General features: G+C 40.7%; 1 protein-coding gene and 1 pseudogene across 3 annotated transcripts; one reads left to right on the forward strand and one right to left on the reverse strand.

Moving 5' to 3' along the window:
* Nucleotides 4,479-60,238, reverse strand: TAF1B (TATA-box binding protein associated factor, RNA polymerase I subunit B). Of its 3 annotated transcripts, XM_018055674.1 has the most exons (15): nucleotides 60,149-60,238; nucleotides 58,396-58,494; nucleotides 55,135-55,222; nucleotides 52,219-52,316; nucleotides 50,412-50,507; nucleotides 48,137-48,290; nucleotides 41,801-41,957; nucleotides 37,427-37,526; nucleotides 19,056-19,203; nucleotides 15,301-15,478; nucleotides 14,709-14,755; nucleotides 13,826-13,916; nucleotides 9,499-9,569; nucleotides 8,758-8,980; nucleotides 5,121-5,483 (listed from the first exon to the last, which is right to left on the reverse strand). In XM_018055674.1, exons 1-15 carry the CDS (start codon nucleotides 60,164-60,166, stop codon nucleotides 5,279-5,281), a joined length of 1,773 nt encoding a protein of 590 aa, XP_017911163.1. In that variant the 5' UTR covers nucleotides 60,167-60,238; the 3' UTR covers nucleotides 5,121-5,278. The 3 variants fall into 3 exon arrangements, with proteins under 3 accessions (XP_017911165.1, XP_017911164.1, XP_017911163.1); XM_018055676.1 differs by lacking the exons at nucleotides 55,135-55,222; nucleotides 58,396-58,494; nucleotides 60,149-60,238 and adding an exon at nucleotides 54,967-55,011 and having other exon boundaries at nucleotides 4,479-5,483; XM_018055675.1 differs by lacking the exons at nucleotides 50,412-50,507; nucleotides 52,219-52,316; nucleotides 55,135-55,222; nucleotides 58,396-58,494; nucleotides 60,149-60,238 and having other exon boundaries at nucleotides 4,479-5,483; nucleotides 41,801-41,999; nucleotides 48,137-48,237.
* On the forward strand, nucleotides 23,507-23,859 carry LOC102171988 (annotated as a pseudogene).

A 72,089-nucleotide genomic window follows, 5' to 3' on the forward strand; every position in this document is an offset into this window, starting at 1 on the left:
ACTCGCAGAACTTTTTATAGCTGCCACACTTTGGAGATTCTGCTCGAGGTTTTCTTTGAGACTCAGAAATAATGGTCCTTCTTTCCTTCTGAGCAGTATAGCTTCCTGTGTCAATCCAGGATTGAATTCGTACTGCTTTTTTTTTTTTTTAATTTCCTTAGGTGGCTTTGTGCCAATACGGGGAGGGGGGCACCCAAAGAGATAACAAAGAACTGCAGAGACTCTGTGCGTCAGTGCTAGGCCTCCTTCCTTTGGGCTGTAGAAGTGCCACTTCGGAGTGCCAGTGACAGGTCTGCTGCTTTTAGGCCGGAGGGAAAAGCCACACTTCCATGGGATAAGGCACCCCTGGCTCCCCACTGCGTGGCTCCCCGCTGTGAGCCATCATCATTTCCCCGTGACAATGATGATTGATCTGTTGCAAGAGGAGCCCCGGCTGGCAGGGAGGAGACATTCCCGTTGCTTTTAAGTCTAACAGAATCTCAAACTGCCTAAAGAAACCTGCATTTTTTTTTTTTTCCCCTGGCTGGGGAAGGATTGGAAAAAAAAAAGAAACAAGAACCCGAACTAACAAAACTATGTTCAAAATGTATGCGCTCTCCCTGTAGACTAATGAACTGTTTGGGCCAATGTTCTGTATTCTGGTAGGAACACACCGCTCATTGTATTTTCACCAGATTTAAATTTTTAAAGATACATGTTTGACAAGTTTGAAGTTTTTACTTTAGTCAGTTCAGTTGCTCATTCATGTCCAACTCTTTGCGACCCCTAGGACTGCAGCACATCAGGCCTCCCTGTCCATCACCAACTCCCAGAGTTCACTCAAACTCATGTCTGTTGAGTTGGTTATGCCGCCCAGTCTTCTCATCCTCTGTCATCCCCTTCTCCTCCTGCCTTCAATCTTTCCCACCATCAGTGTCTTTTCAAATGAGCCCATTCTTTGCATCAGGTGGCCAAAGTATTGGAGTTTCAGCTTCAGCATCAGCCCCTTCAGTGAATATTCAGGACTGATTTCCTTTAGAATGGACTGGTTGGATCTCCTTGCAGTCTAAGGGACTCTCAAGAGTCTTCTCCAACGGCACAGTTCAAAAACATCAGTTCTTCAGCACTCAGTTTTCTTTATAGTCCAACTCTCACATCCAAACATGACTACTGGAAAAACTCTACCCTTGACTAGACAGTACTCTTGCCTGGAAAATCCCATGGCCAGAGGAACCTGGTAGGCTGCAGTCCATGGGGTTGCAAAGAGTCAGACACGACTGAGTGACTTCACTTTCACTTTTCACTTTCATACATTGGAGAAGGAAATGGCAACCCTTTCCTGTGTTCTTGCCTGGAGAATCCCAGGGACGGGGGAGCCTAGTGGGCTGCCATCTATGGGGTTGCACAGAGTCAGACACGACTGAAGCGACTTAGCAGCAGCAGTAGACGGACCTTTGTTGGCAAAGTAATGTCGCTGCTTTTTAATACGCTGTCTAGGTTGGTCATAACTTTCCTTCCAAGAAGCAAGTGTCCTTTAATATCATGGCTGCAATCACTATCTGCAGTGATTTTGGAGCCCCCCAAAATAAAGTCTGTCACTGTTTCCACCAGATGCCATGATCTTAGTTTTCTGAATGTTGAGTTTTAAGCCAACTTTTTCACTCTCCTGTTTCACTTTCATGAAGAGACTCTTTAGTTCTTCTTTGCTTTCTGCCTTAACAGTGTCATCTGCATATCTGAGGTTATTGATATTTCTCCTGGAAATCTTGATTTCAGCTTGTGCTTCATCCAGCCCAGCGTTTTTCATGATGTACTCTGCATAGAAGTTAAATAAGCAGGTGACAATATACAGCCTTGACGTATTCCTTTCCCAATTTGGAACCAATCTGTTGTTCCTTATCCAGTTCTAACTGTTGCTTCCTGACCTGCATACAGATTTCTTACTTTAGTCTACTATGAGCGAAACTTTGTTGCTATAGTTATAGCAGATAGATTTATCTAGATATATTAAATGAGAAATATTAAAGTGTTCAGTAAGTAGATAGGCAGATGCACATTTAATACATTATACAGCTGTGCTTTTCACGTTTTGATGATCTGCAACTAAAAGCATGAAAATGTTAGCATTTTCAGCACATGTGTGCTCTATTTACACGACCATCAGCTTAGACTGATCATTCAAAGACATAAAATGATTTCAGGACTCTTTTTCCCCCCAGAAATATCTGGTGTATTCTATTTTCATCTCCTAGAAGTCTCTGATTTCACACCATTACAACATTTTCCAGCTCTGAGACCATGTGAAATCCTACTTGGTTCTCTCATACTTCCTTTTAGGTGTATGCGCTCAGTCGCTCAGGAGCCTGGCAGGCTCCTCTGTCTGTGAGATTCTGCAGGCAGGAATACTGGAGTGGGTTGCCCCTTCCTTCTCCAGGGGATCTTCCCAAACCAAGAAACAAACCCAGGTCTCCTGCATTGCAAGCAGACTCTTTACCAACTGAGCCACAAGTGAGCTAACCATGAGCCACAAGTGAGCTACCATGGTGACCTAAATTATAAAGTTGTTTCACTGCAGTGCTGATTTAATTTAAAAACTAAGTAAGATTTGTTCGTAATAGAGAGTCCATCCAAATCAACAAGTATAAGTCACTCTAGTGGCAAAATAATTTATCACTTCCCCTGAATGGGCAATCAGTTTGAAAAAATTTGATTCCTGAGGGGAACAAAGGTCCTCCTCCACCCAGTGGTGTGGGTCTCTTCCCCTTCTATGCTCCTACTGGGCGCTGTTCATACATCCATTGTGGCACTGTGCCTGCTTCTGCCTTATTTCCTAATCATATCTGTCGTTTAGAAATAGCTGAGGCAGGTGTTTAGGCAGAGAAGGCTTGAGGAGACCACCTACAGGGCGGCCCATGTCAACACGGGCGGGGTGACACCAGCACAGAGGAAATGGCTGCCCAGCCCCGAGGGTCGAAGGGCAGGAGGAAGTACCTCCCTGCTCCCAGGATATGGAGGGCGCAGGTGGGGCTGAGCGCTGTGTGGATGGCCCTGAGGCTAGCAGTTGTCACTCTACCGTATATCAGAATCACCCTGGAGGGCTTGTTAGCAAATTCAGCTCTTTACTCCGCTCAAGTACCATAGCACTTCAGATCATGGTGTTGATTCCATAAAGTTCATATACAAATAATGTTCCAGTTCAGGTCTTTGGAAGGCAATTTTTTTGTCTTAGAAAGATGTGTTTCTTATATAGCCCCCTCAATCTCTTGCCCCACTCCCTAGCAGGTGTTGTGACTTGTTTCAACAGTTTGTTTCTTTTTATAGCTAAGTAGTATTCCCTTGTATGGATATACCACATCCTTTCACCTGTTGATGGCCATTTGGGCTGTTTATCTGTTAGCAATCTCAGATAAAGTTGCTGCGAATATTTGTGTGTAAGTCTTTGTGTGGAAAGATGCTTTTATTTTTCCTGGGTAGGCTCCGAGTACGGCGTCCTGTGCCTAAAATGATCTCCACCTGGATGGCCACATGGCCTGCCCCCTCGACTGGATTTCACACAGGTTGGTTTCAGCTCAAATGTCACTTCCCAGACCATTCTTCTCATTTACTTTGTACTAAAGGGCCCACCTGATCACACATCCCTTACCCTACTTTTTCCTCATTGCACTTCATTGCGCCCAATATTATTTATTTGTATACTATCTGTCCCTGCCTTGTTCAGTACTGTACCTCCAGCATCTAGCGTGTGTCTGGAACACAGAAGTTGCTCAGTAAGTATTTGTTGCACAAATAAATGATGAAATCAGAATGCCTTTTTCCAATATCCACACCAGGTATTAGACACCTGTATAATCTTTGCCTACTTAATATGTGGGAAACAACATCTCTGTAACTTGCATTTAATGAGTGACACTGACTACCCTGTTTTTAGCTTGGCCTTTGTATTTTGTTTTTTTCAGAAAGCTAGCTTTTCATATCCCTTGTTCAGCTATCTTTTTCCTATTGCTTTGCAAGCACTATTGATATATTAAAGGACTTATCCCTTTGTTCATTGTACACTATAATGATATTTTCCCAGCTTTTCAGTTGCCTTTGACTTTGTAGTCATATTATTAATCTTTTCCTTCTGCTTTCTGGTTTTGAGACTTCTTATAAAGTCCTTCCCCATTCCAAGATCATCAAAGCATTCACAGTTGTTTTCTTCTAAGACTTTATACACGAATATATAAAAGATTATAATGTTTAGATCTTTGATCTATCTGGGATTTACTTTGGGGTGTAAAGAGTAAGTAAGTGATGTAGTTTAAAAAGAAAATTTAACTTTAAAATACAATGAAGCAACTTCCCTGCTGGTCCAATGGTTAAGACTCTGAGCTTCCAATTCAGGGGCCCAGGTTCCATCCCTGGTTGGGGAACTAGATCCCACATCCTGCAACTAAGACCCGGTGCCGCCAAATAAATAAGCAAATATTTTTTTAAAATACAAAGAATACAAATTCCTGGTTACCATTTACTTAACATTTTAACAAGAACATTCATAATTTAAATGGGGATGACCCACAGAGATGTTATGGGGAGGGAGGTGGGAGGGGGAAATAAAAAAAAATTTTTAAAAATTAAAAATTAAAAAAAAAGCATAAAAAAAAAATCAAAGGAGCAGCAAGTAACAAAATTTCACACTCTTAGAAAAAGAGCAGGCATTCAGCATAAACCATGTTGTTTGCACAAACAGTTTAGGCATCGTGATCCATTCTTATCAAGGAATGGTGGGAACCCCCCCAAAATCCGAGTTCCTAGATACCAGCCAAGTGTCAGCCTTGCAAGCAGGCCTTTCCAAGGATAGCAGTTTTAGGCCTGCTATGTTAACCCTTTTTCACACAAAATATTAATGATTATTGTGAAAGATTCAGGGTAAATGTTGGAAAATATATTTAAGTACCAAATAACATATAAATGACCTAACTGGTGATTATTTTTTATATGAACAACAATAGTATCTTCAAAAACTGTTTTATTATAAATTTTATTCACCCTATACAAACCAATAGAACTTTGCAAAGGAAATGATTCTACAGCTATCTAGGCACTCTTAGCTCCTAAAAAAATAAAATAAAATAAAAATAAATTCAAATAAATTTCACCTGTTTTCCAACATACATTTTTGTTTGATATAGGTATTTGTATGTATGTAGCTGTATGCAATAAAACTCTATTTTTCACCATTCTCTAGAATTTTATATTACAATGACATTACTTTCATTATTAATATATTTTTCCCCGGCAAGTTTCCACTTCATTTCTTTCAGCACTTTCTTGTTTTCCTGGATCTCGAAGATTTCTTGTTTGTTTTATTATATTTTGCTTTAAAAAGTCTCTTTTCTATTAAGCTCACTTCTTCATGGAGAAAGGAAGTCTTTATTCTCAGCAAGAAGGAGAAGAGATTTAGTATAAACTGGTAACTCAGGGAAAAATTGGATTCTTCGTAGGTTGTCACATGCTTACAATGGCTAGAAGGGGAAGAAAAAAGACACCATGTTTAAAGGGCCATTTAGAAAGGTATGCACTGGTCCCTTGAATATCCCCCAAATAACCTAAAAACTGTATATGGTTAGGCTTAAGATAGTACTCTGAGCTGGAAGGAAACGAACAATCTGGAAGGAATCCTACATTTTATAAAGGAAAAAAATGTTAGCACTGTCTGTGGCCATCAGGTGTGGGACACAGGTGGTCCATAGCCAGTTCTCACGGCTCCTCCTCCACTCCAGGTGGGCCCCCCTCTTACCACGGTCAAGGCAAACAAAAGCACACAGGGAGAGATCCTGGACATACTGAAAACACACCAACAAAAGAATCCCCAGCTCCCAACCAAAACAGGTTACCAGGCTTAATACTGTATGCTGCAATTCTGTATGTATTATAGAAGGAAGACTTAATGAAGCAATTTTGCTTATTTTAAAGTAATAAGTAGAACCTGAATCTGATCAAATCTCTAAAACACTAATGAAAACTGCTAAGTAACTCTGCCAATCTCTGCCTATACCAACATGGAAGCAGGGGGAAAGGGGAACACGTTAAAAGGTGTCATGGGCTGTAATCAGCAAAATCTAGACTACAGGAAATTGTACAGGACACATGACCTGGATTACTCAATAAGTAAACTGCAAGGGGGAAATAAAAGAGATAAAGGGGGAATTTATGAACTAAAGCATTTAAGGGCTATCTCTACCACCAGCAATGTAAGGACTTTATGTGGATTCTGAGTTATTTAAAAATTTACTGTTGACAATCAGGAAAATCTAGATATCCACTGCATGTTTGATGACATTAAGGAATTACTACTAGTTTTTAATGTCAGATTAATGGTATTCTGGCTTTGTTTAAGAAAATTATGAAGTTTGGGACTTGCTTCCAAATAATCTGGGAATAGAGGGGTAAAGCAGTGAGCTGGCTAGGGTATGGGGAAAACAAGTCTAGCCACGTGGAAAGTTGTTAATGTGGGGGTGACTATGGGTAGGGGGCATTAATTATATTGTGCCCTCTCCCTTTGAATATACTTGAAGTTTTCCATAATAAATAGTTTTAAAAACAAGTGAACGATAGATGGTATAAACATTTAGACAATGATTTATGTAACAAATATGGCCCTAAATTCCTGAAAGAATGTTTGCATTTGCACCATAGAGCTTGGACACCCATCAGTTGTGACTATGGATAACTACTTTTGGTTCTTTCATCTGCAAAACAGAAAAAAAATAACTACCTCGTAAGATGGAAAAGAGGATTGAATGAGAATATATATTAAGCACTTATCCAATAGCTGGCACAAAGTAAAGGCTCAAAAATGTTCACTTTGCCCATACTCCTTTAAAACTGATTTTTAAATTTTCACTTAAAATCTTTTTAAGCCTATTTTAATAATATACAAAAAAGCCAATACCCTACTATGTTCACTTGTAGGAAATTTAAAAGCCTCAAATGCTTGTGCATTGATTAGTTTAATGGAAACAGAGTATAAGCCATTTATATGAATTCTCACAAATATGGTGCCCTCTTTTCTTCTTCTCTAATTTTTAATTTAGGTTCTATGAAGAAAGATTCTGTCAAACAAAATATTATCACAAAAAGGGTAAAAATATTGTTTCCCTTGCCTAGGGACCATAAAGAAAGCTCTATTTCTACAACAAAAAGATAAGAAAAGGTGTACAGTAGGACTTTTTATTTCTAAGTTGAATCAACAACAGTATCTTTTAAGGAGGAAATGGCAACCCGCTCCAGTACTCTTGCCTGGAGAATCCCATGGAGGGAAGAGCCTGGTAGGCTACAGTCCACAGGGTTGCAAAGAGTCGGACACGACTGAGCTACTTCACTTCACTCACTTCCCTTATCATAAACTTGGAAAATTTTAATTTTCCTAAAGTCTTAAGTGATAAAACCAAATAAAACATACAACCATTTAAATTCATCCAGATTGTTAGCTCCGCCTCAGACAAGAAGGATAAACACCCTCATGATCTGAAGGGTTCTCACAGTCTTTCTCTGCTTAGTTCTCAAGACCTGAGTGTTCTCAAAATTATTTCCCAGTACAATGCTTGTCTCTTCTGAACCCTCAAAACTGAGTTCTCCTGTGTAATAAAATTCTCCATATAGCTGAAGATCTGCTCTCTTAAGCATCAAAAGATTCCATTTTAACCATTTGGATAGACATCTTTTAAAACTGAGTTATACACTATTTGGTTATTATTAATCAGAGGACATTCAGCCTATTTTCAAAAGCCTTTACAATTATATGGTGACAAGTTGTCCACTTTTATTGTGGAAATACTAGAAAATACAGGTAGGAAAAACAAACCCAGAGAGAATGCACATTAATCTGGGGACATGCTAAAGCAGAGACATGGTCAAGTTTATTTAGTTCTGTGGAGCTATTGTGTGTCATGAATGAACTTCAGACCACTGTAATTTGACTTCTTTTGTCTGCTTCTGCAGCTGGTTCCTCTACTGTCTGTCAAACGAGTACCACTTATATTTGCTGTCAAGACATTCAGCAGCAGATACCTCTCAGTCTCCCGCCTACTCTGCATCTTCTGATGGCAAGGAATCTGGAAATCAGACAACTCAGCCTGATGGACACACATCTCCCGGCAGAGTGAAGGACTAAAGGGCCTCCTGAGAAGAGTGTATATACGTTAGTTATGGACTCAGTGGCCATTTTATTGGTTAGCTGGACCCTCTTTTGCTTACTATGTGGTTTTAGGCTATGGTCTAAATAGGCAAGGTAATTTGACAGACGATTTTGGTACATAAAACCATGGTGATAAACATACTTGATGCATAGAGTGTATTGCTTAGCCTTATAACTCATGCAGAGAAAAAAAATCTTGGTTGTTTCATCTCTGATTATACCAAGGTCTATTTGTAACTAACTGTCTTATGTTACAGGATTACAACCATTAAGAACATCCAAAAATGCACTGATCATGCCACGTGAAGAGCAAAAGGTGTAGGTTCCCCACTAACCCCCACGGACCAACTGCAGGCAGACAAGGCAGATGGTACTAACGAATCAGGTCCTAACTTCCTGTCCCATGTGTGGGTCTTGATTACAAGCTCACCATCTTCTAAAGTCCAACCAATAACCCATCTGCCTCTCATTATGACCAACTCCTTTAAATCATAGGTGGCCCCTTTTTATTTTTTCTAATGAGAAAAGACTACTGCTTCAGGCCAAACTAGAGGTTTCAGGGTGGTTTTTATCCCATGACTTCTAAGAGCATCGCATACCTTTTACAGAACTTCTGAGTACTCAGCCAGTAGAGGGAATTCTTGGTTGTCAGGGACTGGCCTTTCTGCTGCAGGACTCCCTGGAGGCTATGCCCATGGAAACAAGGCCTCTCGCTGTCCTCTTCAGTCCAGTTGAATTGAAAACTTGAAGGCTTTTTTTTTTCAATGTTTGGTGCTGAATCCACCAGCGTGCTAAACTGTTTCTGTAGACTCACCAGCATTTCTGGAAATGAAGGGAAAACAAATGAAATAAAAACACATTAAATGACAAAGTCTGTAGTTTACTTGATTGTAATGCACCAACGGTGGTTTTGTAGTTTTGACAAATGCTCCATGATATAAGGGCATAACTAGGGGAAACTGCCACTGGAAGAGGGACGGCGAGGAACAACTTGAAAAGGCTAAAAAGGTAAATTTTATCTTATGTTTATTTTACCACACACAAAAAAAACAACAAAAAACCTAAAAAAGCAGTTCTCCAAATAAAGAGTTCTGAGAGTATAGACATATATAGCATTTCAGATTTTGGCGAGAACTGAAGTTCTGTTTGAATATTGCAATGTTCCTGAAATAGATTTCTACGGACATTTCTTATAGAGAAGGACGTTTCTCTGGATGTGCAATGGGACACTTGTTAAACAACTGAGAAAAGGACTTGTGCATTCACTTTTCAATTTAAAACCCTTAGCTTTTCCACAGCTGGGCTGTTACTTGGTGTCAACGAGAAGAAACCCTACTCACCTCTTCTTTTATACACCACCGGCCTGTCAATGGCTGAGTAGTAGATTGGCTTTTCACCTTTCCACAGAAACCTGAAAAGATAAAGACGCATTTGGAGCAGGATGGAGATGAAATGGGCCTCAACACACTTCAGAGAAGTTTCTCAATGGCAGTATCTGAAATTCCCGATACTCATATAATAGTTCTGGCTTAGAATGACCTGCTGACATGCGTCTCTACAGCTCTCATGACCTAGACGTAAGCGAGTGGCACTGCAGGAGGCAGGAAGTCGATGGAAGGATAAGTTCCACCTAAAACCTCCCAGATGCCATAAGATCACAAAGAAATGATTGATTATACTGTCATCATAATCCCGTGCCTCTTGTTCTCATAAAGTGAGGCCACCTAAGAAACAACTGTTCCTTCTTGTCTTTGGCCAAACACCCTTCTGCTGCAGATAAGGTAGTGGTACTTCTGACTCTGATAACTTGTACAAAGTGAACAGTAAGTGCCTGCCTTCTAATGCAGAGGTATAATCACTGTGAATAGGTTATGGTCTTTCTGAAAATTATATGTGAACTAAATCATACCACATTTAAATATTCAGAGAGCTTGCCATTTGTGATTCTTTCAAGTATCTTTTTGTTATTTATTTATCAAATAATAAAAGTGACAATATATTCAAGGTAAAAAATCTCTTAATAATAAAGAAGTTCCCTAAATAGTTTAATCCCACTCCCTAGATAAACCCACTATTAAAAACGCCTTGTGACTTCCTCATCTAGACAGATTTTCTTATGCATTTATAGTAAATGCCCATACAGGTGGCAATTATGTTGCAGTCAAGGAGGTGTTATTATTTCCTTGAGGACATATGCCCAGAAGATGGGAAAGGTGGGCCATCGAAAATAATTAACACTCGTCACACAGTCCTTCTTTAAGCATTTACTTTGTTTACTTCTTTTCAAAACTACAAAAAATAGAGGCCCAGCACGAAGTCTTAACATTTTCTCCAGGAAGCCACGAGGTCCCATATGCTCTGTCTGTCCAGCCTTCCCTCAAGATTTGGTTCTCCACTGCTGTATATTAAGGTGTAATTTACATGTAGTAAAGCCAGTCCTGTCTAGTGCATAGCTGCACTACTTTAGATAAACACATACAGTTGTATAATCACCACCATGAATAGTTCCACACTCTCAAACCTCCCATGCTTCTTGAAGGTCAACTCCTCCCCTGACCCTCAGCTAAACTTGGTCTCAACCACCAATCTGTTTCTCTATTCTTACAGCTTAGCCTTTTCCAGAAAGTCATATAAATGCAATTAGACCGTATGTAACCTTTTGAGTCTTTCATTAGCATAATGTATTTATGATTCATTCATGTTTCTGGATATATCAGAAGTTTGTTCCTTTCTAGTACTGAAGAGTGTTTCATTTTACAGATATGCTACAGTTTGTTTATCCATTACCACCTGAAAGGCATCTGGGTTGTTGCCAGTTTTGGGCCACAAGATTTCATTCGTTTACTTGTGAATGAAGTATACAGATCTCTATATATTCATATATAGGCTTCTGTGTGAACTTACTTTTGGCCCATTTAAAACACTGAGTTGTTTTCTTATTATATGAAAATAATTCTGGATACAAACCATATATTGGATACAACTCATATATTCTGGATACAAACCTTCTATCAGATATGTGATTTAAACATATTTTCTCCTAGCCTGCAGCTTTTCTTAACAGTGTTTTTAGAAGAGAAGTTCTTTCTTTTAATGAAGTCTAACTTATCTTTTTTTTCTTTTATGGATCACGGCTTTGGTATCATATCTGAGAAAATTTTTGCCTAACCTAAAAGGCTGCAAAGATCTGCACATGCTTTTAAATTTTCCTCCAAGAAAACTGGCAGTCAAAGCACTCTCTAAAGCTATTTTTAGGTTTCAACTATAGTTTACTAGTGTTTCTCACAATCCATGCATAGAGACCTATGCTGAGCTGTAGAAAATACTTTAACAACTTTCACCTGACAATATGGAAGATGATGTCTAGAAGAATAGAGAGAAAAATTAGAAATTTATTTCAATAGCAGAGATGGGGAAGGGTAGAACAGGTGATGGGCATACATGGGAGCTCTGTGCCCACAGAGCAGTCAGCAGTGACTTAGAAGTCATCTCAGTCATCCCAAAGCACAGACTCTACAAAGGATCTTGGTAACAGATCCCTTGGACAAGCTCTTCCCAGAGGCCTGGTGTCCGTCTGGAAAATGCCACTTTGAAACTAGACATACGCTCTTTGGTCATTAAATTCTCCCTTAAAGTAGCTAAAAGTCAGTGAGCCTTTTGATGCACAGCTGACTGAGGCCCTGCAGGAAGAATCTGGGCTCTAACAGGTATGTCTGAAGTGTAAGCTGGTGCCTGGTTTGGGTTCATGAGAGGGCACCTGTCAACCCTGAGATGCCCAAGTGGCATGGCCTCTGAATACCTAGCCTTTCAGTACTGGCCGGGACCACCCCAGCAGCACCAGAAAATAAAGGTCTGATGTCTGGTTCTCCAAGATTACCTAAGAACTCAGGAGAGCCTTCTGTTCTCGCTGCTACTCTTGTGCCTGCTGAGAGCCAATGACTAAAGACGTTCCTTCTCCAACAGAAAAGAGGAAGGCCTCTGTTCCCCGGGTGCCCACAGCTGTCAGAAGCTCACCCTCACTATCTGTCCAACCTGAACAGGAAGAAACTGCCCATCTCCTCCCTTCTTCAGCAAGGATCCTCTCTCCCACAGCGCTTTATGCATCCCCGGAAGTCTGTTTCTAGATTTAAAAGATCTCTTAAATTCAGGGGAGAAATACTCTAATTCTATCTGCAAACACTGAAATTTAGTTCTTGATTAAGAATATCAAGGAGACATTATTAGCCTTACTTTATTGATGACGAAACTGGAGTTATCATTTTAACTAATTTGAGGAATCTTGATTTTTCTCAGGGGATATAAAATGACTTTATCAAATGAGTACTGTTGCAAAATTACATAAATACAGAAATGTTAACCTTTTCTTCAAAGTTTCACAGGGACTCAAAGTTCCAAGAACAGATATAAAATCCGTTCAAATCAGAAACCTAGAGCAAGGTACCCTCTACGACATAAGACAGTATCTCTGAAAATTTATGAGCTGACTACATTTCAGTGCACTGAGGCTAAGAAGTTAAGTAACTGGGTCGCAGTTAAACAGCTGGTTTTAAACAATCAGGATTTACCCCTGCACTGTCTCTAATGCTATGCTCTTTCCACTCTGCCACGGTGGACCTGGGTGGGCTTCCCTGTTGCTCGGTGGTAAAGAACCCACCTGCCAATTCAGGAGATGCGGATTTGATCCCTAGGTCGGGAAGATCCCCTGGAGAAGGAAACAGCAACCCACTCCAGTATTCTTGCCTGGGAAACCTATGGATAGAGGAATCTGGCGTGCTGCAGTCCATAGGGGTCACGAAGAGTTGGGCACAACTTAGCGACTAAATGACAACAATGGACCTACATGAGGAGGAGAGCTCGAGGTCAAACAGTGAGACTGCCTGAATTAAATATGCTACTCTCTTTCTGCTTTGCTTTGTTTGGATTTGTATCGGGAACTTTACTTTGGAGGAACAGTCCAGTTATAAATGACACAGGCTGACGTCTGCAGTCTTTTGTAACAGTGGGAAGCACAGATGGGAACTGATCCACTGTGGGAAACGAAAGAGGGAGGAATACCAGAAATGCAGAGAATAGTCATGCAGATTATGAAAAGACGAGTACTGAGTACAATACAGCACCCTGGACTGGATTCTGGATCAGGAGGACACTAATATTACTATTTTTTAAATCTTCTGGCCACACAGTGTGGCATGTGGGATCTTAGTTCCCTGACCACGGATGGACCCCACCTCCCTTGCATTGGCAGTGTGGTGTCTTAACCACTGGACCACCAGGGACGCCCCTAAAAGGACATTATAGGGCTTCCCTGATAGCTCAGTTGGTAAAGAATCTGCCTGCAGTGAAGGAGACCCCGGTTTGATTCCTGGTTTGGGAAGATCCCCTGCAGAAGGGAAAGGTTAACCACTCCAGTATTCTGGCCTGGAGAATTCCATGGACTATAATGGCCCATGGGGTTGCAAAGAGTCAGACATGACTGAGCGACTTTCACTCACTCACTAATAGTTAATAGAAATATTTTAAAATGTCAGTTTAGACAGAGGGGTTAATTCTAGAAAAAAGGGTCATAATGCTGGTGAATCTGAACTGATGAAACTTGAGCTTTCAGATGTAAAGCAATAGACTTGAAAAATAAAGTAGGTGAATCTAAAGCTAGAAGAGGTAACATACTTTGCCCTGGCTTCCTCCCACTTTTGTTTCTTCTCATCAATAGCTTTCTTCATAACTTGGTACCATTTTCTGAAATCAAACCATGGTTTATCTGAAAGAAATGAAATCCATGATTATTAACCAAATATGTCACATTATTATAACACATGTTGCTCATTTGAGTCTTTACTCACTGATCTGACTGAACATTTATATGCCAGCCCTTGGAAATTATGGAGGGACTGACTATCTTCACGCTCTAATATGACTCCTGAGCAATCTGCTGTCACTCCCTTCTGTTCCGAGCTCTCACCTATACTGTGGCCCTGTATTACACCAAAACGACCTTTAAAAAAAAAAAGTGGAATATAGCTGCTTTATATTGTGGTGTTAGTTTCTGCTGTACAGTAAACTGAATCAGCCATACATACACATATATCCTCCTTTTTTGGACTTTCTTCCAATTAAGTCACCACAGAGCACTGAGCAGAGCTCCCACAGCTCCACAGCAGGTTCTCCGCAGCAGGTTCTCATCAGTGATCTGTCTTATACATAGCAGTGTAGAGATGTCAATCCCCATCTCCCAATTCACCCCACCCCCCTGCCTTTTCCCCTCTGGTAATCATACGTTTCTTCTCCACAGCTGTGTTTCTATTTTTGCTTTGCAAATAAGATCTTTACTATTTTTCTAGATTCCACATATTGAAACCATCTTTTTACATGTCTGTTCTTCTAGATTTGACTATTACCTCCTTGAGAATAGAAGATATATTAGATAACTACACATATAAACAGTTCTGATACAAGGTACAATTTATATATTTCTCAGTTTCTTCTTCTCTATATTTATTGTATCTTTTAATTCACCTTTTACAATCACTTGATTGACTAAAAAAAAAAGTACCTTCTTTGTTCTTTTCATTATATTTCTTGGCAATATTAGACAAAGACCTGGAGACACAAATAAACAAATCAATTTATTTGGAAATCATTCATTTGAAGACAGTTAAATTTTGAATTCTTCTGAAAGAAAAGTATAGAACAGTACTTGAAACTGATGCCAACTTTTAATGCAGAAGCAAGCACTGAAATAGGGAAGAAGACACTGCCACTCTTTGTTGGCATTTTAAGATTCTTTCACTTTCCAAAATAATCTTTGAAGACACATAGTGCCAGAAACCAAAAGGTACATGGATGAAGTGCTAGTGACTCTTTAGAATTTGTGTATGATTTAAAACTCAGGAGAATGAGACACATGTGCATCTTCCTAAAAATGGAAGAAAACATGATCCAAACAACTTACTAAAGGAGAATGAAATCTCTGACAAATACCTGAGCCAAAACATTAGGTAAGGAGTAACTGCTGCTACTAGTCAGTGTTCTATAACAACTGAGAGTCTCTACTTTCTACTGAGACATAACATATGGAGTCCTTTACCCTGAATAATTAGGGGAAAATAATAACATTTTTTTCTCCTAAGACTACATACACTTACCATTCTAAATTGTCATCCAATAAAAAGAGCAGTTTCAATGCCACTACAATGACAGCTACAGCTTGCACATCATATTTAACAGTTTTTGCCTTTTTAGCTATAGGATCAAATCTTAGAAAATCCACTTCTCCTATTCCAGTCGCTTTTACCACTAGGCAGGTTAAATTATGCATTTCATCTGTTGAAGAATAAAACAGAAAAATGTGAAATTAAATTCTTTGGTTAATGAGACCATACTAATGTATACATCCATGAGATAAGCTTTATCTTAAAATATGATACTATGCCAGAACTCTGAGACATACCATTTTGTGTATACATAAACCAAAAAATGAAATGTGTAGAGAAAAACATATGGTCGAATCCTGGCAAGGTCGATCTTCTCCTATTCTGACTTCCCAAAATGCCTGCTATCTATGGCACATATCTTGGCACCAAATATACAGGCACACATCCATCTTCTATTGCTTCATCCACGCCCCTTGTCTGTGTTTCTACAGCAATCTGCATTTACCTGAAACTAACTTTCCTGTAGGACCAAGGGCGTCTCTAAAAATGTGCACTCCCTTGGGAAGCTAGGGAGCCTGGCTAGCACACTGGAAGGCCCAGCGTGCATCTCACCCGCTGCCCTGCTTTCCCAAAGAAATGACACGCTCAGCACAGACTCATCTACTATTCAAGGCTGAGTAACTTGGGACTTGGAGCCAGAACACCTACAGCCTATATATTTAGGCTTTCTGATCATGAGCTTTGTGACTCCAGACTAGAGCCACTCAACCTCAGTTTCTTCACTTGTAAAATGGGTTATGGTGAGGATAAACACAGGACATAAAAGATAGGACAAGTGAATTATACTTTGAAAACTCTGAATTACTAAGCAAATTTCTTTACTTACTAACTGAAGTACCTATATTTTGATTAAATTCAAGTAGAACAGTTGTTATTTACAAGAGCATAATAAGTTGTATTGCATTTCCTATATACTGTCAGTCATTATGTTCTGTTGATTCTATTCTCTTAATGTAGTATACCATACTTTTATAACAGTTCAAATAACATTACATACAGTATATACATGTCTCTATATAAAGTATTATATACAGAATTTTATTACTATAAAAATGGTATTTCTTGAAGAATGTCTCCCCTATTTATTTAAAATTAATACCTTGAATTGCTTCTCTTATACTAAAAGTACATAGTAATAAAAAGCAAATGAAAGAAATTATGAGGAAGGAAGCCAGGACAGGAGAGAAAAACTAAGATTCTGACCTGGAGTATTATGTGACCTGGAGTATTATATGACGCCTCGGCCATCCGGCAGCCAGGCGTCACTCAACCTGCCTACTTCTCATCTGAGATGAGCACACCCACCTGTCCTCCCTTTCCACCTTCACGGATGAGGTAATACAGATGAAGGCACTTTGGAAACTCTACAGGGTTCCCCACAAATTAAACAGACATGATTATGAAAGCTGCCAGGAATTCTCTCTGGCCAGCTCCTCAGTCCCAGGATGAGGGATAAAACTAAGGGATGTATTTGGAGTTCAGTCAGAGCCACCAAGGAGGCAGTGCTTACTCAGCAAGGGTGTGTGTGTGTGACATGCTTGCTGGAAGCTGCTTTCTGCCCAGTTCCAAAGATGACATTGTCATACATAAAGGCACTGAGGAGGGGCATTCGTTGCCCTAGCATGCTTAAAACCACCTTTAGCTTTCTGGGAACCCGAAAATCTCTCTTTGAAAAAGGGCCAAGTACACAGATCTCTGCTTTTTGATCAACAGCACAAGAGAACTATACAGTGCAAAATTTCAGCTTTGAAAATGGCAATATTCCAGAAGCCTTCTTATAATTTCATGGGTAGGAGGCCAATCAATGGCACATTTTAGAATGCAATTTCTAAGTTGAAGGGACCACCACATCTTAGTTTGTAGATCTATTTTGTTTACTCTTTCCTCCCACTATTATGTAATACAAACTCAGTATAGGACATTTATAAGATACATAAAGTGGGAAGAAAGAAAAAATGCATTACTATAACTTAGAAATAGCACTTCAATATTGGGGTAAATTTATTCCCAATATTTTCATTAATATTTTAATTTTATATAGCTATGATTATATTATATATAATTTATAATTTGGCCTATTTCCTTTTCTATTATGACATAAACATTTCCCATGCTTTTATATACTCTTCACAAACATAATTTTAAAAGATGCACATGGTTCTACTGAATATACAAAATATTTACTTAAACATTACCTTTCCATTGGATATTTATTTCTGATTTCTCAGTATTATAAATAGGGTCAATAACATTTGTGTACAGTTTTTTATCTATATTCCAAATTATTTCTATTGAACACTTTGTGAGAAATAAAATTTTTCTATCCTGGCTCTTTTTAATATGGTCTCTAAAACAGCACTTTACAACATCAGATGATAGCAGTCTCTCTCTGTATATTATAGCGGTTTTAATTCTACTTCTTACTCTCAGGAAGAGTTAGGTGAGAAATACTATTAAGTTATACACACTGGTCAGAAAACACTACCACCATCGTTTCTGTCCAATAGCAACTACGTGAGCTAGATACTTGCCATAACCCAGCCCAAGCCAGTTATATTTTGGTAATTCCTTGCATTCTTTCCATATCTTAGTGTTCTTCATTATAAGCTTATGATTTTGGAGTATATAATAGAACAGAGGAACCTGCCATATTTTGAAAAAACCACTCCAAAAGTAATTCAAAAAACCAAAATCCAAAACAATAAACTGATATATGTAACATGTCAAAGTGCAGAAATCAGACTTCCCAAATTCTGGAATCTTAATCAAAGAGCCAGTGACTTCTAAAGTTACAGCAAGAGACATACATTCCTTAGCTTAATAAATGATACCTTTGAGAAGCTTATTTTTTCCTCTTTAAAAAATATTTTATAAGACTTAGATTTACATTTGTATACATATGTTACTCCAATTTATGTTTATTTTTATAGCTAAAATTATATCATACATGCAGTTTTATACATATATTTTTTCATATAACATGTCTTTTCCTTTCCTATTAAAAATATATTCAATCACATTTTTTTATACTGCATAAGCAATAATATAGTCATGCCATGTTTGTATTTTCTGTTAAGAATAGAAACCCTGCAGTTCTCACATTTCTAGTTTAGCAAGAAATTCAGGAGTAGATTCCATCGGCGAATTCCGCTGGGGTGACCTGTGTCTTGGTGTATTGTGAAGAAGGGCTAGTGAGGCTGCCTTTGCATCCTACCAGACCTTCATCTCCATTTGTTTCAGGGACTGGAAATAGCAATGTTACTAAACAATAAAAATATCACTGTAGATTAACTTCTGGGATTTTAAAAATTGGAATTCTTTATTTAATAACCATGCTTCATGCAAATGAAGGAGTGCTGCCCTTTTTTGGTAGAGGTTCCTAAGTAATTAATAATACATACTGAATCATGTGTTACTTGTATTCAGCAAAAATTTACTGTAAACACCAAACATTATCTTTCAAGCTTATCCCTCCCATCCAAAACAGAACTCATTACTTCTGAAAGTGTCCTTTTAACCATTTTAAATGGTCCAAAACATTTTAAGAAAGAATTTTGAAGTTAAGCTTCATGTTACTGTAGACCCTGTCAGGTGACTCTAATAGTCTCTGATTGAGAGGATTCAATACATTTTTCATTATAATTCAATAAGTCAAGGCTTACTCATAATATATACCTCACACTTACCAGGGAGATTGACCTCCATCAAGTATTTCATACACAAGATGTTTGGATGAAGATAGCAGTTTTCAGTTATGTCTGGAAAACGTGGCAAATCTAAGAATGTGGCAACTTCAATTATTTTTTTAAAGATAACTTCATAGTTAGGCCAAGACTGAAATGAAAGAGATAGTCAAAGTAGCAATTTTTGCAACATAAATTATTTTAAAAACTACTTCCTGATTTTAAAAATAACATGTATTCACTGAATAAAACTTGGAGTATAGATTAAAAACATTAAGGAGAAACACCCATAAACCCCAAATATCCTCACTGAGCTGTTTTAAACAGTAATAGTGATAAATTAAAAAGCCACTAAAATTCTATCTGGCTCTAACAATTCTTACTGGCCTTACCTATGATATAGTGAAGCCATTACTTCTTGCCAATCATGGAAGAATCTGGGATAAAGCTGCAATTCTACTGGAATTATGATCTCATCATAATCCCGGCAAAGCAGGACTTTCTGCTCGCCTTTCCTAACCAGCACCCTCTCGCCAACCTTCAAATTCACAGCTAACAGATTCAGTTCAGTGTTACATAATATTCACATGCTTCTATGTTGGAGATGACACCAGGGCTTAAGTCTAATAGTTAAAAATGTGCGATTCAGCTGTCTATTTTCTCACATTAGCCTCTAAGAAAGAGTATCTTACAGAATTCAGGAAAATGTATGAGCCAATATTAATAAATTAATTCTGTTCATTTTACAGGCACCCTTGTAGTTAATTTGGTATGCTATTTATATTTTTGCAATTTCCAAACATTCTTCTCATTGATACTACATATAATTTTTCCTCATTTACTTATCCATTCACATAAAAATATTAAATTTAGAGTCTATTCTATGTAAGATACTTCAGGAAATATAAAGATGAATAAAGTGATCTCTTCAAGGAATATATACTCTAGAAAAGGAGGTCAGTGTTCAAAAATAACTATAGGATAAGATAGCTGTTAAGTGCTACAACCAAGATTTTTTTTTTAAGATCTATGGAATTTCAGAAAGACTAACATTCTGACATGTTGGACCTCATTAAAATTAGGCTAGAATACAAACATTCTGGAAACCTGTTTGGCAATATTTATTACAGCTGACTGGAGGTATAGAGTTAGATTACTCTCAGGGTGCAGGTGATCATGACTGGAAGTGGGGATTGGATGGAGCTTCTGGGGTACAGAGATCATTGTTTCTTGATCTAGAGGGCTGGTTCAGGTAATGAAAGTTCATCAGGTTGGGTACATTTGTGATATGTTCACTTTTCTGTATGCATGTCTAGCTTAAAAAAACATGGTAAGAGAGAAACTTCAGTAAACTATTTTGTGTAACAATCACTTCATACATCACGCTACAGGAGAAATCATCCAACCAGCAAATTCAGAGTTGGCAAGACCTTTAAAGGTATCTGGTCTAAATTTGCAAAACCCCTAGCAGGTGTATGTCTAGCTCTTTTAAATCTCCAGTGATGGGAACTCAATACCTTTCCTGAAGGTAGTCTATTCAATTTGTAATGCATTTAATCATTACAAAGCTCTTCCTTATTCTAAGTGAAAATCTGTTTCCCAACAATTTGTACCAATAATATTGCTCTGTCATGTCTTGCCCATTTTCTATATGTGTGAAGGTGTGTGGGAACCAAGTGAAGGAACGAATATGTCTCTGTTCAATGTTACTTTGGTACATTCAGCTTACATGCAATTATAAAGCACAAGGGAATACATTATAATGGTACTGGCTCAGATGGTACAGCATCTGCCTGCAATGCTGGAGACCCGGGTTCGATCAATCCTTGGGAGAAGGAAATGGCAACTCACTCCAGTACTCTTGCCTGGAAAATCCCATGAACAGAAGAGCCTGGCGAGCCATAGTCCATGGGGTCGCAAAGAGTCGGACGTGACTGAGCGACTTACTTACAGAAAACAAACTGTAAATTTCCAGAATTTATAACTATGTCCAATTTTACTTTGCTTGCGGTTACAACCTTCTTTGTATTGTATTTATTTTGATACTGGTATTTCAGTATCTAAACTTTTCATTCCTTATGATTATACAGTGGAAGTGAGAAATAGATTTAAGGGACTAGATCTGATAGATAGAGTGCCTGATGAACTATGGACAGAGGTTCGTGACACTGTACAGGAGACAGGGATCAAGACCATCCCTATGGAAAAGAAATGCAAAAAAGCAAAATGGCTGTCTGGGGAGGCCTTACAAATAGCTGTGAAAAGAAGAGAAGTGAAAAGCAAAGGAGAAAAGGAAAGATATACCCATTTGAATGTAGAGTTCTAAAGAATAGCAAGGAGAGATAATAAACCCTTCCTCAGCAACCAATGCAAAGAAATAGAGGAAAACAACAGAATGGGAAAGACTAGAGATCTCTTCAAGAAAATTAGGGATACCAAGGGAACATTTCATGTAAAGATGGGCTCGATAAAGGACAGAAATGGTATGGACCTAACAGAAGCAGAAGATATTAAGAAGAGGTGGCAAGAATACACAGAAGAACTGTACAAAAAAGATCTTCACGACCAAGATAATTACAATGGTGTGATCACTCACCTAGAGCCAGACATCCTGGAATGTGAAGTCAAGTGGGCCTTAGAAAGCGTCACAATGAACAAAGCTAGTGGAGGTGATGGAATTCCAGTTGAGCTATTTCACATCCTGGAAGATGATGCTATGAAAGTGCTGCACTCAGTATGCCAGCAAATTTGGAAAACTCAGCAGTGGCCACAGGACTGGAAAAGGTCCGTTTTCATTCCAATCCCAAAGAAAGGCAATGCCAAAGAATGCTCAAACTACCGCACAATTGCACTCATCTCACATGCTAGTAAAGTAATGCTCAAAATTCTCCAAGCCAGGCTTCAGCAATACGTGAACTGTGAACTTCCTGATGTTCAAGCTGGTTTTAGAAAAGGTAGAGAAACCAGAGATCAAACTGCCAACATCCGCTGGATCATCGAAAATGCAAGAGAGTTCCAGAAAAACATCTATTTCTGCTTTATTGACTATGCCAAAGCCTTTGACTGTGTGGATCACAATAAACTGTGGAAAATTCTTCAAGAGATGGGAATACCAGACCACCTAACCTGCCTCTTGAGAAACCTATATGCAGGTCAGGAAGCAACAGTTAGAACTGCGCATGGAACAACAGACTGGTTCCAAATAGGAAAAGCAGTACATCAAGGCTGTATATTGTCACCCTGCTTATTTAACTTATATGCAGAGTACATCATGAGAAACGCTGGGCTGGAAGAAGCACAAGCTGGAATCAAGATTGCCGGGAGAAATATTAATAACCTCAGATATGCAGATGACACCATCCTTATGGCAGAAAGTGAAGAGGAACTAAAAAGCCTCTTGAAAGTGAAAGAGGAGAGTGAAAAAGTTGGCTCAAAGCTCAACATTCAGAAAACGAAGATCATGGCATCTGGTCCCATTACTTCATGTCAAGTAGATGGGGAAACAGTGGAAACAGTGTCAGACTTCATTTTGGGGGGCTCCAAAATCTCTGCAGATGGTGATTGCAGCCATGAAATTAGAAGACGCTTACTCCTTGGAAGGAAAGTTATGACCAACCTAGATAGCACATTCAAAAGCAGAGACATTACTTTGCCAACAAAGGTCCATCTAGTCAAGGCTATGGTTTTATGTGAAAGTTGGACTGTGAAGAAAGCTGAGCACCGAAGAATTGATGCTTTTGAACTGTGGTGTTGGAGAAGACTCTTGAGAATCCCTTGGACTGCAAGGAGATCCAACCAGTCTATCCTAAAGAAGACCAGTCCTGGGTGTTCATTGGAAGGACTGATGCTGAAGCTGAAACTCCAATACTTTGGCCACCTCATGCGAAGAGTTGACTCACTGGAAAAGACTCTGATGCCGGGAGGGATTGGGGGCAGGAGGAGAAGGGGACAACAGAGGGTGAGATGGCTGGATGGCATCACCGACTCGGAGTTTGGGTGAATTCCAGAAGTTGGTGATGGATAGGGAGGCCTGGCGTGCTGCATCGTAGGGTCGCAAAGAGTCAGACACGATTGAGCAACTGAACTGAACTGAAACTTTTGAGTTTTATTAGGGAAAAAAGGCTTTCAGTTTATGCTATATTATTAACATATGATCAACACATAGCTGAAGAATACAAAGTAAATTTCTGTCTAACAAAATAGCAATGTGACCTTTTACGGCTGTTTCTAAATGCTTAGGTACAGTAATTCTACTTGTATATGAAAATACTAGTAACAATTGTATTTTAATCTGTAAATTTAAAAAGGAAAAAATGACCCAGTCACTGAGCTGCCGCCAGGGACTCAGTGCCCCCCAGCCGCCCCCCCGCCCTCTGCCTCCCGATGGAGGCTCTGTCCCCCTGCCCACTTTCTCTCGCCACCACCTTCCGCAGGCCATTTCCATTGAGAAAAAGGAATCATATTGTATGTCCCCTATCCAGAACCTCCACTCTTTCGATCCTTTGCTGATGTAAGTGAGGGTGATGATCTGCTTCCTGCTGGCGCTGAGGATTATATCCATGTAAGAATTCAACAGAGAAATGGCAGAAAGACCCTTACTACTGTCCAAGAGATCAATGATGATTACGATAAAAAGAAACTAGTGAAGACATTTAAGAAGAAATTTGCCTGCAATGGTACTGTAATTGAGCATCCAGAATATGGAGAAGGAATTAAGCTACAGGGTGACCAGCACAAGAGCATATGCCAGTTCCTGGTGGAGACTGGACTGGCTAAGGACGACCAGCTGCAGGTTCACAGGTTTTAAGTGCTTTTGGCTTACTGAAGCTTTAAGTGAGGATTTCCTTGCAATGAGTAAATTTCCCTTCTGTCCTTAGTCACAAGTTTAAAAACCTCACAGCCTGTGTAATGTAACCATAATTTGGGGTTTGCTTTTAACTTGGGACTAGTGTAACTCCTACATGCAATAAACTGAAAAGAGCCAAAAAAAAAAAAAAAAGTTAAAAATGAAAACATATACTCTCAGTGACCTTTTGGAAAAGCTGTCTTTTTATCTTTATAAAATCAACTCATTTAGACATCTGCTTCATTTTGCCCAGAATTTGAAGTATCTTCTCAAGTTAACAATTAACGTTACTGACAAGATTTACGGTAACCCTAATCCTGCTTCCCTGATGGCTTAAGCTGCAATGCAGGAGACTGGGGTTCAATCCCTGGATCGGGAAGATCCCCTGGAGAAGGAAATGGCAACCCACTCCAGTATTCTTGCCTGGAGAATTCCATGGACACAGGAATTCTAGTCATGGAGCTACAAAGAGTAGGACATGACTAAAGCTTCTTAGCACACAATCCTTTTAAATAATGCAGGTAGGAGATGAAATTAGGTACTTTAATCTGCAAACAAACACTAGAGCAGTGAATGTTCCTCTTTGAAAAATAATCATCTCAGAAAGCCAACTTAATGGATAATAAATTTATGACAAGTAATTATAAGATCATTAATGAAAAGGAATCTAATAAGCAAAAAAGAATTGATGCTTTCAAACCGTGGTGTTGGAGAAGACTCTTGAGAGTCCCTTGGACTGCAAGGAGATACAACCAGTCCATCCTAAAGGAAATCAGTCCTGAATATTCCTTGGAAGGACTGATGTTGATGCTGAAGCTCCAATACTTTGGCCACCTGATGCAAAGACCTGACTCACTGGAAAAGACCCTGATGTTGGCAAAGACTGAAGGCAAAAGGAGAAGAGGGCAGCAGAGGATGAGATGGTTAGATGGCATCACTGACTCAATGGAAATGAATTTGAGCAAACTCTAGGAAATCGTGAAGGACAGAGGAGCCTGGTGTGCTGCAGTCCATGGGGTCACAAAGAGTCGGACATGACTTAGCGACTGAACACACACACAAAATATCCACACTGACATTTGCTACCTTCTGCCTCCAACATCACGTGAAATGGTGGCCCAACTGGCTCTACAGGGCTTGCTACAGACTAACCTCCCAACACATCTGTTCCTATTCCAACCAAGCCAGGCCACTCTAGGGGGCTGCACCACCAGCTCAGCAAAGCATCCAACCTGGGGCAGGAGACCAGCAGGACTATGACACAGCACCGTTGTAGAGAATGTGATCACAGGATCACATTTTTGTTTCCGTGCCATTGTCCTTAGCCTGGAGAGCGGAAGCAGGCTCTAATTTTGACAAGATTCCAAAACATGGATATAAAATAATTACAGTAAACATTTAATGACTGTGTTAGAATAGTCTTATTTTGACTTTCAGAAAAATGTACACATGTATAGAACACACCTAAAGGAAGGATGTCATAAAAGTTGCTGGACATTTGTGCTATATTTCATTTGGAATCCGTGATGTGTTAAGTAGAATAAGAGGACTACTAGAATACTGTTTAAAACTTTGCAGGTTTCAGTTCAGTTCAGTTCAGTTCAGTTACTCAATCGTGTCCGACTCTTTGCAACCCCATGAATCGCAGCACGCCAGGCCTCCCTGTCCATCACCAACTCCCAGAATTCACCCAAACTCATGTGCAGAGAGTCAGTGATGCCATCCAGCCATCTCATCCTCTGCCGTCCTCTCCTCCTCCTGCCCTCAACCCCTCCCGGCATCAGAGTCTTTTCCAATGAGTCAACTCTTCGCATGAGGTGGCTAAAGTATTGGAGTTTCAGCTTCAGCATCAGTCCTTCCAACGAACACCCAGGACTGGTCTCCTTTAGGATGGACTGGTTGGATCTCCTTGCAGTCCAAGGGACTCTCAAGAGTCTTCTCCAACACCACAGTTCAAAAGCATCAATTCTTCGGTGCTCAGCTTTCTTCACAGTCCAACTCTCACATCCATACATGACCACTATAAAAACCATAGCCTTGACTAGATGGACCTTTGTTGGCAAAGTAATGTCTCTGCTTTTGAATATGCTACCTAGGTTGCTCATAACTTTCCTTCCAAGGAGTAAGTCTTCTAATTTCATGGCTGCAGTCACCATCTGCAGTGATTTTGGAGCCCAGGAAAACAAAGGAGTTTAGGTATAACAGTACTTTGTTTTATACTGGTCTTTGGTTATCCCCTAATTAGTCTACTTTACCTCTAATTTTTTTTTTTTGTGGAACAAGATGCAATAACATAAGACAGACAGAGCCAGAGTTGAAAAGACTAGTCCGTATTGCTCAGAGCACATTTCTATCAGAACCACTTGCAAGATGCTGATTTAAAAGTCCTCAATCCCACACTAGACTTCATCAATCCATCCCTAACACTAGGTCTAAGAACCTATAGTTTAAACAAACTCTCCACAATATTCTTGTGCAAAATAATAATAAAATAAAATGAAGTGGCTCTCCACTCCTTCTTCCTGGAGCCTGGAAGAGACCCTCAGACGGTTTTAGTTCACAAGCCTGATGAGAGAAGTGCACCCACACATTCCAGCGATGGCTAAGATGCTGCAGAAAGCCAGAACAAAAGAGCACGTCAGCTGGTTTCTATTCACGCTGCCTAGCAGTAGTAATCCTGGAAGGGAGTGGGAGTGAGGGAACCTGAGAACACCTGTTATCATTATGCTCGTCTCAGTTTCCCTCAGGTACATTTCAAACCTGCTAGATGATTACTCTAACAGAGGTTGCACAAACAATCCCAAGAGCGACATGCGGCCTACAGAGGAAGATGGTGAAAAAAATCTGGAGTAAAGTTTGAAGACTCAAAGTGTATTAAAGCTTGATCCAGCGAGACAGTCATCTGGAGGGGCTCAGACAGTGACTGACGGCTCTGGAGGAGTCTTTTTCTTCCTTAAACCATCAGGGACCTAGTTTCACAAAGGGCGTAAGATTGCTCCGAGGCAAAATGAATCATCATGGCAAAGTGCCACTCAGTGGGTTTGGCTGAACCAGCATTGCATCTTTTCTTTTCACTCATTCAGAGAGGAGATCAGAATGTTGTTGATCAACATTCACAAAGCTGGAGATGTACTTCAGAATGGATTTCCAGGTTCCTCTTTATTGCTTCTTGCTGAGTCTAGTGAGGGATGACGAAATGATTAATTCTTGACAGGCCTTAGAATCACTGTTGAGGACCATGGTAGAATAATATGTATGTTACATACTAACTGTTTAGAAATTGGTCTGTGGGTTTAAAACACATAAAGATTAAAAAAAAAAAAAAGGCTGAAAATACACAAATATTTCCACTATCTGCTAAGTCATTGGCAGAATAAATTCTACCTGTAAGAGAAAAGTCTGTTTAGGCCCAACTTTGGCTTAAGCAGCAATTTGCTTATCTGGTACTCTATACAGAGATGGTGTCTCTGAAAAAAAATAGATTTTTAGTTTATTCTACCAGATGAGCTGAAAGATTTTTGCTAGAAATAAATGAAGCTTCAGATTAGCACTACACTTCAGAAATTTGACTCAAAAAGAAAGCAGCAGAAGAGACAGAGGGCAGAAAGAAAGAGGAGGAGGTTATCTTCAAATTAAAAAATAAAGAAAATGAAACAGTTTACCTCCCAGGAGTTGGGAATCACAACTTAGAAAAAGGAGATGGTTGGAAATTCTGAAACTTAATTTTCACACCTGTTTCCTCTTCTGAACTCAACACAAGTCAGAGTAATGGCAGAAAGACAAACCCATGGCCCGCCTGGAAGAAGAAACAAACCACATCAATACTCTCTACTCTGGATTCCACTCCCCTATGTTGTAAAGTGAGTTTTGTCAGATTTGTTGTTATGGAGGCCCACTTGAATTTTAACAGAACAACTTAATGGAAAGAAATAGTTCACACAGGATAAAGGTTCAAGGGTCTTTAAAGCCTTTTTATCCCTCCTGCCTTTGGTTTCTTTTTTTTGAAGGTGTGCTCAACTTTCTGGAATAACAAAAACAAAACAAAACCAAACACAGAAGAAAAACAGTCCCAAGCAGCCCACACACACAAAACTCCACTGGCATTATCTTCATCACCATCTCCTAGAACAATCGCACCTTTTGTCATTTCTGGTGGAGGTACAGCTGCTGAAGAAGCCAAGACTTAGTAGAGAAAGCTAAGACATGAAGGGAGGGAAGAAAATGCTTCCTTTGTTAACGAAAAGCTGTTTCCATTTAAAAGTTTCAACATACTATGGAATAGTGAATGCACTTTTGTGAGCAAACACGAAGTGTACAATGAAGAAAAGCTGCCTGTCAACTAAGTAAACAATCATCTGAAGGCATCCCAAACCTTCCCCACTTTTCTTGAAAAATGAAGGGGAGAGGGGGAGGGAGTATGTATTATTAGCGGCCACGGTGGAGGATGTGTCTAAAACGTATAGTAAATATGACACACAGGGCTTCTAGAGGGCTACAGATTCATTTAATTACAATATTAAGAAATCCCAAGGCAAATGTGTTTTTTAAAAGACCACAAGGCTATAATCAATTGTTCTAGCATGCATTAAAAATGGCGTGCTTGGGAAAGCATTTTATTGAATTTCACAAATATTCCACTGAGTTTATTTTCCTTCATGAAGCAATGCCTGAAGACAGGTAAGGACAAGCTAGAGTTTCTGTTACACAACAGCAGGCTCTTGTGATAAACCTGATTACAATACCCTGTCAGAGGTGAACTTCCTGCTTTGCTATTAAAAAAAAGCACAGTGCCGCACCCTTACTTATTGTTGTTTCAAAGCAAAAATTCAGCTGAGAAAAAGCTAATGCTACATGCACCTGTTAACCCAAACCTAAAATAAGACTTTCTATGGCAAAGGGAAATTAATAAAGAATAAAACTATGTCAGAAAAGATGACAAAGCACTGTAATATATTACTTATGGAGGAAGGATAAAATGAATTCCACATGCATTATGATTCATAAAACAGTTCAATTCGCATTTCTGGTCTGCTAGAATTAATTGTTGTAAATCTATTAGAAGTAACAAGAAATATACTTTTTATATTCAAAATCTAGTCTTCTGAAAGCCTATGGTGAATATACTACTTTATGTGAAATATAGTCTTAGTCCTGGGGATAAGACCATTTCAGACACATGCTGTCAACTTGCCCAGACCGAGATAAACCTTATGAACAAATACAAATTTATGAACCGATGACCAACTCAAAAGGAGACAGTCATTTGGTTTGGCCTCAGGATCAGAGTTGGGAAAAACCTACCGAAGTTCTCCTTCTTAAGATGCGTCTGTCCTCCAAACATTCTGCTTATTGCAGAATACCTACATTTAAATTCAGTTATCTGTACTGAAGCATATTAGAAGGTGGTATCCAGAAGAGCAGACAATCCCCAAATAATCTCCACTTGATCTTGGCAGGGTTACATGATTATTTTTGCAGCAGGCTAACCTTTGTCACGGGGTTTCCCTGGTGGTTCAGTTGGTAAAGAATCCACCTGCAATGCAGGAGAGCTGGGTTCGATCCCTGGGTTGGGAAGATCTCCTGGAGGAGGGCATGGCAACCCACTCCAGTGTTCTTTCCTGGAGAATCCCAGGGACAGAGGAGCCTGGCGGGCTGCAGCCCACAGGGTCGCAAAGAGTCAGGCATGACCGAGCGACCGAGCACAGCACAACCTTTGTCATTACTCACTTTTCCTTAGGCAAGTACAAAACTTGGTTCTCACTCCTTCTCCTGGGAGGCAGAGTTTGGGGGAGGCCTGGGCTAAGCATGCTGGGTACCAGGGGTGGGTACTGACACAGGATCAAACTAAGTCACAGACACTTCACATGAAATCACTGGCTTCACTCTGCAAACATCAGGTATTATTTTTCTAAAAAAAAGTCATCCATGTAGCCTCAAACTTACATTTTCTGACTAGGGTAATTTACTATTGGTTTCAGTACATGGGTGAGCAGTACGAAGAACTGATAAGATTATTAATCTCACAAGCTGGTTTTCATGAGTGATACTGACACACCCATAAATTGAGTTTGCAAATGTCCTTACTTATAAGCAGAAATTACATCCCTTATGCATTTACCACTACAATATCAGTGGAATGCTTTTTTATTTTGTCAGCCAAATGCCACTATTTAGTAGCCTCCTGATACATAATAAATACAAAAGAAGCAGACTGGAAGCTTACTACTTAGGTAGAAAAAAATCCCCAGCAAATCTATATGAACTCTGTCTAAATAAAGTATTTAATTCTGTTTTTCAGCTATTTCAAATCATTTAATCAACAAACACAGAGTCCTTTTCCATGTATACAGAATTGTATTATATATGAGGTTTTATATGTGTGTGTGTGTGTGTGCGTGCCTGCTCAGTCATGTCTTTGCGACCCCATGAACTAAAGCTCTCCAGGCTCCTCTGTCCATGGAATTCTCCAGGCAAGAATCCTGGAGTGGGTAGCCATTTCCTACTCCAGGGGATCTTCCCGACTCAGGGATCAAACTTGCATCTCTTGTATCTCCTGCATTACCAGGCGGACTCTTTATCACTGAGCCACCATGGAAGCCCATGAAGTCCTATGGATGACAAATACAAGTACAGACTTTATTTTTCTGGGCTCCAAAATCACTGCAGATGGTGATTGCAGCCATGAAATTAAAAGACGCTTACTCCTTGGAAGAAAAGTTATGAGCAACCTAGATAGCATATTCAAAAGCAGAGACATTACTTTGCCAACTAAGGTCCACCTAGTCAAGGCTATGGTTTTTCCAGTAGTCACGTATGGATGTGAGAGTTGGACTGTGAAGAAGGCTGAGCGTTAATGCTTTTGAACTGTGGTGTTGGAGAAGACTCTTGAGAGTCCCTTGGACTGCAAGGAGATCCAACCAGTCCATCCTAAAGGAGATCAGCCCTGGGATTTCTTTGGAAGGAATGATGCTGAAGCTGAAACTCCAATACTTTGGCCACCTCATGCGAAGAGTTGACTCATTAGAAAAAACTCTAATGCTGGGAGGGATTGGGGGCAAGAGGAGAAGGGGACGACAGAGGATGAGATGGCTGGATGGCATCACTGACTCTCTGCACATGAGTTTGGGTGAATTCTGGGAGTTGGTGATGGACAGGGAGGCCTGGCGTGCTGCGATTCATGGGGTCACAAAGAGTCGGACACGACTGAGCGACTGAACTGAACTGACGCGATTCCTACTGTCAAAGAGGAGCTAGGGATGCAAAGAATATACAAACAAAGCAACTGCTGCATCTGCCCCTGGACTCCTCCTTTAGTACTCCCACTGTGGTTCTCCCTCCAGAGGCAACTAATATCCTGAATTTTGCTTACCATGAACTTTAAAAAAAAATAGTTTTATCATACATATAAATATGCCTATATATTTAGTTTACCTTCTTTTCTGAGCTTAACAAAATAGCATCATACTGTACATAGTTTTCTAAGACTTGCCTGTCACACTCGAGAGAATGTTAGATTCATTCCTGCTGCTTGTATCTAATGTTGTTTAATACACCATGTCTGACTATGTCACATTTTATCCTTTTTTCTGGTGACAGACATTTAGATTGTTTCCAGTTCTATTTGTTTGTTTTCTATTCATCACCTAGCTGCCTTCTTTAGCCTTTTAGCTTTGTATCCTTAAACACTAATCTCCATCAATAGACAACTAGTGAGGTAATTGTGGCATATTTATTCTGTGCAGCTTCCAGAAAAATAAAAAGTTAAAGTTAGTAAGTTAATTGCAGTTATACAAGAGATTAAAAGAAAACTAAATCACGGCATCTGGTCCCATCACTTCTTAGCAAATAGATGGGGAAACAGTGGAAACAGTGGCAGACTTTATCTTTTTGGGCTCCAAAATCACTGCAGATGGTGACTTCAGTCATGAAACTAAAAGATACTTGCTCCTTGGAAGGAAAGTTATGATCAACCTAGATAGCATATTAAAAAGCAGAGACGTTACTTTGCCAACAAAGGTCTGCCTAGTCAATACTATGGTTTTTCCAGTAGTCATGTATAGATGTGAGAGTTGGACTATAAAGTAAGCTAAGTGCTGAAGAATTGATGCTTCTGAACTGTGGTGTGGGAGAAGACGCTTAAGAGTCCCTTGGATTGAAAGGAGATCCAACCAGTCCATCCTAAAGGAAATCAGTCCTGAATATTCACTGGAAGGACTGATGCTGAAGCTGAAGCTCCAGTACTCTGGCCACCTGATGTGAAGAACTGACTCATTTGAAAAAAAACCTGATGCTGGGAAAGATTGAGGGCAGGAGGAGAAGGGGATGACAGAGGATGAGATGGTTGGATGGCATCACCGATTCAATGGACATAAGTTTGAGTAAATTCCAGGAGCTGGTGATGGACAGGGAGGCCTGGCGTGATGCAGTCCACGGAGTCACAGAGTCAGACATGACTGAGTGACTGAACTCAACTGAACTGAAGAGATTATCCCTATTCTTAGAAAATATACACTAAAATATTTAGGGATGATGTGCCATATAAATATAACTTACCCTCAATGATTCAGAAATAGAATTGCAGAGATAGAGTGATAGAACAGTACAAAGGATAAAACTGTAGGATAAAATAGTAATAGTATTTGAATCTGGGTAAAGGATATATTTTTATTTTTGCAGCTTTTTTATAAATCTAAAACTATTCCCAAATAAAAGTTTATTAAAAAAAAAAAGCTCTCTAAAGATATACCATGTTCCTGGACTGGAAGAATCAATATTGTTAAAATGACTATACTACCTAAAGCAATCTACAAATTCAATACAGTCCCTATCAAATTACCAATGTAATTTTTCACAAAACTAGAACAAAAAATCTGATAATTTGTACGGAAACACAAAAGACTCTGAACAGCCAAAGCAATCTTGAGAAAATTAAAATGGAGCTGAAGGAATCAACCAATTAGAATACTTCCTTGTTAGAAAAATAAACTATACATAAAATAAAACTAAATACACAAAAATAAACTAAAAATGGATTAAAGACCTAAATGTAATCATCAGAGACTATAAAACTCTTAGAGGAAAACATAGGCAGAACACTCTTTGATATAAATCGCAACAAGATATTCTATGACCCATCTCCTAGAGTAACGGAAATAAAAACAAATGGAACCTAATTAAACTCTAAAGCTTTCACACAGCAAAAGAAACCTTAAACAAAATGAAAAGACAACCCTCAGAATGGGAAAAATAATTGCAAATGAGGCAATGGACAAAGGATTAATCTCCAAAATATATAAGCAGCTCAATATCAGAAGAACAAACAACCCAATAAAAAAATGGACATAAGACCTAAACAGACATTTCTCCAAAGAAGACATTTAGATGACCAATAAATGCATGAAAAGGTGCTTGACATCTCTCATTATTAGAGAAATGCAAATCAAAACTACAATGAGGTATCTCCTCACACTGGTCAGAATGGCCATAATCAAAAAATCTACAAACAATGAATGCTGGACAGGATGTGCAGAAAAGGGAAGCCTCCTGCACTGTTGGTAGGAATGTAAATTGATACAGCCACTATGGAGAACAGTATGGAGATTCCATCAAAAACTAGGAATAAAACTACCATGAAACTGAAAGTGAAGTCTCTCAGTTGTGTCCGACTCTTTGCGACCCCATGGACTGTAGCCTACCAGGCTCCTCCCTCCATGGGATTCTCCAGGCAAGAGCACTGGAGTGGGTTGCCATTTCCTTCTCCAGGGGATCTTCCTGACGCAGGGATCAAACCTGGGTCTTCCGCATTCCAGGCAGAGACTTCAACTTCAATTCCACTACTGGGTATATACTCTGAGAAAACCGTAACTGAAAAAGATAACGTGTACCACAATGTTTGCTGCAGCGCTGTTTACAATAGCTAGGACACCTAGATATCCATCAAAAGATGAATGGATAAAGAAGTTGTAGTACATATACAATGGAATATTATTCAGTCATAAAAATGAACACATTTGAGTCAGTTCTAGTGAGGTGAATGAACCTAGAGCCTTTTAACAAGAGTGAAGTAAGTCAGAAAGCGAAAAAAAAATATTGTATATTAATGCATATATATGGAATCTAGAGCAATGGTACTGATGAACCTCTTTGCAGGGCAGGAATAGAGATGCAGAGGCAGAGAACAGACTTGTGGACACAGTGGGGGAAGGAGAAGCCGGGACAAATTGAGACAATAACACTGAAACATATATGTTGCTGTATGTAAAACAGATAGCTAGTGGGAAGTTGCTGTTTAACACAGGGAGCTCAACCCAGTGCTCTGTTACAACCTAGAGGAGTGGGATGGGGGTGGGAAGGAGGTTCAAGAGAGAAGGGACACATGTATACTTATGGCTGATTCACACTGTTGAATGGCAAAAACCAACACAACATTGTAAAGCAATTATCCTCCAATTAAAAATTATATATATATAAAGGCTAATTCCTCCAAAAAAAAGCTCTCTAAGATACAAGTGAAAAAGGCAAATTGCAATAGTTATTGTTATCCAGATATAGTCTCATATTATTTTAAGCTTATACTTTCTATCAAAATCTCTATAAGAAATCATTCCCCTCTTTTACTCCTGCCCCCTCAGTCAAGATTAATTTAAAACTAGTCAACAAAAGAGATTGTTATTAGGGTGAGAATTTTGTATAAACAAAAGTTTATAACCATGATCCTCAAATAACATGGTCCAGCTGGTAGAAAATTCAGAAGCAAAGATTAGACAATATTTGTGAATAGAGATTATAACTTTCAAAAAAATCCAGGAATAAATGAGCAGTTGGATACTTTCAGGCTTTCAAGAAAGAACTGTTTAGGTAACAATCAGCTAAAAAGCATCTGAATATTGACTCTATTTCTAAAATGTCTAAAAAGTAGTATTTGGAACACTTCTATTTCTGCCCTTAAAGCACTAACTACTATGGGAATTGACTTCCCATGATAAACAGAGAATTGGAAAAAATATATAAGGGGACTTCCCCCTGGTGGCCCAGTAGTTAAGAATCTGCCTTGCAATGTAGGGATGCAGGTTTGATTCCTATTTGGGGGACTAAGATCTCACATGCCCCGAGCGCTGCAACTACCAAAGCCGGCACCACTGCAGGGCCCACGTGCCGCAGCGACTGAGACCGTGCGCTCTGGGGCCTTGCCCCAGAACTAGAGAGCCTGCACGCCACTACTGAGCCCATATGCCCCAACCAGAGTTCATGTACTGCACCAAAAGACCCCACAAGATGCAACAAAGATCCTGCCTACTGCAACTAAGACCCAATAAAGTAAATAAATGATAAATTTTTTTTTAAGAAAAAATATATGAAACAATTTCAGGCATTAGAAAACAGGAAGCACAGGATGAAGTGTCCTGAAAGAAGAGAAACAAACGGCTGAAGGATGCTGCCTGGAGGCAGTCTGCAACCTGCAGTGCAGGGAGCAGGGAGTGAAACAAGAGCCCCATGGTCTTGCTGAGTTAGATAGAGATTAGAGTTCCTGGAAGCTAGGGTGGCTGTAATTTGCAGACAGAATATGAGTGAGGACGCAGATGCACAGAGAACTCTGGAGGTCTGCAAAGGGGTCCTCTCAAGTCTTTGGCTGAGTACCAAACTGTGCATGCTTAAAAACAAAAAACCTGAGGCCAGGGGAGAAAAAAAATCACTGGATCTTTTCTCCCAATAAATCCAGACAATTCTCAGGGCTCACAAAAGGCACCAGCTGGAGTGGAGAGGCTTCATAATAGTGGGGGCACTAGGTGAAGTCTTTCAGAGGGACATCATTTAGTAGGAGGAGCTAAGTTAGTCCAAGAATAAAGGCTCTGGAACAGCCATAAAAAGCTTGAAAACAAGCTTCTAAATGATCAAACTGATATCCAAGCTACCTAATCATACACCAGAACAAAAATCCAGTATCCATCAACACAAAATTCACACTGCTGCATCCAATCAAAACCACCAGGCATGGAAAGCAGGAAAACGTGGCACACAATCAGGAGAGAAACCAGTCAACAGCCTCAGAGGTAACAGAATCAGCAGATGAGAACCTTAAAACATCTACTGTAAATACTGTCAATAAACTGGAGGATGAAAAAGAAAACATAAGCATAGTGAGAGAAATAAAAATAGGACTAAAATGGAATTTCTAGAAATGAAACACATGGAATCTGAAATGAAAAAAATAGTGGAAAAAAGCCAGCAGATTACAAATACAAGAAGTAAAGATCAGTGAATTTGAAGACATCACCATAGAAACTATACAATACAAAACATTATGAGGGGAAAAAAAAAAGAACAGAAGGCTGTACTTCGAGTTTGAGACTACTATGTACAATGACCTTGGCAAATGATTCTACCTTCTGAAGGGTTTGAGCTTCCCTGGTGGCTCAGACAGTAAAGAGTCTGCCTGCAATGCAGGAGACCCGGGTTCAATCCCCGGGTCAGGAATATCCCCTGGAGAAGGAAATGACAGCCTGGAGAATCCCATGGACAGAAGAGTCTGGCGAATCCCAGTCCATGGGGTCATAAAGAGTTGGACACGACTGAGCGACTAACACTTCACTTCACTCTGAGGTGTTTACTCACATGTATAATTGGGAAGATGGTGAACCATATTCATGCAGAGGTTTAGTAAGGATCATAAATGTCTCCTGAAATAAACTGAAAACAACGTGAAGGCTGTGAAGGTTAAGAAAGCCTATGAAAAGAATTCCTAAAGTGGGCAAATGCAGGATAATATTTAATATTAATATTTAGTACCCTGAAAACCTGATGAAGAGCAAAGGGAATATAACCTTTGAGTACTATAAATAGTGATAAAGACTCATAATTAAAAGAACAGAAGCTCTTCCACTGGAGACATGAAAAGAGAGCTAGAGAAGGACTAATGTAAACAAAGGACTTAGTGCCTCCCAAAACAAAAGTGCCGGCGCTCAGTCGTAGTGGACTACAGCCCGCCAGCTCCTCTGTCCATGGGATTCTCCAGGCAAGAATACTCGAGTGGTTTGCCATTCTCTTCTCCAGGAGACCTTCCTGACCCAGGGATTGAACTTGGGTCTTCCACACTGCAGGCAGATTCTTTACCATCAGAGCCACCAGGGCAGCCCTAACATAGTAACTTTCAGTTCATTCCTCCAAAGCAACATAGTGAGCAAATAACAACAAAACACATTGTTTTTTAAAATTTGAGATTAGTTCAAGTTCTCTATATAAAACTTCTGAAATTTAGTCTCAACAGTACACTTATTTGCAGTGCACATATCTCACACTAAAGCTGTATTCTGAGAACAGCCTAAACAATGAAGAAACCACAAAAAGAAAATACAAATAATAGTTCTACTCTTTATTAAGATATGATTACTGTTCCATATTTGAATGGAACAAAAAGTAGATGACTTTTTTAAACTTCAACATGAATTAGTAAATCAGGAGATGAATATAAATCACCAAATTGCTCTAATGTCTCATAAGTGACTACAAAGAAAGAAAGAAAATAATTTACCTCTATGGCAAAGATTCCTTTGTCACGTCCATATAATTTCATCTCTTCCGGAAAATGCTGAAAAGCATGTATGTAAGGAATATGTTCCTCTTCAACAAATCTGTATTTTTGAAAAACTTTCAATGTAAGATATGTACTGATTTGGCAAAGTAAGCAAAAGAGGGGAAAATATTATATTTCAAAGACAAAGTTAAGAAGCAGTTGAGTATACTGTATATCTCAAATAGATTTAAGAATAGTTAACCTGAAAATATCTATATTTCTGTTCCCTTGTGCAGAGATAAGATTTAGTTGATTATCTAATAATCTCTTCTGTTTCTGCCCAAATAGATAAAATATTTCTGAAAGGTATGTTTATCTTATTTGCCAGTTTACCAGGCTTGTAGATATGGCATTCCTTCTATCTATCCCTATTTTCTCTGATGTGATTAGTTTCTACTCATCTTTTGAATCACTTCCTCAAGGAGACCTTTTTGATCTCTGTTTTCCTTGTTAGAATATCTCCTTGCCCACCATTTGCCTATGACAGTACACGGTAGGTACCCATCACTGAAAGAACAATTAAAGAAATACTTGTTTACCACTCTGTCTCAATGTTTGGTACATAGAAACTGGTCAACTATTCTGAGTAAATTACTGAGGTTGAAGAACTTAGCACATAAATACAAATAAGTATTCATGCATACTTTTCTACTATTCATTCATTCATTCAACAGAAATTTATCAAGTACTATATACCCAGCACTATTCGAGGCTGGGAGACACAGCAGTGAACAAAACAATAAACGATTCTTGTTACCATGGAGTTTACATTGCACTGAGAAGACAAAGATGACAAAACAAGTAAGTGAAATACACAGTATGTTAGATAGGAGGAAATGGTAAAAAGAAAAACAGAGACAAAAAAAGAGCAGTGGGGTAGACTGACAGCGTCTCATTCGCCCCTCCTGACCAAGAAACCAATACTCCAGTCATGACCCCTGGAGATACTATCTCTACTTGTACTCCTATCGTACTTTCCAAAAGCTTCGATCTGTGACAGACTGCCATTTAACAAACTAGTTATTCATTACAGGTAGTTTAAGCAGCACTGCATTAGAGTTAAGCTGTGTCCACCCACAAAACACATCCTGAACCCCTTCACTTCATTCTGGTTCTATCACCACCACGCTAATCCAAGCCACTGCCTCTTGCTCTAAGTATAGAAAAGGCCACCCAGTCTCTCTGCTTCCACTCGTGTCTACCGAGAATCCACTTTACTCACAGTTGCCTGAACAATCTTGAAAACATAAACCAGATCAGATCATGCCTCTCTGTTAAACTCTTTGGTGGCTTACTATCACACTTAAGAGGCAAACTTCTGATGGGTATGGGGTTTTCTCTTGGAGTGATGAATACATTCAGGAAATAGACGTGATGGCTGCACACCCCGTGAATATACTGAAAACCACTGACTTGTATACTTTAAAAAGGTGAATTGTATATAAACTATACTTAAAAAAAAAAATCCAAACTCCTAACTTGGTTTACAAAGACCTATGTCTGGTCCTGTTTATTATCTCCTTGCCCTCATCTTCCTCCTACTCCTTCAAATTCGCATTCCCATCACATCAGCCTCCTCTGCTCCTGGATCATAGAGAGCTTGCAACTGCTTTAGGGCCTGGCACTAGCAACCTCTCTTTACCTGGAATGCTAGTACTTCTGATACTCAACAGCTGGTTTTATTTTCATTCAGAGTGCAGTTTAAATCCCACCTTCTCACTGAGGCCTTCCCTAATAACCCATCTAAAGCAGCCAACCAGTCATTCTCTATCATATCACACTATTTCAATCTTCTGAACAGCATTCTCTTGTCTGATTTACTTATTTATGTATTTCCTTATCTGTCCTCTCCTCTAGTCTTAAACTTTAGGAGAGCAGGAACTTTATCTATATCGTTCACAAATGTATTTCAAGGGTCTGGACCCTAGAGCAACACCTGCAAATAGTAGATATTCAGTGAATATTTGTGGAATGAATATATGTTGGCTGTTTTTACTTATTATAATTGTTAAGTACAGGGTCCTTTAAAGGCTCCTCAAGGGTTATGAATTTATCCTAAGGAGGATGCTGCTGAAGGATTTAACAGAGAAGTGATATACAGGATCAGTTAAGATACATGGGTATTGTGGAAAGGCTAATAATGTAGGCCCTTCAAATCAATGTTCTTTAAATAGTTTATTCAGGGTGTAGCAAGAGTAGTTCTCAAACTTTAGCATCCCTTAGAATCCCCAGAGGGCTTATTAAAACAGAGATTGATTACCAGGCCCTGTTCCCAGAGTTTCTGACTCAGAGGGTTAGAATGGGTCCAAGAATTTGCCTTTCTAACAAATTCCCAGAAGCTGCTGATGCTGCTGGTCAGGACCACAAACTTTGAGAACCTGTGACTTAGAGCTCTTTTCCAAGAAAAGCAAGAGAGAGGACCAGTGATAAAGTCTTTTCTTCTACTCCTTCAAGCAATTAAACCAGGTCTCAAATTTATGTGTCCCACAGAGCAAAATAAAAGCCCTCCAGCTAACTAGATCTAATCTTCCTGAAGGCAGTTTACAGTTCCCCTTGGAGGGGGAAGCAAGGAAAAAAAGAGGGAGACAGAGGGGTATGGAGAGAGGCAGAAGAAGAGGGGGAGAGAGACAGACAAACATGTAGGATCTTATCCCATCCCTCCAACCACATAAAATATTCTCCCTGAGAAGAACTTTTGGGCAAATAATTTTCTCTGTTATTTATGGGCAACTATTATTTCTTCCTTGTTATATTTCTAGGGGAGTTTTGTTACCCCCTTACAGATTGCCTTGTGTAGAACAGCTAGCCCTTTCATTCAGCTCCAGTGACACGATCCTTCCTGTAAGATCCTTCAGGTTACCAGGAAGAAATGGACAGGAGAGGCACAAGATTCACCTGAGAGGTGGCTAAGTAACCCAGGTGAAGACAGAGACAGAGAGAATGGGGGAAACATGGTTCTCAGAGTTATTTTGGAAGTATAATTGAGAGGACATACTGATTAAACTATATGCAGAGAGAGGAAAGAGTCAAGGATGGGTCTCAGATGCCTGTATGAGATGAAACAGGGTATTTATGAAGAAGGGAATCAGTGGAGGGAGAGATGGACTGAAGAGAAAGATGATGAAGGAGTATCCAGCAGGCAGCTGAATATGTGAATATATGGGTCTGGCCCTCACTAGACAAGTCTGGGCTGGAAATCCAGATCTGGGAGTCGTCATCGTACAGATGGTAATTAGAGCCTTGGGGAAGGGTGAGATCACCCAATGAGGGCGGACAGAACAAGATGAGGTTTTAACGTAACAGTAAAATTCACTGAATCATGGACTATCTGCATGTCAAGTTAATCACATCTGAGAAAAGCCTTGTTATTTGGTTGATGTGGCCACATTCAAAGGCACTATTCTCATTTACTGGAGGCACTTTATTTAATCAAAGGGCCTAGTGCCAATGATGATGATAAAGAAAACATAAACAACAATAACTAGAACTGAGTTCTTGTTATGTACCAGGTGCTATGTGCTTTTCATGTAGTACTAAGTATTGAAAGTAGTTTCAACTCTCTGAGGTACATATTATTAGTAACCTCATTTTACCAATGAGGAAACAGAGGTGGAAAGAAATTAAATAACTTACTCAAGGTCCTATAGGACATAAGTGATAGAACCAGGATTCGAACCCAGGGTTCTGGTTCCAAATCTACACTCTGAAAATCACACCACACACTTAGAACACATAATGAGCAAGGAAAAATGAACACATTAATGCTTGTGGTCCATCTTTTATTTAATGAGAAATTCTTACATACCATACCATAATTTATTCATTACCTATAAAACCCTGCAGATAATCTTGAAAACTGTACATGCTGACTATCCACATAACAGGTTCTTCTAATAGCTTTGTTTTCCATTTTAGCTTATAAACACAGACAACCTATCTTTTAGCTCTTAACAATACCAAGGTATGCTTTTGCATAACTACTACTAATATTTGCCATGTGAAGGTCATCTGTTCATCTTCTCTCTTAAAAATGAAAAATACTTAATACTGTACAGGTACTTAAATGTCACTTTTCACCTTCAAAGCATTTTATTCACATTGGATGGTAAATTCTCTAATACCCCATGTAAGATAAACAGTATTATTTCTACTATATAAATAAGAAAACCAGGAGATGAATTCTTAGCCCAGGGAGAATTACATTTCAGAGTAAGAATTCAGACTACCTAATCTTTCCCTTTCTTAATTGAAGCCTCCTGGTAAAATCCAAAATATCCACAGGCTGTCACACAGATAATCAGCAAAAGCATCACCGTAAGAGGCCCAGCTTACCTTAAAAGATCTGAAAGAGTAATTGTCTCTCTCTGCCAAAGTAATGACAGATAGCAGAAGGCTAGCGTCCGTGGTACACTCATCTTCATGATCCCCTTTTCCTTCCGCAGCGAATATTCCACTCCATCAAGAGACCCAGAACAGACAGAGGTCGTTTCTTAAGGGACAAATGGAGATTTTTTTTTTTAAGTGTAAGCAACTATTTTGGACAAGAAAAGAAGAAAAACAGCAAAATCCAAAGAGGTATTTTAAGTATCTTAAAATTATCGATAGATTCTTTACACAGAGCAACTTGGCAATAAAGGGCAGTAATGATTTGGAAGAAAACTGGCCAAAACGTTAAGTGTTGGTTCTCTGTGGGAGTGGGGTGCATGGAGAGTCTCAGGAGCGATCTGTCTTTCCTGGATTTTTTGTAGTGGACGGGAGCAAGTTTTCAAATAAATAAAAGGACAAACAATTACTAAGCAAAGCAAAAATGTGTCATTCCTTTGAGTCATGCCTCAACTCCCGTGTCCCCTTCTCCGACAGGCTCTCCAAACAATAGCTAAGGCAGCACCTCTCCCACTCCCATGCTCCGGGCGTCCTCCCCCGTGGCATTATTTCATCCTGGGTGCATTCCTTCCACAAATACTTGTCCATCTTACTCTGTGCCTCTCTTCCAGGTCTGGGGAAATGACTGTACAGTATCTCATCTCTCCTTAAACTTACATACTAGTAGTGAGGGACAGTAAATGACCAAAAAAAAAAAAAAAAAAAACCTGACAGACAGTGGTTAAGTGCAACATGGAAAAGAGCAATGTAGGGGCATACAGAGCAATGGGAAGGGAAGAGACCTGTGCTTTTTCACAAGGGTGGTCCCAGAAGCCCTGTGGGGAGGGTGACACCTGAGCAGAGAGCTGGATGAAATCAGAGAGGAAGGCTGAAGGATCTGGGGAGGAACACCGAGTCTATCAGCAGAGTCAACCTGAAGGAACAGCAAGGAAGCCAGTGTGGCTAGAGCACCACGGGTGAGGGGGAGAGTGGCAGGAGATGACCAGAGAGAACTGTTAGATGACAAGAAACCAAACTGTTAAAGCGCTTTGTTGGCCATGATCTGTCCTTCAGATTTTCAACTAAGTATAATAAGAGTTTTCCGGAAACTTTTAAACAGAAGAGCAACATAATCTCATTTCTGATTTTTAAAAGGTTACTCTGGCTGCTATGAAGAATGGAATTAGGGGACGGCACACAGGAGACCATGATGCCAGGTCTGCAGCCATGGGTCCTTATCCTGTAGATGGTGAGGGGCAGCTGGACCCTGGACATATTCTGAAGGCAGAGTCAGAAAGATATGCTGATGGACTGGATGTGAAGTATGAGAAAACAAGGGAAAACGAGTAGAAGTCTAAGGTTTTGGGGCCTGAGCAACAAGAAGAATGGAGATGTCCCTTACTGAGACAAGGAAGGTGGCAGATCAGGCCTGACCAGAGAAATCAAGATATCAGACCCGCACATGTTAAGTGTAAGACTTTATTAAACATGCAAACAGAAATGCTGAGTAGGCAGCTGAATATAAAATTCTAGAGTTGAGAGGATAGGAATTTTAGAGTTGTTGAATATAGCTGGTGTTTAAAGCCAGGAATGAGGGTAGATGGAAAACCAGGACTAGGAATAACCCTGAGAGACTCCAAGTTTTCTTGGGCAAAAACTCTCCAATTTATCCTTCAAAATCCCCTTTTCTAAATCCTGAAGATCCTTTCTTCATAGCATTTATCAGGAACTGCCCTATTCTTTTTCACATGTGCATTTATTGTCCAGCTCCTCCCAGGATACTCTAGGCAGCTTGAAGACAGACAGTATTGCTCACCATGGCATCCACAGAGCTCAGAACAGGCTCCAGGTAGAGAAGGAACCCAATAAATATTTGGTGACCAATGGTCTAGCAGCTCTACTTCAAAGATTTCATCTCAGTGAAATGATTTTTTAAAAATGCAAAGGTTCAGGGTCAAGGCATGTTATGGCAACACTGTTTATAATAAGGAAATAATTTAAAACAACCTAAGTGACTAGAATAGAAATTTAATTAACTAACTCCATGCAATGAAAACAGTGCGTAACAATTTACACAATGCTTTGTGTAAACGCATTGGACGGTTGTCCAGGCACAGCTGTTGGGCCAGGTATGTTAGCATCACCTGAGAACATGGTAGGGATGCAAATTATTGAGCTCACCGGCCCTCCATCCCTACCATCCCTCCGATGGATGCTAAAGGCCGATGACTACGGTTTTAAAAGAATATACAGGGACACAGATTTTTATAAAATATCATTTTAAAAACTTCTCTATATATTACATATATAAAAACATGTAGGAACTTCCAGTTAAGATGGCAGATTGAAAACAACACATTAGCTTCTGTTTTGTCCTACTTTAATTATAAAGAAAATTTTAAAATATATACGTATAAGAACAAATAACGTGGAAAAAGAGATAACAGCAATAAAATGTTAAAAGCTGAAAAGCAAATGGACAGGTGATTATTGCCTTAGCAGTGCTGAGAAAGCTGGATTCACAGCCAGCAGTAGGGAAGGCAGAATTCAATGTAATTTTCCCTGGGGACCTCTAAGGAAGGCTCAGGAGTTGGTTAAACCAGGTAGCCCTGGAAAATGCATGAGGTAAGACCAACACCAGGAGGACTGCTTGGAAGCCTAATCAAAAAGTTATACACCCAGATTCCTTCCCAAGCTCCATGCAGCCAAATGACTCCTCCTCCCCAGTCTTGCCCGAAAATTAGTTCCCAGGACAGTCGGGGTTATATCCTCCAAAAAAAAAAAAAAAGACTCAGAGATGTTTCTGGAAAATCTGGTCAGCTGAGGGGTAAAAGATTTAAAGATGACAATGCTGGAGGTTTACCAAGAAAATAAACCAGAGCAGAAGTGACAAGACTTACTGTGGGTAGAAAGCTTTCAATCAACTTTTCAATCTCCATTCTTAAACAGGACTAGCCTTCTTAGGCTTGCTAAGCACTTGAAGAAACCCTCTAGTATAAAAGGCAAAGAAAGAAAGAAAGTAAAGTCGCTCAGTCATGTCCGATTCTTTGTGACCCCACGGACTGTAGCCTACTAGGCTCCTCCATCCATGGGATTTTCCAGGCAAGCATACTGGAGTGGGTTGCCATTTCCTTCTCTAGGAGATGTTCCTGACCCAGAGATTGAACCTGGGTCTCCCACATTGTAGGAAGACACTTTACAGTCAAATCTTTAAATCAGTGGGAAATAACATTAATATCCTCAGCAAAATAAGAAAAGATGCTCCACAAATTGAGGGTGTGAACCAAGAAAGAAGATGAAGTGAGATAAAGAAATCAGAAATTTAACCAGAGACAGGTGGCAGACTTCTCGGGATGGTGGTAAAGAGATCCCCAAGACAGAGGTCTGGAGATACATCATTCTAGATCAAAGCAGCTCAGAAGTTCCAGGATCTATTATGGAAGATGAAATTGACAGCTAAGGAATTGAGAGATTGTCAGAACTGAGGGGAAGTGTGGAGATACATTAGTAATAGATTATAGATTCATGGATTATAGATTCATAGTTTCACTAAGTTGTATTTGACTCTTTTGTGACCCCATGGACTGCAGCCTGCCAGGCTCCTCTGTCCATGGGGTTCTCCAGGCAACAATAGTGGACTGGATTGCCATTTCCTTCTCGAGGGAATCTTCCCAACCCAGGGATCAAATCTGTGTCTTCTGCACTGGCAGGCAGATTCTTACCACTGAGCCACCTGGGAAGCCCAGATTATAGATTAGTAATAAATAAATAGAAAGCTTGCCTGGAGAATCCATGGACAGAGGAGCCTGGTAGGCTGCAGTCCATGGGGTTGCTAAGAGTCAGACACGAATGAGCGACTTCACTTTCACTTTTCACTTTCATGCATTAGAGAAGGAAATGGCAACCCACTCCAGTATTCTTGCCTGGAGAATCCCAGGGACAGGAAGCCTGGTGGGCTGCCGTCTATGGGGTCACACGGAGTTGGACACAACTGAAGTGACTCAGCAGCAGCAGCAGCAAACAAATTATCAACTCTGGAAAAACCAAAGCATATACAGAAAAAGTAATCATAGAAAGCTATATGACTCAGCTCTGATGGATATTTATATACATTTACAATTTTAGCACCAAAAAACTGACCAAGCAAAACATTATATTGGAAAGCTAGAGAAGGAGAAATTCATAATTGTGTGTTGGTAACTACATGGCAGGGGGTGGGGAAGGACAGTGAGGGATGAGTGAAAGAGCTAAGGCTTCATCATCCATAGTGGGAATTTAATTGCTCGTATGCAAAACAAGAAATCAAGATGTAGTAACAGAAGCATGTGATACAGCGATACAGCGTTTAAAAAAAAAGTTGAAAATGAATGCCTCTGGGAAATGGGACATTTGAGGGAGATAGTGGACTGCAATTTATTTTTATTTGTGTAACAAGTCCTATAAATCAAATTGAATCAACATGCATGTAGAATTTTGATCAAAAAAATTTAAAGAATCAAGAAGTAGTTCACATTTTTGGACAACAAAACTCATGCTTTCTCTCTATATATATGAATAAAAAACCTTCTAGAATGTAGAAGAATACAGTGACAGTGGTTATTTTGGGGTGGTACAATAACTCATGAGTTTACTTTCTTTATGAACATGTGTTTTTTTTTTGTTGTTTGTTTGTTTGTTTGTTTTTGGCCAGGCCACACAGCTTGCAGGATCTTAGTTCCCTAATGAGGGATTAAACCCGGGCCCCAACAGTGGAAGGACTGAGTTCTAACCACTGGACTGCCAGGGAATTCCCATGAATATCTGAATTTTACAGTTTTACATTAATAATGAGTTGTTTTAATAGTTACATTTAACAGAAAAATGAAAATAAAGCTCTAAGGATCATCATTTACTAAGAAACGAACATGCAAACAAAAATCCCTAACACAGGTAAACAATCACGATGTCTTACTAAAAAGGCTGGGATGGCTTCAGAGCCCTGGTTCTCTGAGATTTTTTGAGTCCAGTGGCCTGAGGCACGGAAAAGGAAGCCCCACATGCCATGCTGCCTGATTATCCTAAGACCTAACTTCTTTGGACACAAAATGTAACTTATTTGATAACTGTGTCATTGTGCAGCCCATGAAGAAATGCAGTTATGCTGAAGGAAAAAAAGGAAACGACAAAAAATAAAAAGAAACATGGATATGCTGATAAAGGGAATTTTTAATCTCTGGAGGGTGAGGGGCTTGCAAAGCAGTCCATACTCGAAATGTTTTGTTGAAAATTTTACCCAACCACATGTAATGCAGACTTCAGCAATTCCTAACACCAGGAAGTTTGCAGGCTATCTCCCAAACAACTCTAGTAGTACACATCAAGACCTTCACAATCTATAATAAAATTTTTCTCTGTTTTCCACCATGTTTCTTTGTTTTTGTTTCTAAAAGTAATGTAGAAAACAACTAAAATCATGAGGAGAAAGTCTGAATCTGTAACCTTAAATACACTCCTTATCTATTTTAAATTATGGAATTAAATCAGAAAGTAAGACATACATGGACATGCGCGCGCGCGCGCACACACACACACACACACACACACACACACACACACACACACACACACACACACACACACACACACACACACACACACACACACACACACACACACACACACACACACACACACACACACACACACAAAATATGGTGATCTGATTCGGCCTGCATTAGTCTACGCAGAGAAACTGGGCAGCTTATCTTTGACTCCTGTCTATCTTACCACATGGCTAAGTTCTATTAGTTCTCTGCTACAACTTTTCTCTAATATTCTGAGCCCACGGCTATCTTACTTGAGCTAGCCTCCTTTTTGGATCTACCTATTGCTTGAAAAGTGAAAGTGTTAGTCATTCAGTCATGTCTGACTCTTTACACCCCATGGACTGCAGCCCGCCAGGCTCCTCCTCCCATGGGATTCTCAAGAACAGCTCCTGGAGTGGGGAGAAATTCCCTTCTTCAAGGGATCTTCCCGACCAGCAGAGATGGAACCTTGGTCTTCTGCAGGTAGATTCTTTCCCATCTAAGCCACCCAGGAAGCCTTACTGTTTAGTTCCTGTAAAAATCACACCTAAAAGCTCATGCGGAAAAAATGTACCTTTTTAAAAACTGCCCTAACATTTCATTCAGTTTACCTTTCTCCTTGCCATATGATTCAACAAATCATTCTTCCTTGCTAGGCCAAGTTCCCTTCCTTGGAATATGAAGAGACAGGACTACATTATTTCTAAGATGCACTGCCAGAGCGTTAGTTTGTCATCTTTACCTGAGTGTGATGCTTTGATGATGGGGAAAGGCTTTGGGGTGCGGATGTCAGGCTGAGACTCTGCTCCACTTTCAGCAAAAGACAGACAGTTCACGTCACTCAGCAGCTCAGGCTCACTCTCCCAGTCTGAATGGCTTGAATTATCTTCTAATACCTATTTTGTAAAAGAATATAAATTATGATTATATTGGAATTACAACATAATTCATTTCCACAAACTGTAAACAATGCTTGAGCATCACAAACACCAGAGAAGGAACCACTCTAGAGACCTGCAGCCATCTGCCTGGTCCCTGAGACAAAGAGAGCCAGACTTCTGCACGTGCTCCTCAGCAGCTCCGGGCCATGTTTCTCAGATAAGGATGCCAAACAAGCACGAGCAGAGAAACAGGCAGACACAACAGGCCTAGTTCTCTCTGTAACTAACACCTCTCCTATAGCTCTAGCATCAACACCAATAAAAACATCAAGTGTCAATAATGACTCCAGACACACTGAGGCTTGACAATCATACATTATCTCTTACCATGATTTAATTTTTCACAAGTGTATCGCTGAAACAGCGGTCAGAGTGTCCCTTAGAAAGGTCAGCTGGCCAGCTACCTAAAGGCCTCATTAACTGACATGACCTTGGGGAGCTGATTACAGTCAAAAAGCCACACTCTCAGTCATGTAGGCCAGAAACTTGATCTCACTGTGAGGAGATAAAGCTCATATTAAAGGAACTCACAGAGAATGAGACGGAAAAAATAACCCAGGGACAGGATAATGCTTGTTTCTTCTGTCAAGCACATCCCCTCTGGTAGGTGAGCCCACGAGGGGCCAAGCAACCATAAAGCTGGCTGATACATGGAGATCACAGAGAAAACTGAAGCAATCCTAAGGAAACTCCCACAGCACACGCTCAGCCCTCTGTCAGCCTCTGCACCCTTCCCTGCTCCCATCTACAACAACGTCTCCCTCTGTGCACTTGACTCCACCTTTCACTGTTGTTGTTCAGCCGCTAAGTCGTGTCCAACTATCTGTAACCCCATGGACGGCAGCATGCCAAGCTTCCTGGTCCTTCACCATCTCCTGGAGTTTGCTCAGACTCATGTCCATTGAGTCACTGATGCTATCCAACCACTTCATCCTCTGTTGGCCCCTTCTCCTTTTGCTCTCAACCCTCCCCAGCATCAGGGTCCTTCCAATGAATATTCAGAGCTCAGTTCTTGGTCGTCTTCTCTGTCTTTACTCCTCAGGGATATCATCTGGTCTTGTAGTTTTAAATACCATCTACTATGTACACTGTTTTCAATTCTAATGTGCACTCCCCCATCTCCATATTTTAACAGCCCTGAAATCAGGACTATCTTACAGTCAGCGTCATGGCACAATTTAATTTGCAGCATTTTCTTTTTTCTTGGGGGTACTTAAAAATAATGGTGAATCTTACAAACAGTGGTATTTTAGATTTGATTATAGTGTAAGCTGACAACTTCCAAATTTCTATCTCCAGTCCAGATCTCTCCCCTGGAACTGAAGTGTATCTGAGGACTCCACATTTCCTTGTGGATGTCCAATAGCTGTCTCAAACTTACTGCCTAAAACTGAACTATCATTATTCCTGCTCCATCTGCTATTTGACTTCTCATTCCTGCAATTTCTAAATGCCTCATTTCTTTCACTAAACTCTGCGTGTGGAACCTATGAGACCCTGTTTCCAAGCTCTTAACAAATGAGTGTCAAACAGAGTCAGAATCCCTTGACAGTCCTAGAGAGTAAGAACCACACATAAAACACGTCAAAGCTTATCAAACTTGCATTTCCCAGCAGTGGAATCCTCCCCTTTTCCAAACAAAATGATCCATGGCACATTTAATAAGCAGTGAAAAGCAAACTGCTAAAAATATAACTGCTTTGATGGACGGGGGTGGGGTGGTAAAGCATCCAGATGACAACTGAGCTGAATCTTGAAATGCCAGGTAAAGTAAGCAGGTGTTCCAAGCAAAAAGAGTAACATCTGTGAAACAGTTTTTAATAGTACAATGGTAGAAACCCCTTTAAACTTCTATTTAACTTAACCACAATTTTCTTTATGTTTCAACTGGTCAAATAAGAAGTCAAAATTAATTTCAATGCCTACATCACTGACCCTTTCCTTCTAGACTATAAATGAAACCTCTTCAATGGAACTCCTCTGAAAATCATAATTCAGGTAAGGCTGAACTTCATCTTCATTTCTATCTCTCACCAGATACGTCTTTTGGTCCCACTTGTCAGACATGTGACTTACCGTAGTTTTCCTTCTGCTGGTATGAACTGGGTTTTTACAATATGCCTGCTTGCTCTTCTGAAGGTAGCGCTTCCAAAAAATATGCAAAACTTCATTCTAGTGTGGAAGAGAAACAAGAATGCTTCGGGTCATGATGAAAATATACTGGCACATCCAGACCACAGAACCTCTATTCTCTTGTACTTCACATACTGCTTCCATCTAAATGTATTCTTACCTTTCTGACTTAAATTTCCTTGAAAGAATTATCATTTCAGTATCAGGTATATGAGAAGCACTGAATATAGTCTTCCTAATCTTAGATTTTAGACGAGGAAGGAACTAGTTCCTTAAAATCACCTAGTTGAATCCCTTCTTTTTACAAGTTAAATAAATTAAGATCCAGAGGAAGAAAGTCACTTACATGTGACTACACTTCTAGTTAGGAGCAAAGTTGCTATTGCATTTAGTGACCTACTGACACCCCCTTCCTCCTCCCACCCTCTGTCCAAGTGAAAATAAAACAAAACAAAGCAGCTTTTCCATTTATTCATCACCTACTGGGCACAAGGCATCCATAAGCTTTAACACAATCCTGCAAAACAGTTATTAGCTCGTATTTTACCACTGAAGACACTGAGTAACATGGCCAAAATGACCCATAAATAGGATCTAGAGTCAGTTCTGACTCTGGAGCCTGGGTTATCATAATACCATTCCTGCAGCATTTAGCTGGTCAGGTCTAAACAGTCATACTTATCAGTTTATTTCAGAGAAACTGTTTTTAGGATAATCTCGATGAAGTAGGTATCAACAGAAAGTTATACAGGTGTAAACCCTACTGAAGCTATTTGGTGGAACTACCTGAAACCATTTATTAAAAACCCTCATATATCGGATACCTATGCCAGGAGAAACCAAATTCACAAACATGCAGGCTACCAGCAATCTTACCTAAGCAATGACTGTCAAGATTAAGGCTCACCACTTGGGCTATGCACTGGCCTGCGAGTGACTCTGCCTGCCTGCTGCAGACATTCATTGCTTTGAATAGGAAAGGCTGCTTTACCAATCTTTTCTTGGTGACTTCAGTAGCTGATCTTTCTTCCTTCACTTTTTGCTCTTGTTTTCATTTATGAGCATAGTGCTATATAATGTCCTATTCACTCATTCCACATACACATGGAAACTTCTCTCCAACTAAGCTGACTCCAGCAGCATCAGTGTTACCTGGAAACTTATTAGAAATGCAGATTCTTGGGCCCTACTCCAGACCTGCTTATCAGAAACTCTGGAATGGGGTCAAGCAATCTGTGTTTTAACAAGCCTTCCAAGTTGATTCTGATACACACTCAAGTTTGAAAACCACTGATTTAATGTACCACTGCACAAAGTGCATTTTCTGGAAGTCCTGATGGATGCTACTCCCCCCATCCCACCCACTCACATACACCAGAGGATTTTACTCTCAAATTGTGAATACTGCACATTGCATCCCCTAGGAAATGAAACAGCACATTAACACATAAAAGGCACCAATAAGTGGACAAAGTTATTTGTTTTACTTTAACCTAATGTTTCCTAATTATCTGAAGACTAAAACCTTTCTTACTTTCTTTTGGATGTACTGCTTATTTACACCCTAGAGAACACATTTTGGAGATTGCTGGTCTTGCAAAAGGATTAAAGAAAAATCATCAGAAAAATGATTGTTTCTAATAGGCCAAGTGCTATTACTGATAACCCTACTACTCTTAATTCCACTCTAAGTCTACTGTTCTTCAAACAACAAAATGAAAGGCTAACATCTGAACTCAAATGGACTTACCTTTAACTCTGGGCCTACTCCAAGGCTCTGTAAGGCTTCTGCTTGTTGATAAAGTATGTGCTGAAAACCTTCACACACATACCAATCCCAGCCTTTCTCTAAATGACAAATGACAGACTTCAGACATCTGAGTTTCTTACTTACTAAATGTAATGCTACTGCACAGTTACAATTGTGTTTCACACACTTCAACTGGAATTTTTTCATATCCCTGAGTAGAGTTTCCATTCTTATACTCTCGCTTCCAATCTGGCAAATCTGTACACAAATGCTAAAGTAAATTTAATTTTTCTGAAATATCAATATAAGGGCAGCAAAATGGTTAGTCACCACATTAAAAAAAGAAAACAAGTTTTATAAATGTACTGAACAATGCCCAGCAGAAGCCTAAATGAAAGGATACTCAACACTCAGCCACTGTTTCTCCTCCGACTCCTCTGTTCCACCTCAAACAGAAAGGGAACAATGAGTATTTGGAGAATGAATGAACCAAAGCGAAGAAGGGAAGCTCCAAGATGGCAGGAAAGGGTATACAACAAGAACACACAAAGAAAACGAACTGCTCAACAGCTTTCTCCTTTCATCAGGAAGGTTCCAGGTACGAGTGTGAAACCGAAAGCAAGGAAACTAAGATTTATTGAACTCAGTCCAGTCACCATGTATTTTAAGTATTAATAGGTTATTTTCTTGCAACCTCAAACAGTCTTAAGAGATTCTGAAGGAATGGACAAAGCTACATGTTTAAATAAAACTACCAGTTAAAAGAAAATGCTCAAATCTGTTAAGACTCTAATGTTTTGCCCCTCCCAGGTTGACAAATACTGCAACTCTGAAAAAATAAGCTTCTGAAGTCTGCTGCTATGACTCCAAGATGCCCTCTTCCCCGCAGAAAGTCACAGGGTTCCTGTGCCCCTCCCTAACCTCAGTGTCACAAGGTCTCCCCACCTCTGCTGCCTAACTCACTTTGTGAAAAGGGTTTTAGTTTGCATAGGAGACTGCAGCCATGAAATTAAAAGACGTTTACTCCTTGGAGGAAAAGTTATGACCAACCTAGATAGCATATTCAAAAGCAGAGACATTACTTTGCCGACTAAGGTCCGGCTAGTCAAGGCTATGGTTTTTCCAGTGGTCACGTATGGATGTGAGAGTTGGACTGTGAAGAAGGCTGAGCGCCGAAGAATTGATGCTTTTGAACTGTGGTGTTGGAGAAGACTCTTGAGAGTCCCTTGGACTGCAAGGAGATACAACCAGTCCATTCTGAAGGAGATCAACCCTGGGATTTCTTTGGAAGGAATGATGCTAAAGCTGAAGCTCCAGTACTTTGGACATCTCATGCGAAGAGTTGACTCATTGGAAAAGACTGATGCTGGGAGGGATTGGGGGCAGGAGGAGAAGGGGATGACCGAGGATGAGATGGCTGGATGGCATCACTGACTTGATGGATGTGAGTCTGGGTGAACTCCGGGAGATGGTGATGGACAGGGAGGCCTGGTGTGCTGCGATTCATGGGGTCGCAAAGAGTCGGACACGACTGAGCGACTGAACTGAACTGAACTGAAAATAAGAAGCCTGCAAAGGTGAGGGAGTTTAAACTCCCCAAGCTATAGCCAGCCACGTGTGCTCTCTCCTTCCTGCACCCTGTTCTGACACATTAATACAGTCGTGTCTTAAATTCTGAGTCTGGGTTCCTACTCTCTATAATAAATGGTATTACCCTCTTACTTTACACATGAAGAAAGTAAGGAAAAAGAGGTTGAATATAAGACTTTCAACATTTAATTTGAAACACCTGATGTTCTTTCAGCAATTTAAGCTTAAACTATACAATTTTTACTACCTAGATGCCAAGTCCAAATTAATCAGGTTTTACTCTAATTAAATTTAATTAAGATTAATCAGGTTTTAGCCTAATAAAAACTGTCACTACTAAAGTTTAAACAGGAACATGAGTTGGCATCTAGGCATTCTCTGTTATTCATCTAAGAACAGCAATGTATTTCATGCAGTTATTTCACAAACATTTATATATATTATATATTTCATGTGTGTATCCTTAAAGCTACCTCATGTAGAAGAGTCCGCCATTATCATTAGCCTAATTTCAAACCTGAGCATCTGGCTCTAGGCAATCAGTCACAAAAATAAAAAGCATCAACTAAACTTCACCTTAGATTCTTCTCAATAATGGTTAATTATATGTACTCCCTGGATTAATGAAATAGATTGCCTTTCAAAGTACACCCATGCTGAGGTTATTTTAAAGGAAATTAATTTTCCCTATTATAAAAGGGTGTGTTCAAAATCACTGTGAGAAATGGATTTCTGAAAGCTGAGTATCATATTTAACTTGCCTAACCTGATAACTCCATAGTTGAAACATGTCAGAAAAGAAGCAGTTTTCTTTAAAAGCACAGAAAATCATGAGAGATTACAGACACAGAATAGAGAAACATATGCCAACAGAAACAAAGAAATACACTCCCTTGACTAGTAGTATTTTTTGCATAGTAGTTGCACCACTGAAAAATTAAATCATCTACAATAAACAGAATAAAAACTGGGTATGCTTTAAGAAGTTGCTTCCAATTTTACCAAAAATAATTATCAAATTCAATTCGATTTTGGCTTAAAATTCTGGCAACTTCACTAGAATCTATTTAAAATTCCAATTGCACACCCCCAAATTATGAAAATGAAAACATGATTGAAAAATACATATGAAGAAGCACATATGAAGAAAGAGCTTACCAAGTTTTCGTTTTCTTTTAAGTCCCCGGTTGATGGCTTGTATTTTAGTATAATATAGATTCACTAGAATCTATTTAAAATTCCAATTGCACACCCCCAAATTATGAAAATGAAAACATGATTGAAAAATACATATGAATACTAAGCACATATGAAGAAAGAGCTTACCAAGTTTTCGTTTTCTTTTAAGTCCCCGGTTGATGGCTTGTATTTTAGTATTAGGAATAGCCCCAGTGTCTATAACTTCCCTAGATCTCTGCAGGAAACAGAAGCAGACCATTAAAAAGGGCCATACACAGATAGCTTCACTTCTCCTCGACCGTGTTTCCAAGCATGCTCTGGGGCGTGCAATGAACCAGACCATGGATGCCGGGACTAGTGACCGTAGCATTTTGGGAAAATTAGATAAAGTGGAACAGTCTGGTTAGCCTTTCTGTTATTTTCTGATTCAGAACTTCTTAGTACCTAAAACTGTGTGGAGAATAGTTATACCAGATAAATGACTGTCAAATGAATAACCTTTTATCTTCAATCAGTTTTTAACTGTTTGACACCTAAAGTCAAATTTATTCACCCTTTTTTCTCCACCCCAAACCACTTTGAAACTAAAATAATTTCTGTATTTATTATAGTTAGCAATGCCTAAGCTACACACAGATTATTTCATTCTACTTTTCTATGTGTTTGAATCATACTCTAAAACAGTTTTATGAAATTATAAAAATACTACTTTCATTCTTAATCAGACCTATAGGATTTTAGAATGACTTATTGCTGAGTACAGTTCACCCCAAAGTCTTCAATTCCAAGTGCTCTCAAGGGCTGGGACCTAAGATTCCGGTTCTCTCACAACCAAAATATGTTAATAAAAGCATCAGCCCTACGTGATGGGGGAAAGGTGAAGATTTTTAACCAAAAACGAACACTACCTATGTATTTGTCTAAATCTAGAGAAATGGAATGAAATTTACCTTCAACTTTCATTAAGAATAAAAGAAATGTCTCTAACAACAGGATTTTTGGAATACATTCTCTCTGTATTCCACAGAAACCACATTCAAAGCTGTTCTGGTGGATGGGGTTGGCCACACTGAGAACATAAGACACTTCAGAACACACACCAGAGCAATTACCCAACAAAAAAAGGTAAAACCTATAAAGAGTGGGGGTGGGGGGGATGGCGGGGGAAGGCTTAAAATAAGAATTAGACAAAATGCAAAATAACTAAAAGCTAAAAAAAGCTAAATACCCAGACTGAAGCTGTAACTACAGAATGGTTTTACTGTGGACTATTTATACAGTTAATTAACACATTCACACAAGATTGGGGGTACTCACCCATATCCCCTTGCCCCTCTCATATACAGACAGTCTCTCATATAAAAGACTAAATGGAAGCTACTGAAATGTATGTTGAGCTCACTGGTGATTGTAGCTTTCACCTTCATCATTTCTACATTTTCTACAGTAAATCTGTTCTTATGATCATATAAATCTGTTAAACTCACATGATCTTCGCTTATACCTTTATTAAATACCCATAAAATACTTGCAAGAATGTCTATACATAGGCCAGATTTAAGACCTGAAAATATTTTTCCTGTATAAAGTCAATCAAGATAACATTCTAATTCCTTTATCAATTCAGAAGGCCTTCCTTCAGATGATGGGTATCTAGAAAATGAAAATTACATACAAGAGTAAGTTGAGGGGCAATGAAAGGAGCAGAAAAACACGGAAAGCTGTACCACAACCTCCACTCTCCATAGGTGTAACCACAGCTCACCGGCCATTTCCCACCAGGCGGATTTAAACATTGGCACACCAAGCCCACACCAGTCACGTCCTTTTCTATCTAAAGAACGTGCCATAAAGCCAAGAGAACCACTGAGGCTGTGCAACACACAGCTCTGTCTATCACACGGGAGGCACTGAGATAGGTTCTGGGCCTATAGGAAGATGGTGCCCACCGTCCAGAAGGCTCCACTCTTGACAGGTTATTCCATACAAAGCTGGTATCTTTCAAATGTGGAAATACTGGTATTAGGACCTTTCAAGTTAAAAACTGACTGCAGCAGATTTTATCAGACAGAAATAAATAGAAATACTATCAAAGACAAATAAAAGAAAGCAATTAGTTAATGTATTAATAGTTTAATTTCTCCAAAGAAAGTATATGCTGTCTTCATCTGCTAATGACAGTCCATTATACACATCTTGCTTCACCATGTTTACATTTGCACTGCTGGTACAAAACCAAAAACTGTTAATGCCTCAACAAACATCAAAGCAAAGGACCAAACTGTGCATATTTAAAGTGTATGATCTGATGTGTGTGTATGTATATCCGTGAAACCATCACCACAAACGAAGTAATGAACATATCATCACCCCAACAATTTCATCCAGTGAGTTCATATCTTATGAATACTGTGGGTGAGCAAATGGGAAGCAGAATGAAGAACAATGACTGTCTCAGTAATAGTTGCAAGCTAAATTAACCACTTTTCTCAAAAATCCCGGAGGACTACAGGGCAAAGATAATAAACATATCTGCTCTTACTGGCTCTGCAGAGTTTGAGCAAATCCTCTTCCGGAGAGAAAAGTCCTGGTGTGTTTAGCCCACCCAACAGCAGGCTGTCCACACTCTGGATTATTTGGTTATGTTGTTCTGTCCTGAGGGTTGTGGTGACGAGAAGAGGACCTAGCATTTCCTGTGTGAATGCAGTCCCATTTACCAAGGACCCAGAGGACAGGATGTCAGCCTCTGTCCTAAGAGGCAGGTGTGGTAGAATAAAATGAACACTGGAGTCAGAAGCCTCAGGTTCAAATCCTTCCTCAACACTATCTAGCCATGAGACTTTGGCAAACTCACCTGATGAGGCCCACTTGCCCTACCTGTAGACAGGCATAATAGTGTATCTCACACATTGTAAAGTGGAGGAAATGAATGAATGGATAAGAAAACACTCATGATGTGTAAGACATTGTGCAAAGACATAATGATAACAATGTATATTTCCAGTACTCACGATAGTCCTCTAACATTGTATATTCCAAACCTCCATGCTATCATGGCACATTAAAAACTCTTAAATAAGTACTAACTAATGAAAAGAAATTTATCATCATCCAAGTGCAAGTTTAATTATTTCCCCTTATAAATACACCATACAGTCTGAATCAGGAAAACACTTATATTTATGGCCCAAGATAGTTTCAGAAGCTCATCCTAAATCTAATTCAAAGTCTTTAACCCTTGTGTCAGTACTTGAGGACAACTTATATTCTCGGTATTTGGGCACTGCTTAGTAATAAAAATAGATCAATTTGGCGGTGTACGGGGGGGGGGGGTACTATGCCATATATTAGGCTAACATTGCAATTTTTAAAGCACAAGCAAATTCATAAATGAGACCTGTTACTTACTTCTGTAACATTGTGGCAAGAAGTGCAATAATATTTGCCTTCATCAGTAAGACCCCAAGAAACAGCGGCACACTGAGAACAGCGCTCTCTGAACTCTCTCTGTGGGAGAAAAGGAACGTCACATTTAACACACTGCACCTAAACCCTGCCGTTCTACCTAAAGGTTTCCCTGCAATTTTACTCTATCAGTAAAGAATCACTGAAAATAGAAAACATACCAGAGACTATTATCTACAAACAAGGAGAACCGCAGTTCAGTCTGAGCAGTTTGAAACAGAATTAAACTAAAACACACAGTGTGTGGGAAGGGGAAGAAAAAAGGTGGTAGGGATAAAGTGGGGGGTGGGGGAAGATGAGTAAATCAAACTTGAAAATGCTGTGAGGAAAAAAGATGATGAGATTTAAGTATAGAGAAGACATAAACAGCATACCATTTGGAACTTCCTCCAGGACACTAAGAACACATAACCCAACACAAAGGGACCAGAGTTTTATTACGGTTATTTCAAGTTTCCATTTGTTCATTCAGCAATCCAAGGAGTACCTACTATGTATACACTTAACTAAGTGCTGGAGATGTGACGTTGAGCAAAACAGACAAGAGCCCTACTCATAACTCTACAGGCTCATGGTGAGTTCGAGTTGTTCATTTCATTAACCCAGTATCTACACACCGTTAACCATCATTCAAGAGACATTTATCGAGCACCTACAATGAGAAAAGCCTTCTATCACCATGATGCTTCTGTACATACATAGACTGGCACTGAATAATCAATTCTCAGCTCTTTGGTGTGTGAAATCTTATTATCATTGATCTAATTACCCAATATTCCTCTAACACCATCAGTTCAGTTCAGTTCAGTCCCTCAGTCTGACTTTGCAACCCCATGGACTGCAGCATGCCAGGCCTCCCTGTCCATCACCAACTCTTGGAGTTTACTCAAATTCATGTCCATTGAGTCGGTGATGCCATCCAACCATCTCATCCTCTGTCCTCCACTTCTCCCGATCTTTCCCAGCATCAGGGTCTTTTCAAATGAGTCAGTTCTTTGCATCAGGTGGCCAAAGTATTGGGGTTTCAGCTTCAGCATCAGTCCTTCCAATGAATATTCAGGACTGATTTCCTTTAGGATGGACTGGTTGGATCTCCGTGCAGTCCAAAGGACTCTCATCAAAGACTGGCAAAACGCACGGCCAATTGATTTAAAAAGCAGGTCAAGTTTTCAGGGACCCTATACTGGTAACTAGTGAAATCTTGGCTGTGCCCTCACACCCGAATTTGGCCCTCCTTACGCAAGGCTGAGACGAGGATTCCCAAAGACTAGGTGCTGGGAGATGTGACGTTACTTGGGGCTACAGGGGTTACTTGGGGGGCATTCGGGTTCCAGCCCCAGGCCTCCCTCACCCAACCTCCAGCATCAAAGGGAACTTGCGGGTGGTCAAGTCTAGAGGAGGTGAGCCACGAGGGCGGCCACCTCACAAAACCCACAAGTTCATCCTCCCTCTAAAACACACCCCCTTCGATCAACACCTCACCCCGTCTCCACTCACAACCTCAGCCAGCCAGGGGCTCCAGCCTGTCTCCCCCACCACGCCGGTACCCGCGGCCCGTCAGCTCCATCCCTTTCCGACCCGCCCCACTTCGAGACCAGAGCGCCTCCACAGCCGGCAGGCGACCTTCAGCGCCTTCTCCTCAGCCTCACGGCCCTCCCGCCCCGTCGCCTGGTCGCGCGGCAGCCGGACTTCTCACCGTCTCCTCCAGGTCCATAACGGCGCTTCAGCCGCTTCAGCCGCCAGGACCCGTTACCCGGGCAGCGAGCGCAGCTTCCGGGAGCGGCGGGAAGAGCCCTCCGGGCGGAAACCCAGACTCTTGACTCTGGATTTCCGTCTCCTAGAGCCGCAGGGAAGCCTCCGCGAGCGGTGGGAGGAAGCTCGGCTAATCCGGCATCCCTCCCAGAAAGCATCCCTTTCCTACTCTAGGAACCCGAGCCAATCAGTAAAAAAAAAAAAAGGTGGGCGGCGCCTATTGCTGAGCGGATTCAGTCTTTTCCGACAGCCGGTGAGAAATGCGAAAAATGAAATGCAAAAAGGCGAAATGGTTGTCTGAGGAGGCCTTCCTTACAAATAGCTGAGAAAAGAAGAGAAGCTAAAGGCAAAGGAGAAAAGGAAAGCTATACCCACCTGAATGCAGAGTTCCAAAGAATAGCAAGGAGACGTAAGAAAGCCTTCCTCAGTGGTCAGTGCAAACAAATCCAGGAAAACAATAGAATGGGAACGACGAGAGATCTCTGCAAGAAAATTAGAGATACCAAGGGAAATTTTCATGCAAAGGTGGACACAATAAAAGACAGAAATAGTACGGAGCTAACAGAAGCAGAAGATATTAAGAAGAGGTGGCAAGAATACACAGAACTATACAAAAAAGATCTTCATGACCCAGATAATCACGATGGTATGATCACTCACCTAGAGCCAGACATCCTGGAATGTGAAGTCAAGTGGGCCTTAGGGAAGCATTACAAACAAAGCTAGTGAAGGTGATGGAATTCCAGTTGAGCTATTTCAAATCCTAAATGATGACACTGTGAAAGTGCTGCACTCAGTATGCCAGCAAATTTGGAAAACTCAGCAGTGGCCACAGGACTGGAAAAGCTCAGTTCATTCCAATCCCAAAGAAAGGCAATGCCAAAGAATGTTCAAACTACCGCACAATTGCACTCATCTCACATGCTAGCAAACTAATGCTCAAAATTCTCCAGGCCAGGCCTCAGCAATATGTGAACCTTGAACTTCCAGATTTTCAAGCTGGTTTTAGAAAAGGTAGAGGAACCAGAGATCAAATTGCCAACATCTGCTGGATCATCGAAAAAGCAAGAGAGTTCCAGAAAAACATCTGCTTCTGCTTTATTGACTATGCCAAGGCCTTTGACTGTGTGGATGACAACAAACTATGGAAAATTCTTAAAGAGATGGGAATACCAGACCACCTGACCTGCCTCTTGAGAAATCTGTATGCAGGTCAAGAAGCAACAATTAGAACTGGACATGGAACAACAGACTGGTTCCAAATAGGAAAAGGAGTACGTCAAGGCTGTATATTGTCACCCTGCTTATTTAACTTATGTTTAGAGTACATCATGCAAAATGCCAGGCTGGAAGAAGCACAAGCTGGAATCAAGATTGCCGGGAGAAATATCAATAACCTCAGATATGTAGATGATACCACCTTTATGGCAGAAAGTGAAGAACTAAAGAGCCTCTTGATGAAAGTGAAAGAGGAGAGTAAAAAAGTTGACTTTAAAACAGCATTCAGAAAACTAGGATCATGGCATCCAGTTCAATCACTTCATGGCAAATAGATGGGGAAACAATGGAAACAGTGAGAGACTTTATTTTGGGGGGTCTCTAAAACCACTGCACATGGTGACTGCAACCTTAAAATTAAAAGATGCTTTCTCCTTGGAAGAAAAGCTTTAACCAACCTAGATAACATATTAAAAAGTAGAGACATTACTTTGCCAACAAAGGTCCGTCTCATCAAAGCTGTGGTTTTTCCAGTAGTCATGTATGGATGTGAGAGTTGGACTATAAAGAAAGCTAAGGGCCAAAGAATTGATGCTTTTGAACTGTGGTGTTAGAGAAGACTCTTGAGAGTCCCTTGGACTGCAAGGAGATCCAACCAATCAATCCTAAAGGAAATCAGTCCGAATAGTCATTAGAAAGACTGGTGTTGAAGCTGAAACTCCAGTATTTTGGCCACCTGATGTGAAGAGCTGTCTCATTGGAAAAGACCCTGATGCTGGGAAAGATAGAAGGCAGGAGGAGAAAGGGACGACAGAGGATGAGATGGTTGGATGGCATCACCAACTCATGGACATGAGTTTGAGTAAGCTCTGGGAGCTGGTGATGGACAGGGAAGCCTGGTGTGCTGCAGTCCATGGGTTCACAAGGAGTTGGACACAACTGAGTGACTGAACTGAACTGAACTGACAGCTGATCTCTCCTGGCTACTCTTAAGTATGTGGGCTGCGAGGGGTGCCATGGCTTGTACCCTGAACCCTCTGGATTCTCCACCTACTTGTGGCTTTTCACAGCACAGGAGAGGTGCCAGGTTCTGGAGGAAAGAACACATTGTTGAATTATACCTGGGTTTCTTATCACAGCTTTTCTGTGCCTCCCCTGTAAAAATTAGCTACTATCCGTGAGTCCCTTGCAAGGGATCCTCGCATGGTAAATACTTATTAAATTTAGTTTCATTGTTGTCCCTTCATTGAACACATTCATTTCACTAAACAGGTGCTGTTTTAGGTCTTGAGGATTCAGTAGTGAGCCCAGTAAAGAAATATTCCTGCTTTTATGGAGATTATAATCTAGTGGGGAGAGAAAAAATAAATAAGGAAAATATATGGTATATTAAATGGGCATGATTGCCAAGGAGGGAAAATTAAAACAGGTAAAGGAGAATGGGAGCCATAAGGTGGTTTCAATTTTAAATGGAGCGGTCAACAGTATAAATGGAGTAGTCAACAGTATGAACACCAAGGGGTGGGACAAAGAGGGATGGGACAAATTGGGAGACTGGGGTTGACGTATTGATACGCTATTGATACTAAGTCTAAGTGTAAATAGATAACTAATGAGAACCTACTGCATAGATCAGGGAACCTTACTCAGTGCTCTGTGGTGACCTAAATGGGAAGGAAATCCAAAAAAAAAGAGGGATGGGATACACGTACGTGGTATACCTATAGCTAATTCACTTCACTGTACAATAGAAACTAACACAACCCTGTAAAGAAACCATACTAGTAAAAGTTAATTAAAAAAAATAAGTGAAGTGGTCAAGAAAGGTCTCACTGAGAAGGTGACCTATGAGGCAAGGGAGTAAGAACCATGCCGAGAATATCATTCCCAGCAGAGGGAACAGCGAGGACCAGGGCTCTAGTCCTGAGTTTCATTTCAGGATCAGCAAGGAGGTCAGCCAGTGGCTGGAATGGTGAACTAAAGGGAGAGCAGAAAATGAGAAGGGGGCAAAATCCAGTTATAAGGGCTTAGAGACACTGTATGAGCAGGTGGAGGATTTACACAATCTGACATGTTTAAAAGGTCAGTCTGGCTATTGTGGGGCTTCCCCAGCGGCTCAGACAGTAAAGAATCTTCCTGCAATGCAGGAGACATGGATTCATCCCTGGATCAGGAAGATCCCCTGGAGGAGGAAGTGGAAACCCACTCCAGTATTCCTGCCTGGAAAATTCCATGGACAGAGGAGCCTAGCAGGCTCCAGTCCATGGGGTTACAAAGAGTCAGACACAACTAAATAACCAACACTGGGTGTTGTGAGGAGAATGGACTGCCAGGGGTAAAGGCAGAAGCTGGGAGGCAAGTCAGGAGACTATCAAAATAATCCTGGTTGCTTGAACCAGGTGAAAGCAGGGGAGACAGTGAGAAGTAGACATGGAAATGTGTATTTTGAAGGTGGAACCATAAGGATAACTTGATGGACAAAAAGTTCATCAAGCAGCTATAGAGGAAGAAGGTGGTCAAGTATGACTTCAAGATTTTTGTCCTGAGCACCTGGAAGAGTGAAGATATATTTGACAGGGTAGGGGCAGGCTATGGTTGGAAGAGTTTGGGAGGAGGTAAAGGAGGAATTAGGAACTTGATCTTTGGCATATGAAGTTAGAGATGCTCATAAGATGTGCAGGTCAGATGAGAAGTCAATTGGATGTAGGAGTCTAGCATTTAGAAGCAAGTTCTGGTCTGAAGATATATTCTTGGGTGTGCTCTCTGCTTAGATGGTATTTAAAGTCAAGAGAGTAGGTAAGATCACCAAGGGAGTAGCTCTGTATTCGCTCACTCCTTCTTCACTTGTCAATTCATTTCTTTCCCAAAGTCATTAAACACCACTGTGTGTCAGGGCACTGTGTCAGGAATTGGGAAATGACAGATAAACAGGACCAAGCTCCTGCCTTCAAGAGGCACCCAGTGCAGTGGAGTATTCAGTCTTATTATTTTATCATGGTGCTAGTTAAATGCTCCTCTCCAGCTGTCATTTACCAGGCTTGGCTCTGAAACTTCAGACTCTTATCTATCTTCGAAGCACCAAGACTTGTCATATGAACAGCTTGATTATAAGCCTCCAATTTTCAGGACTGGCCCTGATTTCAAATGTTGAAAAATTATAATGGGGAGGGGACAGAACTGAATATCCAACTAAATAGCAGTTGTGTATTGAACTAAAAGTTCACCAGGGGCTTCCCTGGTGGCTCAGATGGTAAAGCATCTGCCCGCAATGTGGGAAACTTGGGTTCAATCCCTGGGTCAGGAAGATCCCCTGGAGGAAGAAATGGCAACCCCCTCCAGTACTCTTGCCTGGAAAATCCCATGAACAGAGGAGCCTGGTAGGCTAAACCTCATGGGGTCTGCATAGAGTCAGACATGACTAAGCAACTCTTCAGTAATTGAACTAGACTATGAGCACCATGGCATTGGGGGGTTTTGTCTTTTTGTTTATGGCTGAAGACCCAGCCTGGCTTGAAACTCAACATTTAAAAAAACTAGGATCATGGCATCCAGTCTCATCACTTTATGACAATAGAAGGGGAAAAAGTGAAAACAGTGACAGATTTTATTTTCTTGGGTTCCAAAATCACTGCAGATGGTGACTGTAGCCATGAAATTAAAAGACACTTGTTCCTTGGAAGGAAAGCTATGACAAACCTAGTGTGCGCCTGCTAAATTGCCTCAGTCATATCTGACTCTTTGCGACCCTATGGATTGAAGCCTGCCCAGATCCTCTGTCCATAGGATTCTCCAGGCAAGAATACTAGAGTAGGTTATAGTGCCCTCCTCTAGAGGATCTTTCTGACCCAGGGATTGAATCTGTGTCTTCTGCATTAGGTAGATGTGTTCCTTACCACTAGCACCACCTGGGAAGCCCCATGATAAACCTAGACAGTATATCAAAAAGCAGGGACACCACTTTGCCAACAAAGGTCTGGATAGTCAAAGCTATGGTTTTTCCAGTAGTCATGTACAGATGTGAGAGTTGGATTATAAGAAAGCTGAGTGCTGAAGAATTGATGCTTTTGGACTGTGCTGGAGAAAACTCTTGAGAGCCCCTTGGACTGCAAGGAGATCAAACCAGGACTGATGCTGAAGCTGAAACTCCAATACCACCTGATGGGAAAGGCCAACTCACTGGAAAAGACCCTGATGCTGGGAAAGATGGAAAGCAAAAGGAGAAGGGGGTGGTAGAGGATGAGATGGTTAGATAGCATCACCAACTTAATGGACATGAGTTTGAATTCCAGGAGACAGTGAAAGACAGAGGAGCCTGGCATGCTGCAGTCCATGGGATTGCAAAGAGCCCACTTTTAAGACATTTATAAGCTCATGGAAATGAACTCTCAGGGAGAGAAAAATACTGATGCAGAAGAGAGAGGGCACAATTTCAGGGGGCTCTCCCTGAGCTGAGAGATGGCCAAACAGAAGGATTGGCCTTGTAGACAATTCCTCTGTGAACTGAGAGTGTGTGAGCCAACTCAGGCACTATGGGAATACCCAGAAAGGCTTTTCTGATCATTTCTGGTGAGAGGGGACATCATCAGCTGAGTGTGGGGTTAGGGGGCGGGGATATGGATGGTCTGAGGAGGAATCAGAGGTAATATCTCTTGGAAATGGGAGAGTTAAACCAGAAATCTAACAAATTATCAGGCAGCATTAGGGGCCCCTGGATGTCTGTGATCTTAAATACAAAGATAAGGCCTCTCAACACACCCAGTCACTCAGCTACTTATTTGGTTAAAACATCCCATTTATTCCATTAGGTGTATTGACAATTTCAAAAATGTCTCCTGGGCAATATAGCACTGACAGGGATTTGTCATGCCGTGTCCAAATGTGACACTTGTATTTTGGTGTGAAAAGGAAAAAAGATAACTTATCTGTAAGTCTGATAGGTTTTTTAAGCATTTTGCCACAAGATATCCACAACCATCACTGTGGAATGAAGGACTTCCAAGGAGATTCAGCCCATTACAGGTTACAGTAGTGATCCTGTGACAGCTGAACAGTTTTGTGTTTAGAAAATTAACTAGATCCATTAACCTACCTTGGGCTTCCCAGGTGGCACTAGAGGTAAAGAACCCACCTCCCGTGGGTTCAATCCATGGGTCGGGAAGATCCCTTCTGGAGAAGGAAATGACAACCCACTCCAGTATTCTTGCCTGGAGAATCCCATGGATAGAGGAGCCTGGTGGGCTATAGTCCATGGTGGTCATAAAGAGTCAGACATGTCTGAGTGACTTAACACACACATGGCATCCTGCGGTGATGGGCACACTCCTGCCTTCAGTCTTTGCTGCCACTTCCTGCTGGTGGATGGGGCCGCGGATGGGTTATGCCCACGGCTCTGAAGGCAACCTAATCTCAGTCTTTTTATCATTCTAGTCAAAACAGCCACTCCTTCACTGGTTGTATGGGTACAATTTTACCAAACATATTGCTTTCATAACAAAAATTATTTACTGTGAAGAATATATGCTCCCTGGTGCATCTTCTTTTTAGCAGCTTCTCAGAAGTTCAATAATTCTTTTCACACTTCATTTTTTAAAAATTCTGTTATTCACAGTTGTTTAGTCACTAAGTTGTGTCCAACTCTTTGTGATCCCATGGACTGGAGCACACCAGGCTTCCCTGTTCTTCACTATCTCCCTTGTTCAAATTTACGTGCATTGAGTCAGTGATGCTATCTAACCATCTCATCCTCTGCCGCCCTCTTCTTCTCCTGCCCACAACCTTTCCCAGCATCAGGGTCTTTTTCAATGAGTCATCACTTTGCATCAAGCGGCCAAAGTATTGGAGCTTTAGCTTCAGCATGAGTCCTTCCAATGAATATTCAGGGTTGATTTCCTTTAGGATGTACTGGTTTGTTCTCCCTGCTGTTCAAGGGACTTTTATTTTAAAAAATAATTTTATGTATTTATTTTTGACTGTGCTGAATCTTCATTGTCGCGCGGCCTTTTCTCTAGTTGCCGTGAGAAGGAGCTGCTCTCTAGGTGCCGTGCGAGGGCTTCTCATTGTGGTGGCTTCTCTTATTGCAGAGCACGGCTCTAGGTACTCGGGCTTCAGTAGCTGAGGCTCCTGAGTTACAGACTCAGTAGTTAAGTGTGAGCTCACCTGCTCCACCCCATGTGCGATCTTCCCAGATCAGGGATTGAACCCATGTCTCCTGGTCTGGCAGGTGAATTCTTTACCACTGAGCCACCAGCGAAGCCCCCACATTACATTTTTGAAACAGTGTAGGGACTACCATAAACAGGGACTTGTTAGAAACATCTATATTTTATGCCTAGCAAAACTTCAAATTGCAAGCTTGTATGATTTGTTCTCATTCTTGTTTCTTCTAAATTTTCAGCATTCTCTCCATCTTCCAAGATTATTTGTTGCCTATTGTTTCAGCCATATTTATTACAGCAGAGTGATAGAAAGCTGACAGATACAAAATATAACTTTAGGGAGAGGACGGCTGCTTTTGAAAATATAGCCTGGTAGGTGTCTGCGGTGACCCGGCTGGGGGTCATGAGGGAAATCTCTCAGAAGGGCCAGGCGAGCCAAGATGGAAACACAGCGAGAACCCCTGCAGGAATCTGTGTCCCAGGGAGAGTAACAAGGTGAAGCCACCGAACTTGGTGTGTTTGAGGAACGAAACGAAGCCTGTGTGGCTGGAGGTTAATAGGTGAGAGGTCGAGTTATTTGCATCGGGGTCAGGAGCTAGGCAGAGGTCAGGAGCTGGGCAAGGCTAGACTGTCAATTGCTAAAGCTCTCGTGGATTCACAGGGCAAAAATACAGCCAGGGCACCCATGCAGCCCCTTCCACGGGTTACACCAGGTATCCCTGGTGGTTCCAACATCCTGGCCACCATCTTTGGCTCCCACCAGGGAGGGGAATGGGACTCCAGGCGGATCAGCTGCAGGCTGGCAGGCCAGCCGTGACCCCTTGTCCTGAGTGCCCACTGAACCTGGGCCTGTCTGGGGGGTTTACCGTCTTCATGAGACTTTGGCTCAAAGAGAGCAGGGAGAGCTAGAGTGAGCAGAAAAATGGGGCCCCACCCAGGCACCAACCAGACATTGGGGCTGCACAGGAGGGTGGGTGGGCTGTGGAGGAAGGAGGGGCCTGAGGACACCAGGGTGCAGACCCTCTTCTCACCATCCTTACTGAACTTGACTTTCATTTGGGGGCAAGCATTTGTTAAAAACCTCCCAGGAGCCTTCTGGTCAAGGGCATCGACAGCCCTGGTTTCCTTAGAGAGTGACAGCCAGGGCATAGTTAGCATTTTCTGGGCCAGGAACCAATCTAAACACTTTAACTCGTTTGAACATTATCATCACCATCAGCCCCATTTTACAGACAAGAAAACTAAAGCAAAGAGATGTAAAATTTCTGTACACAGCACTACACTGCAAGTTCACCCCCGTAAGTTCATCACCTGCACTTACCAGTGAAGTGAAGTCGCTCAGTCGTGTCTGACTCTTTGCGACCCCATGGGCTGTAGCCTACCAGGCTCCTCTGTCCATGGGATTTTCCAGGCAATAGTCCTGGAGTGGAGTGTCATTTCCTTCTCCAGGGGATCTTCCCAACTCAGGGATCGAACCCGGGTCTCCCACATTGTAGACAAGATGCTTTACCATCTGAGCCACCAGGGGAGAGGAAGTCGGGCTTACCACTGAGGGAGAAAGAAATGAACCAAAGTTGCTGAGTGGGATCGTTTGTTTCTCTTCACCAGTTTTTCAGTTCATGCAGTTCCTTCCTCTCCATCTACCTCATTTCAGCCCTCAAACCCCTGGAGAGGTAAGGATTGAAGGTCTCATTTTATAGATTGGCAAGCAGAGGCTCAGAGTTTGATGCTGGGTTGCCAGTGTGGTAGCAGCCACATGTGGCTTTGTAAATTAAAATGCAATGAAGTGTAAAATGTTCTGTTCAGATGCATAAATATTTTTAAAAATAAAAATTTTTGTAAGCAGCCAAGCCAGGAGTCAAAACCCATCAGCCTGGTGGAGAACCCAGTTTTGGCCTCCATGACATACCCTCTCTGAAAGGTCAGCCTCATGAAATACAACAAAATACTGTAGAGTAGATTCCAGTGGTTTAGCCAGTAACAAGATGTTGACTATGTAAGAACCTCAGATGATATTGTAAGGCTCAGAAGATGTCTGAATATAATTACTCTGTGTTCGACAGAAGCTGAGGTACAGTACCACAAACAATATCATCTTATTAAGAGAAATTCTCTATTTTGAGACCACAAGTTACATAGTATCTTGCCTACTGATTTAATGAAGAAGTTATTGGAAGAGTTTGCGGCATCTCACTCTGTCAAATCATAGCTCCAACAGGGGCATTATCTAATTAGTGAGAACGTGTTAAACCAAAGATCACATGAAAACCAGAAATGACTTGGAAGCTGTCAGACTGATTTGACAAATGCTCTGTGTTTCAACTTACCTCATCTGTAGGCAGTTTGATTATATAAACAGATATGGTTTGGTTTATTTAGAAAATAGAAGAGAATGTATTTTAAAATTGTGATTTGCATATAAACATATATATGAAACATATATAAATATTTTTAAAATATATATAATATATATATATATATAAACATATATACTTCCCTAACAATTGTTAAATACGGATATTTTGAATATTTCTTCTGAGGCCATGGAAGGTATTTCAATTTAATTCTAAAGGTGCTGAGAAGTCATTGAAGGATTTTGAACATAAGAGTGACATGGTCTAATTTACGCTGTAAGCTGTTATTCAGATCTCTGTATGGGGAACTGCCACAGAGCCTAAGTGTGTTATGAAGATGGCTACTGGGGAGCGTCAATTGAAAAAATGCACAACCTAAAAGTTGAGAACTATGCTTGATTCAGCAGACATACTGAAGACATAAGCTTGGGAGATGGCCTCTCACATAGCTCTGAGGGACTTCTCCAAAGAGGTAAGGGAGGAGGCAGGATATACAGGCGGAGAAGGCGACGGCACCCTACTCCAGTACTCTTGCCTGGAAAATCCCATGGATGGAGGAGCCTGGGTAGGCTGCGGTCAATGGGCTCGCAAAGAGTCGGACACGACTGAGCGACTTCACTTTCACTTTTCACTTTCATGCATTGGAGAAGGAAATGGCAACCCACTCCAGTGTTCTTGCCTGGAGAATCCCAGGGACGGGGGAGCCTGGTGGGCTGCAATCTATGGGGTCACACAGAGTTGGACACGACTGAAGTGACTTAGCAGCAGCAGCAGCAGCAGCAGCAGGATATACAGGAGTTTTTGCAAAACAAACAAACAAACAAAAATTCCAGGTAGTCAGGACATCAAAGCTGGCTCCCCACTCCAGTATTCTTGCCTGGAGAATCCCATGGACAGAGGAGGCCGGCATGCTGTGATCCATGGAGTTATACAGAATTGGATACGATTGAGCAACCAATACTTCCACCAAAGAAAAACCAGAATCTGAAGTTAATGAGCGCTGAAAAATAGATGCTTTTGAACTGTGGTGTTGGAGAAGACTCTTGAGAGTCTCTTGGACTGCAAGGAGATACAACCAGTCCATCCTAAAGGAAATCAGTCCTGAATATTCACTGGAAGGGCTGATGCTGAAGCTGAAACTCCAATACTTTGGCCACCTGATGTGAAGGGCTGACTCATTTGAAAAGACCCTGATGTTGGGAAAGATTGAAGGTAGGAGGAGAAGGGGACGACAGAGGATGAGATGGTTGGATGGCGTCACTGACTGGATGGACATGAGTTTGAGCAAAGCTCTGGGAGCTGGTGAGGGACAGGGAGGCCTGGCGTGCTGCAGTCCATGGGGTCGAAAAGAGTTGGACAAAAGAGTGACTGAACAACATTGAGTTCAGTGTAGAGTTGAGCTTAGCATAGGACTTCACCAGATGCAAAACGGCGTTGACAAGACTTCAGTAATGCGTTAAGGATGACAGTGGAGTTGGAGGGGGGTCAAGGCTGAGCCGGAGGAACAGGACTGACAGTCAGTAAAGAGCGATAAGGAAGAGTAGGAAGGTGCAGAGGGGTAAAAATGTAAACTATGGCAGCATGTTTCCATGTGAATGGAAATGAACTATTGACTAGGAGGAGAGTGGGCTGCAGAGAATTCCAAGAGTGGATGAAAGGGGCAGACTGGTCCCCGATGAGGCCACCCTGAGGGGCTGCATTATTCCTACCTGACCAGGCCACAGAAATCTCTGGAATGTGACCACCACTCGGCCAGGCTGGGGCCCCCGAACTGCTGGATGTGGCCACAGCTGAGCATCCAAGCTGGTTCCACCACCTCCTCCTGACCCCCCTCCCCCCACCCCGGATGCTCTCAATGTCCCAGGGCTTAGAGCCCAGGAAAGCTCAGCTAGATCTTAGTTAAGAGGATCTGCTGAGTATGGGAATAGCTAAGTACTGTTTCTAGGAGCCAACAGAGCAGAGAGACTCTGCAATCAGGAGTGCAGATCTGAATCTTGGCCCTGAAACTCACCCGCCAGCCGTGTGACCTACAGGAGTCACTTCTCTGAGCCTCGGGTTTCTCGTCTGCATGTGGAGATAATGACTTTACCAAGACACCTGCTGAGACTGTGAGGTGAAAACTGGGTGCTGGGGACTGTCCTGGTGGTCTGGCTTAACG

The sequence above is a fragment of the Capra hircus genome, chromosome 11 (assembly GCF_001704415.2).
Source record: "Capra hircus breed San Clemente chromosome 11, ASM170441v1, whole genome shotgun sequence".
Taxonomy (NCBI): domain Eukaryota; kingdom Metazoa; phylum Chordata; class Mammalia; order Artiodactyla; family Bovidae; genus Capra; species Capra hircus.

What these genes read in the sequence shown, in the direction of transcription:
- TAF1B (XM_018055674.1), bottom strand. An exon ending in CCAGCAGAAGGAAAACTACG is followed by an intron (nt 48,291 to 50,411) that starts GTAAGTCACATG and finishes TTTACAAAATAG; the next exon opens with GTATTAGAAGATAATTCAAG. An exon ending in TAATGAAAAGAACAAAGAAG is followed by an intron (nt 13,917 to 14,708) that starts GTACTTTTTTTT and finishes CATTTCTTTCAG; the next exon opens with ATAAACCATGGTTTGATTTC.